This window comes from Cupressus sempervirens, chromosome 5 (genome assembly GCF_028749045.1).
Source record: "Cupressus sempervirens isolate cs-2001-9-10 chromosome 5, ASM2874904v1, whole genome shotgun sequence".
Taxonomy (NCBI): Eukaryota; Viridiplantae; Streptophyta; class Pinopsida; order Cupressales; family Cupressaceae; genus Cupressus; species Cupressus sempervirens.
In genome coordinates this window covers 370047277-370119365 of record NC_143122.1, presented here as the reverse complement: position 1 = coordinate 370119365, position 72089 = coordinate 370047277, and the positions used below count along the sequence as shown (strand labels likewise).

At 33.7% G+C, this 72089-nt stretch overlaps 2 protein-coding genes across 2 annotated transcripts; one reads left to right on the top strand and one right to left on the bottom strand.

Annotated features, from left to right (window-relative positions):
- Nucleotides 1-50947: 50947 nt before the first annotated feature.
- LOC149556284 (GDSL esterase/lipase At5g03610-like) lies at nucleotides 50948-52745 on the top strand. Its single transcript, XM_089785845.1, has 5 exons — nucleotides 50948-51129; nucleotides 51263-51421; nucleotides 51541-51827; nucleotides 51914-52205; nucleotides 52309-52745. The coding sequence occupies exons 1-5, from the start codon at nucleotides 51078-51080 to the stop codon at nucleotides 52626-52628; spliced, it is 1110 nt and encodes a 369-aa protein (XP_089641971.1). The 5' UTR covers nucleotides 50948-51077; the 3' UTR covers nucleotides 52629-52745.
- A 3214-nt stretch (nucleotides 52746-55959) lies between these two features.
- Nucleotides 55960-57412, bottom strand: LOC149556283 (GDSL esterase/lipase At5g03610-like). Its single transcript, XM_089785844.1, has 5 exons — nucleotides 57370-57412; nucleotides 57112-57297; nucleotides 56731-57020; nucleotides 56350-56641; nucleotides 55960-56255 (listed from the first exon to the last, which is right to left on the bottom strand). Exons 1-5 carry the CDS (start codon nucleotides 57410-57412, stop codon nucleotides 55960-55962), a joined length of 1107 nt encoding a protein of 368 aa, XP_089641970.1.
- Nucleotides 57413-72089: the final 14677 nt, after the last annotated feature.

The window sequence follows — 72089 nt, the reverse complement described above, 5'->3', positions numbered from 1 at the left end:
TATGAGAGTTTAGAATCCATATGAAAAAGGAGGCCTTCTAGAGACTTGTTTTAATGGGATTTTGAAAAAAACCCTTGTGTTTTCAGTGAGTAAATTACTAAACCCTTATTTTTAGGCTTAAAATTAGTATTATGCTTTACAGATAAGTTGGAGAAATGAGACCAGGTGAATCCTAAAGATCTCCCAAAAGGGCATCCAAATATGAAGTTATTTTTCCACCTCTTTAAGACTTTTTCTAAATTAAGTGGGAAAAAGTGAGTTTGGAGGCCTAATTCCTTATAGCCCTTTTAAGCCTAAATTGGACCAGTTTCCTAGAATTGATATAGATTTCAATGGGATTTTTTATGGGTGAGTATTGTAATGGTCTCAAAACCCTAGGGACAATCCTCTCCCTTCATGTTGAGTACATTGTGGCCATATGAGGGAATTTGGTATAGGTGAGCCATTAGAGTGTCTAAGGAGCATTGCTAGAATGAAGCTAGGTTAAACATTGGTGTAGACAAGTTGAAAAGGGAAAGGATTGGAGTTTTGATCCTTCTAAGTTCGATGTAATGTGAGGTGGGAGAATCCCCAAAGGAGATATCCCAACCTCCAACAATATAACCACATAGCAGAAACACAATAACAATGCAAGATATGAAGCCAAGTCACAACTCTTTATTCAAAAAAGTAACTGATTACATGCAATGTGTTAGGCTATAAGGCCTTCCTCATTACGGCCAAATACAAAGCAAGTAATAGTTCTGCAAGATCTCTCAAGATCCAATCCAAACCCTAGCTAGTCTAGATCCACACTCTGGTAGAAACCTCCAAGATCTCAACTTGTGCTCGCAAGCCACCAAACAATCTCCTTATTTCCCAAGCCTCAGCTACTAGCTCTCTTAAAAATTCACTCCTCCACCACCTCCTCTTCTACAAGATGGAATGAATAATCAATCCTATTGTAAACTACATCACATTTGGCACTTTGTCCACAGACTTAAAAAAAACTTGCTCTTCAACTACTCCCCACACTCACTCTTCTTCTAAGTGAATGAATAATGACTAAATACTTCACCACAACCCCTACTTATACCAGTCTAAGCCACAAGTTGGCCAGTATTCTACAAATTAAATATCCCTTACATTAACTACTTGAAGAGCCACAAGTCAACCTCCAAAAGGAATTAAATACCAAATGCCTTTAAAGGCTTACAATAATTATTAAATACATCAAAATTAACTACCCAAGACCCAAATAGGTCCACTCAATCCCACCAAAATCCCTTAATCATGCACAATAACCAACTACTCCATGATGCTCCTGCATCAGAATCCCCAGGTGTGAAAAGAAAAGTGCATCCCACACTTTGATGCCCAATAAAAAATCCACAACTATCTTCATCTTCACCAAAGGCTTCCACTCCAACAGTGACAAGAAAACCAAAATGCGAATTATCAACATCTACATCACATTGTCAAACACATGAATCTCAACCATCCAATCAACATGCTCACTCCTAGGAACAAACTGAAAATAAGACTTCATTAGAAAACCCTCATCCACATCAGTAACTAGTGAATCCACACCAGTAATAAAAAACTCCATATTAGCAATAATATGTAACCCTTGAGCAACATATGCCAAACTCTCAACACCAATCATCTCATTGCTCACAACAAGATGCTCTACAACATACAAGTCACCACCAATAACAACTAGATCATCCATGACTAAGTGCTCTACAATCTCCATGTTAGACTCAACCAACTGATCATGAAAACCAATCTCCATCCCAACATCAACAAGGTTAGGGATATCCTCAAAAATAGCCTCAAGTTGCTTTGCAGGTTTTGTATCAGACTCCACAAATTGATCAAAAAAACCAATCTCTTTTGCTTCAACCTTGTCATGCCATCTTCTCTCATGAACAAGTCTCTTAATTGACCAAACAACTCTCTTCCAGATTGGTAGACTCCAACTCTAGAGGCATACAACTTCCTTCTTTTGTTTCTCAACTCTTTTAGAAAAAGTAGCATCTACAACAGCATCCACCCGAGCTATTGTCTCATTAATCCTCCTCTTCACTATATCATGAAGATTTGCAATCATACTAGGGTCCAATCCTCTTGGAGCCATCTTCCAAGATCTTTACAAATCCTCTACAACAAATCACCAATAGATCAATCTTCCCGAACAAGATCAACCTTCCATCTTCACAACCATAGATCCATTTGTATGTCCCCCCAAGGTCCTGGTGCAAACTACCTCAACTTCAGCACTTAGTCTACACACTCAAGAACAACCTTCACTCTGATACCACCTGATGTAGCATAAGGCAGGAGAATCCCCAAAGGAGATGTCATAGCCCCCAAAAATAAAACCACACAATAGAAACACAATAACAATGCAAGATATGAAGCCAAGTTACAACTATATTCATAAAAAAAAAACTGATTACATGCAATGTGTTGGTCTATAAGGCCTTCTCGGTTATGGCCAAATACAAAGCAAGTAATAGTTCTGCAAGATCCCTCAAGATCCAATCCAAACCCTAGCTAGTCTTGAACCACACTCTAACAGAAACCTCCAAAACCTCAACTTGTTCTCACAAGCCACCAAGCAATATCCTTGTTTCCCAATCCTCAACTACTAGCTCTCTTCAAAATTTTCTCCTCTACCACCTCCTCTTCTCCAAGATGCAATGAATAATCAATCTTGCTGTAAACTACCTCAATTTTTGTATTCTATCCATAGACACAGGAAAAACTCACTCTCCAGCTACTCCCCACACTCACTCTTCTTCTAAGTGAATGAATAATGACTAAAGACTTCACCACAACCCCTACTTATACCTATCTAAGCCACAAGTCATCCCAATATGCTACAAATTAAATATCCCTTACATTAAATACTTGAAGAGCCACAAGTTGGCCTCCAATAGGAATTAAATACCAAATGCCTATAAAACATAACAATACTTATTAAATACATCAAAATTAACTACCCAAGACCCAAATAGGTCCACTCAATCCCACCAAAATCCCTTAATCATGTAGGATAGCCAACTACCCTAGGATGCTCTTGCATCAAAGTTAGGGTTAGTACAATAACCCTCTTAGGCTAAAGAAGAATCTTAGAACCAAATCAAGGCTCAAGGGATCATTTTTGAGATGATGGAACAACTTGTAGGATGAAAGGGTCAACATGGGAAAGTATAGCTAACTAGAATGTTATGGTGACTAAAGGAGAGCTATCTGCCTGAAGATTATGAGGTATAGTTACATAGAAAGAGACAAGGTTTGAAGCAAAAGGACTTGGATGTGGCTACTTATATAGAGGAATTCAAAAACCTATGCCTAAGGCTAAAGATTCAGGAAGAGGAAAATGTTAACGTAGCAAGATACTTGAGTGGGCTTAAATGGAGAATCCAAGAGGAACTAAGCCTATGGAACTATTCAACTATTCATAAGTGTCATCAAACAAAACTTAAGGTGGAACAGAAGAACAAGAAGAAGGGTAATTAAAACTTCAAAGGTAGCGGTAGAGGAAGAGACCAAAAATGGCATAGAGGTGGAAATCAAGGCAGAGGCAAAGATTAGAGAAATCAAGAAAAGTCTAAGCTAGCATAGTAGGGTAGTGAATCTACTTCAAGAGGAGGTTATTTTAGAGGAAGAGGCAATCAACAAAGCTCAAATAGAGGATAAACTCATATTTTGCAAGCATGAAGTGTTACACATGTGGTCAATTTGGCCACCTTGCATAGAGATGTCCTGACAAGCCTACTTCTTCAAGTGGAGATAAGAGGGTTCCCTATGCTCAAGAGGATTCCATGAGTTGTAAGGTATCTGAGCCAAATCATATTGAGTCATAGAGAGGAAAAAATGCAATGTTCAAGAAGGTGTTGATCAGATAACCAACTAAGGATGCACCCAAGCATAGGAGATCCTTGTTCAAAATTGGGTGCAAGATTTTAGGCAAGGTGTACAAGGTGATTTTAGATTCAAGCTCCATGGGCAATATCATATCAGAGAAAGTAGTGGAGAATATCAAGTTAAGGAATGTACCCCATGTTAACCCATACACGGTGACATGGTTGAACAAAGGGTAAAGTATTTTGGTGAATGAGAAAACTTTGGTTGAGGTTTCAATTACAAGCTATAAGGAAAAATTACTTTATGACATATTTCCTATGGATGCGTGTCATATATGATTGGAAAAACTATGGCAATGTGACAGAGGTTCTATCTATGATGGAAAAGAGAACTCTATCTCTTTCAAGAAGGATAGAAGATTCAAGATTCAATCTTTGTTAGAGGAAGATGAACCACAATCTAAAACTCCTAGTGTGTTGTTGAGTAGTGGAAAGGAGTTCTCTTAAACATGAAGATAGTGAATTATATGTCATTCTCCTTAATTCTAAGGATGAAGAGAAACCTAAACAAGAGCCCTTACCCAATGAGATCCAAGAGATACTTGAGAAATATAAGGACACAGTGAGTGATGGAACACCTGAACCTTTACCCCCAAGGAGAGTGATAAGTCATCAAATTGACTTTGTACCTAGTGCTTCATTGCCTAATAAGGTAGTCTATAATCTTACCCTAGATCAAAATAGAGAGGTAGCTAGGCAAGTGCAAAAACTCCTAGATCAAGGCATTATAAAGAAGAGTATCAGTCCTTGTGCAATACCAATAGTTGTGGCATCCAAGAAAGGAGGAAAATGGAGGCTTTGTATGAAGTCAAGGGTCATCAACAAGATCACTATAAGGTATAGGTTTCCCATAACTAAAATTGAAGATTTATGGGTTGTCTTGGAGGAGCTCAATAATTCACAAAGTTGGACCTCAGAAGTGATTACCATCAGATAAGGATAAAGGAAGGTGATGATTGGAAGACAAATTTTAAAACCACAAATGGACTGTATGAGTGGCTTGTTATGTCATTTGGGCTCTTAAATGCTCCTAGCACATTCATGAGGCTCATGAATGAAGTGTTGAAGGATTAAACTAGAAGGTTTGTGGTGGTATATCTTGATGATATACTCATCTTGAGTAAAACAAGAGAACACCTAGAACATGTGGAGATGGTGTTAAGGAAGTTGCATGAGGAGAAAGTGGAAATCAATATGAAAAAGCATTAGTTTATGAAGTAAGAGCTTGTATACCTAGCTAGGATTTGTAGTATCCAAAGAGTATTTGAAGATGGACCAAGAAAAGGTTGTAACTATCCTAAACTAGCCACCACCTACTACAAAAGCATAGGCAAGAAGCTTTCATTATTTAGCTTAGTTTTATAGGAAATTCATTAGGAATTTTAGTGGTATATGTGCACCATTGTTAGATGCCATTAAGGGGCGGATGAAAAATAAGTTTAGGTGGACTCCTGTAGCAGGAAGTGCATTTGAAGAGTTGAAAGAACAAGTAGCCACATGTAGCCTATCCTTAAACTGCCTAGTTTTGAGAAATTGTTTACCCTAGAATGTGATGCAAGTGGGATGGTAGTAGGAGGCATGTTGAGTCAAGAAGGTAGGCTAGTAGCCTTCTTTACTTAGAAATTAAATAAGGCTAATAAGAGGTAATCTTCAAGATTTGGATTTATATTCTTTAGTTCAGTCTCTTAGGAAATAGAGGCATTACCTCCTACTCAAGGAGTTTTTTGTGTTTACTGGCAACCAAGCCCTTAGCTACATCAATACCCAATAAAAATAAGCAATAGGCATTTTAAGTGGATAGAATATCTTCAAGCATTGGAATTCACTATCAAGCATAAGAAAGGGCAGATGAACAAGGTTGTGGAATCACTAAGTAGAAGGATTTTGACCATTCAAGAAGTTAAACACCATAGTAGTGGTATAGAGAGTTTCAAGGATCTCTACAAAGATGATAAAGACTTTTCTGAAGCCTACAAGGTATGCTCTAAATTTCAAAATCATTCTCATAGCTCTTTTGTTGATTATACCTTGCAGAGTGGACTATTGTTTAAGGGGGACCAACTATGTGTTCCTAAGGATTCTATGAGAGGAAACATTATTCCAGACAAGCATAATGAAAGTGTAAGTGGAAATTTTGACATCAAAAAGACCCTAGACTTGGTCCAAAAGTTCTACTATTGACCAAATTTGTCAAGAGATGTGACAAGATATATTGATTAGTGTGTGGTGTACATGAAGGAAAAAGGAGGAGCTAGTAATGCAGGTTTGTACCAACCTTTACCAATCCCTAATATTCTATGGGAGTGTGTTAGCATGGAATTTATTGTTAGGTTACCCAAGAAAAAATAGGGTTGTGATAGTATCTATGTTGTGGTGGATAGTTTCAGCAAGAGAGGTTATTTCATACCTTGTAAGACTACCAATGATGCTAGCCATATAGCACATCTATTTTTAAGGAGATTGTGGGGATCCATGGACTACCCATAAGCATAGTGTCAAATAGGGATGTCAAATTTATGGGTAAAAGCATAAACCTGTGTCACAAATGAGGACTCAAGGTCATGGCATGTATTCACCAGGGTTCTGTGGTATCCTTCCAGCACACTCATCCACGATGGACTCCGCTGTGAACCATGATCTCCCGGTGGTGGTGGCGATGGCGGTCGACGACCACGCCCTCAACCCCTGCGATGCAGTGGAGGCCCTCTTCCTCCCTTGTGGCCCAGCGGAGGACCTCCTCTTTCTCTTCCTCTTCCTCCATCGTCTGGTAGAGGACCAAGCGAGGCGCGGTGGCGAATGTTGGAGGGATCGAGGCTCAATGAGCTCAAAAACTCAGGCACTGCAAATGGCTCCTTTGCCTCTTGTAATTATGCCCTGTGTTTCCACATGGAATACTCGAATGCCATGGAACACACATCCGAAGTGATGAAAGAAACTCGGGGAATGTTGAATTTGTTGCACACCATTGCTACCCATGGCACCATAATGTCACCCACGATGCACATCGATGGATGATCCAGTGCTTGCAGAGTCGCTTCCATGGGCTTTGCAAGGTTCTCTCCGAACACATCTGGATCTTGTTAGTCTGCGGCTTCATCATTCTTTTCATCTTCTTCCTCGGGGTCGGACAATTTGGTGACCCCTATATTGATCCCAAGGGATTCATGGGCTTGTTTGGCTGTGGTTTGCAGAGAAGGGGCAATTGAAGGGTTGGCTAAAATTGTTATAGTGATGCCTCAGATGGCTATTCGCTTGCAGAGCTCGACGTAGGGGAAGACGTGGCCCTACTTGTGGAAGGGCGCCACCATGATATAAGTAGATCCCATGTTTATTTATGAAATAGAGAAGATCGTTTTGCTCTTATAAATAGCAATTATGTTCAGACTGGATTGGGGAAATCTTCAAGGTAAAGTTTTCTTTTTCTAGTTTGACCGGTAGATAGAGCGGTCTATAGTGATGCATTTCAATGACATAAAATTGGTATTATTATTTAGAATTGTAAAATGAAATAAACTAATGAAATGTGTAGAAATGGATGAAGTTTAGGATTATCAATTTTATTATTTATTTGGAATAAGGATTGATATATTTTTCTAATTTTTTTGGATAATTTTTTAGTTGCTGAAAAATGTTGAAAATTAGGGGTTTAGTTCCCACTACAAAACTATATGAAAATCAACTTATTTCTATTTTAACGCAGACTATGTTATAGATAACATATATAGCTAGAACAATAAAAAATAAAGACTGACTTTAGACCTATATTCTCTCTTTTATAATGATTCAAATTTCATCTCACCTAAAATTTATAGTTTTCATCTCCCACCATAATTTTCAAAACAAATCTAATCTAACTAGAACAAAAATTATACATTCTGGAAAACAACTCTCTCCTCTAGAATGTCATATATATTTTAGTTTTTTTTATATAATTTTTTTTCCTTCTCAAAATCAACATCTTTTTTAGTGTTAAAATATGTGCTTGTAAATTTTTTTAATTACAATATACTATATCTAATTAAAACACTATAAACTCTATATGAGAATATTCTTTATTTTGAGCTCTATAAAATGGTGTTTATATGTTACGAAAAATATATCATAAAAAATAGTAACAATTATTGAAACGATAATTTTTTGAAATAATTTTATTTCTTTAGCAATTGGATACAAACTAGTATAAAACATGCATTTAATAGATATTTCCAATTGGAAAAGTGTGAGACCATATATAACTTAGCTAGTATGAATTTATCTAGATCATAAATTTGAACAAAATTGACTTTTGGATAGAAAAACTCTAATTCAGTTATTTTGATAAGTCAACCTAAAAGGTGACACAACTTTGTACTTTTACCCTTATGACTCATTTTTGGAAAACCTTGTGGAGTAGGTTGGGAACTAACCTATCTTTTAGATTAGCTTACCATCCTTAGACTAATGGACAAACTGAGGTGGTTAATAGGACATTCGGTAATTTGTTAAGGTGCCTAACTAAGGAATATGGGAAAACATGGGATTTGATTATTCCTCAAGCAAAATATGCATATAATGACAATGTAAATAGGAGAATTGGTAGGAGCCCATTTGAGATTGTCTATGGGATGCATCCAAGGGGTGTGTGTGAGATTAGAGATCTTGGAGGAATGGAATATAGGAGTGGATAGGTTGAAGACTTCATTCAAACCATGAATTAGATCCAAGAATAGGTGAAGAAGACTATACAAGAATCCACTAAAAAATTGAAGGCTAAAGTGGATGAGAAGAGGAAAGATATTTAGTTTTTAGCGGGGGACTATGTCATGGTACATTTGAATAAGTCTAGGTTACAGAAAGGAGTACTTGTACCAAACTAAAAATTAAGAGAATGGGACCCTACAAATTTGGGCTATGTATGGACCTAATTCCTATAAGGTGGCTCTACCTAATGATTTGAACATCTCGCCAGTCTTCAATGTTGCAAACCTAGCCAAGTATAAAGGGCCTTTAACTGAAATAGATGTGAACACATAGGAGGTTAGAAAGGTAGTGGCATCTAATATTCTACCTCACAAGACACAACTAGAGGTAGAAATAATACTAGATTCAAGAGTCAAGAAGACTGGGTATGTGTAGGATCATGGTGTGCTGAAAAGTGGTGATCTGAAAAAATATGTAGTTTTGAAATGCTTCAAAGCATTTCTAAATCTATCCCAAATTTTTTCCCACCCATATTGATACCAAAAAAGAAAATTAATACCTTTATAAGGCCTAGTATATCTTTGGATGCCAACCCTACATGGCCAACTTCAAAAACATCCCGAAAACGTGTTTCTGGCCTATTCTTGTGTGTTTTTTTTTACTTCAAACATGTATCTGACAACTATTTTCTTATCCAAATTTCATGAAACCAAAAGGGTTTCTTAAGAATGCTTGTAGATTTCCATAAATGTAATATTTGTCAAATTATGAGTGAGTAATTAATTATCACTTATTTTCCAATGGAGTTACGTATTAATTGTTGATTGATGCACTAATAGAAAAATAATTATAACTTTCAAATAGTGCAACATTTTTGAAATCTAAAAGATGTATCACATTCTATGGTTCAAGTCTATTGTAACTAAATTTTTTTTTTGTAGAGTTTTTAATTAGTTGAGGTGGTTAGACACGAGAGTTTTTTATTCCAAAAAAAATATAGTAGAAAATTCATAATTAATTAATTATTTAGAATAAAAAAACTAAAAAATGTGTCACACTGAGCATGAGTCTAATTATTATATCTAGAATCTTATTAAAAAATAGTATCATTTGAGTTTGATTAGGGTGGTCAGACATACATCTACTTCTTATTTTTGTCCTAAATTTTTTGTACTATTGCATTAAAATTCAAAATTTTGACCAATCAATTTTTATTATTTTTAGATAAGGCCTAGAATTTTAGAAGCTAAATTCAATTTTCTATAATTATTTTCTCTCAACTTTTGATATAAAGTTCATAACAAGTTGAAAATTGCATGTCAAGTTGACATAACCCTTATTTTCTAATTTTGCATTGTCATTTAAGGGCATAGTTTGGTTGACCATGTTCCTACACATATATACCCGACCACTAGACACAAGGTGTACATGGAACACCTCATCAAGTGGAAGGACAAGCCAGAATCAAAGGAAACATGGGTTGCAGCTATAGATTTCAAGAAGGTGGGAATAGCTAATGACATATTGTCCATAGGGGTCACATGATTTTCTATTGTGGGGAGCACGGTGCAAGAGCACCTAGGTAAGGCTAATTATTAACCTAGGGTTCCAAGTTGAGTTTTGGGTTCCACTAGGATAATAAGGGGGCTCATGAGTCATGGAGTATATTTTAGCCATTAGGAGGTCAAGTTGGATCCTTAGGACCATGCAAGAGACTTATTTCTCCAAGTTGCTAGGTAAAGTGCAAGTGTTGTCATTCTTGCTAATAGGGAGATTTGTGCATTTGGAGGGATAGATTGGATAAGGAAGAGATGGAATGGTAGTTTCATGTCCTAGATGACATATTCAAACATTTTTCAAAGTTTTAGGGTGCTTTGACAAGGCCTAGTCCATATGGATAGAAGGATAGAAAGTTGTCAAGTTGCATGACAAATTTCCAAAAATTGCAAAAGTTATCATGAGAACTTTTATTGTAAAAAGTGCAATTCGAGTAAGAGATTTTATAAAAACCTCAAAGTGGTTGGAATATGGATAATGATTTCATATAATTCCTCCTTTGACCTTGAACAAGGTTTGGATTGCATTGTGAAGGAATTTTGTTGAATGAGCAAGTATGTTTCAAGGTTAATTTTGTCACAGTGTGGGTTTTTGGCTTCTTGAGGGAATTTGTTGGATTGGATCTCATACTGTACCTTGTGCATGAGTTTTTAGATGTGGTTTACTAGTTCTGTGTGTGAGTAGATAGTTTTTGAGGTCTATTTCATTCTCTTTTTGTAAATATTTTGGTTTTTGCTTAGTTGCTATCCTCAACCAGGCAGTTTGGGAATGGAGTCTTAACTCACCTTTCCGCTATGACAATGGTATGGTCTCTTGGAATGCATGAGAAGAATCCTTTTACTATAAGTATAAAAGTACATAGGCCTTGTAAAGAAAGCTTGGCCAAGTTATGGTGATGCTCTAGGCAAGCCAAGAGAGCATGGTTAGGGATCACTGTGATGGAAACAACAAATGAGGGGAGTGAATTCCATAATTACTTCAATCCAAGTGAATAGGGAGAAGTATATGAGAGTAGAGAAGCCCTGTGCAAAAGAAGAGCTTTTGGAGACTTATTTTAATGGGATTTTGAACAAATCCTTGTGTTTTTAGTCAGTAAATTAGCAAACCCTTATTTTTAGGCTTAAAATCAACATTCCACTGTATGGATAGGTTGGAGAAATGAGACTAGGTGAATCTTAAATATCTCCCAAAATGGTATCCGAATATGAAGTTAGTTTTCTACCTCTTTACGACTTTTTCTGAATTAAGTGGGAAGGAGTATGGAGGTCTAATTCCATGTAGCCCTTTTAGGCCTAAATTGGAGCAGTTTCCTGGAATCAATATAGATTTCAATGGATTTTTGATAGGTGAGTATTGTAATGGTCTTAGAACCATAGGGACAATCATCTTCCTTCATGTATAGTACATTGTGGCCATATGAGGGAATTTGGTATTGGTGAGTCATTAGAGAATCTAAGGAGCACTGCTAGAATGAATCTAGGTTATACATTTGTGTACACAAGTTGAAAAGATAAAGGATTAGAGTTGTGATCCTTCCAAGTTAGGTTTAGTACAAGAACCTTGTTAGGCTAGAGAAGAGGCTTAGAGAAAACCCTAGGAGAAGTTAGGGTTGAGGAGCAAGAATTTTTCTTACATCATGCCCCCTTTTAACATTCTCATAGGTAAAGTCACATAAAATTAATGATTTAAGATGTTTTAGGTGATATATACACATTCACATTCACATTGTTGATTCATTTCATACTTAAATTTTAACCATGCACTCTTGGTGTATGATACTAGCTATTCTCCAATATATTTTTTATTATTATTTAACTACACCCTTGGTGGAAAACACCATTTGTTTCCACTATTTTTTCACTTCAAATTTATTATCCTAATAAGCTACATATAATTGATGATGGAAGATAGTCCACGTCATCTATACATATTCACAAGCCTTTTCACACATCAAGCTCAAGTTTAACCATACACATTTGGTGAATGAAATCCAACACTCACTATTATTTTTAATTTTCATTTCCTCTTCTAGTATTGACTTGTATAATTTTCCAACTTTGACCACAACCCTTTATTTTTTGTTTTCATCTCCCAGTGACTATAAGAACTTACCCCATTGCAACCATATCCATGCCTAACCTTTCATTATTTGCATCCATCAATCTATCATACCTTCCAATTATCTTTTCATGACTTGACTTCATTCTCAAAACATTTCCTAAATTTACACTCCACAAATATGCACTAATTTTTATTGTTGCTTCCATTCATTATCCTCTTTGGTAAAATATGTTGGAAATCTTATTGAAAAAGCTCATTGTTGAAGATCAAAGAGGGAGATTGTTGCAAAAAGGGAGATTGTTGTAAAACAATGTTTTCAATCATTGTTTTGTCATTGATGTCAAACCTACAATTTGTAGGGATGATATTTGCTTATAAGATCCAAGTACTATCACTTAGTTGATTGATGAAGAAGATTTGATCAACAAGATGTAACAAGAGCACCTAAGGGAAAGGTTGAGTTATGATGTTGTAATGAAGTACAAGAATCAGTTAAGAAAATGGTTAAGTAATGTATTGATGACATACTCAAAGATATAGAGGTTGGTCACACTTAGAAACATTGGAGGAAGAAGTTATAACAAGGTTGACTACAAAGCTTAAACTAAGATCATTAGTGGGTGTTGAGCAAGTTAGTTGAAGCTAAGCAAATTCTCAATAGAAGTTGAGTAACAAAAATTTCTAGTGTGTGCCAAGTGATCTTCGTGTGCCGAGTGAAGATCAGGTGCCGAGCATTAGGAAAAACACATTTGATGTCGAGTAACACAATATGTGCTGAGCACTAGTATTTCAATAGTGTCGAGATGCTACATTATTTCAAATGACAAAGATTCACCAAATCTAAGTCAACATAGTGGTTACATTGAATTTTGTGAACGAGTTGGAAGATAAGGATGATGAGTTGGTGGCACAGAATCTTATGTAAACCATTTTTGGGCAAATTCTAAAATATTATTCAAGAAGTTTCTAGAGGAAATAGAATACGGGTTAGATGCAATGAATCTTACCTAATCCATGCGAATTGAAATTGAAAAATGGAAGAATCAAGAAGGAAAAGGTACTCCAAGACTTCTATTTAAGCAAAGAGCTGTTGATATTGTTGTTGATAAAGAGCCAAACCTGCAAAGTGGTTAGAAGGGTGTCAAGGAGGAGACATCTAGGAGAAGGAAGAGCACATAGGCTCTGCTTCTACGAGTGGTCATGAAGAAATGATTGCACTGGTACATTGAGTGTGGAGACTCAAGGGGATAAAGCTTAAAAGAAGGGCAAGCTGTCAAGACTTGCAAAGATTGAAGGCCAGACAAGGGTATGAGGTGAGAAGTGATTTGAGATCTGCAAGATAAGTTGTATGTTGTAGTCAGGTCAAGATTTTCTAATACTCTCTAGCAATTGTATTAGATCTAAAAATTCTATGGACTTAGGTTGGCCTAATAGCCATTTGTAAATCATTTAATAGGGTGGCATTCCAAGTGAATGTTCTAAATTCCTCTAACTAGGCCCACTTCTAATAGGGTGTTTAAATCCTCTAACAAGGTCACATTTAATAGTGTGTTGTAAGCCTTTAACAAGCCAGGCTTTTCAGAGGGCATCACTTCAGAAGAGTGAGAATTGAGTAGCATGTTACTAGTGGTTTTTCCTAAATTGGGTTTCCACGTAAGTCACTGTGTCATGTGTTGATTTCTTATATGTTATGTTTGGATGTTGATTTATAATAACTTGCTGATTAGATAAGTTAAAGCTTGGATGAATGAAAGGTTGAATGGATCCACTATACCTAGTCAAAAGTTTGAATAGTACATTTTTCACAACCCACCTCCCCCCCCCCCTCCCCTCTCAATTATTCTAAAGCATTTCTAACAATTGGCATTAGAGCCATCTGCTGATTTAGTTTCAAGGTACTAGAAGTAGAAAGATCAAGATGTGCAAGAGAGAAGTTCCCAAGCTCAACAAAGACAACTATGCTGCATGGAAAAGTTTGATGAAATTGCACCTTGGATCAAAAGGTGACTATGCACAAACCTCAATTGGAACAAAACATGTAACTCTAGCAGGACCTCTCACTGGAGATTATTTGAATAAAATGGAGGAGCATAACCAAGCAATGTTGGAGATTTCCTTTGCACTTAGCTGTGCAGAATATGATGGCATCAAAGACTGTGACACTACATTCAAAATATGGAAAACCTTGTCAAAAATTTATGGAGGAGATCAAAATATTCAGAGATCAAAGAGAGAAAGCTTAAAAGGAAAGTTTGATGACATGAAGATGGAAGAAAGTGAAAATGTTGCTTAGTACGCTGGAAGAAAGAAAGAAGTGGTGAGTGCAATAAGAAGTCTAGGTGGACAATTGGAAGAAGAAATAGCTATTAGCAAATACTTAAGAACTCTACTCCCTATCTATGTTATAAGAGTTTTAGCCATCCAAGAGCTGAGGTGTGTATAAGGGAATACACTAACCTTTGAAGGAATAGTGGGAAGACTTATTACATTTGAGCTATCCAATTTTGACAACTACAGACTTGGGAACCTTAAATTTTCTTTCAAGGCCAAGATGACAGTAAAAGAGACTAAGGAGGACACATCAAGTAAGAAAAGAAGAAAATGAAAAAATCCATCCAGTGATAGTAGCACAAATAAGGAAGATGTGGAATAGTTAGAAGCACTACTAGCTAGGAGATTCCATAGAGGTAAAGGCAATTTAGAAGGTAAGTTCCCTATCATATGTTTCAATTGCAATGAAGTAGGTCATATAGCCGCAAGATGTCCACTAAAGAAGAACTACAAAGAAGGAAACAAGTACAGGAACAAAAGAGAAAATGATAGCAAAGATTACAAAGAAAAAGGCAAGAGATGCTACATTGTTGAAGAAGACTCTGATGGGAATGATGATGAAGTAGTCTATGTAGCCATGAAGGATGAATTAGACAAAGATGAAGATGAAGCAACAAAATTGGTTACCTGTGTGAACAAGAATGACAAATGGATCATAGACAATGGATGCTCACATCACATGACAACAGACAAAAATAAGTTCATTACCTTTACTCAATATGATGGAAATAGTGTTAGATTTGGTAATGATGCCCCATGTCAAATCAAAGGAAAAAGTTCTATCAAACTTATAGAGAAAATTTCATGTGATAATGCATACTATGTTGAAGGATTGAACTACAACTTGTTGAGTGTATCACAGTTAGGCAATGTAGGTTGCAAAGTTGAATTTGGAAACAAAACTGCCAAGATGTATGATACTGATGGAAATTTGGTAGGAAAAGGTGAACAAACTAGGAGTAATATATTTTACCTAGATATGGAAGATGCAACATGTCTTTTTGTTAGACTTGATGATGTGTGGTTATGGCATAAAAGGTTGTGTCATGTTAACTTTGATAATCTGATTAGCATTAGCAAGAAAAAGAAAGTCAAAGGATTGCCAAAGTTGAAGAAACCTGAAAACACAATGAGCAAACAATGTCAACTAGGGAAAATGACTAAGTCTAGTTTCAAAAGAAAAACATACACTTCCAATGAAGTACTAGAGTTAGTCCATATAGACTTATGTGGCCCAATAGAAGTGCAAAGCTACCTAGGAGATAGATACATAATGCTACTTGTAGATGATAATTCCAAGATGATGACTGTTATGTTCTTAAAGCAAAAATCTGATGCATTCCAAATGTTTAAGTGGTATTTGGCTAGAGTTGAGAAGGAAATAGAGAAGAACCCGAAATGCCTAAGGTCAGATAGAGGAGGTGAGTTCACATCAAGAGTTTGAAACATTCTACAATGACAAAGGTATTAAAAAGAAAACATCAGCACCAAGAACTCCACCATAGAGTGGTATTGCTAAAAGAAGGAATAGGTCAGTGATTGATTGTGCTAAAACCTTGATGATGGAGAAAAATGTTGCACTAAAGTACTGGAGAGAAGCTATAAGTATTGTAGTCTACACACTGAATAGAGTTCAAGTTAAGAAAGGTACAAATGCAACACCTTTTGAATTATGGTATGGTCATTCACCTAATGTTAAACATTTCAAAGTATTTGGTTGTAAATGCTACATTCTAAAAGATTCAAGAAATAGAAAGTTTGATGCAAAAAGAGATGAAGGCATATTTCTTGGATACTCCACTAGAAGTAAGGCATATAAGTGTTTGAATACTAACACTAAAAAAGTTGTGGAGAGTGCAAACATAAATTTTGATGAGCATGCAGAAGTTCAGGCTGATGAGTCAAAGCAAATAGAGGATTATAGATCCCTTGTATACTTCTATGAAGGAATGATAGTTGAAGACAATGTTGCAAATGAAGTTGGGAATCAACAAAAAAATTTAGTATCTGTCGAGTCTCAGCTTGTGAATGTCGAGCTACATTCATAAGACAAGCTACGAAATGCAAAAAATGCACATTCTAATTTTGGAAAAAATATGCAAGAAATGAATGATGAAATGCTAGATGAAGAAGAATGAAATGACTCTAAAGTTGAAGGATCAAACATGGAAAGAAGGACTGAACCCAAATTAGCCAAGTATGTAAGAAGACATCACCTTGTAGATCAAATCATTGATGACAAGGATGCAAGACCAATGACAAGGAATAGGCTCAGGAATGAATCATGTCTGCTAAGCAATGTTGAACCTAAAACAGTAAAAGATGCACTACAAGATGATGACTGGTATAAAGCCATGGAAGAAGAGATAGATTAGATTGAGAAAAAAAAAAATGATCTCTAGTTCCTAGATCAGCTGATAGGAATGTGATTGGTACAAAATGGGAGTTTAGAAACAAACTTGATGAGAATGGTGAGATAAGAAGAAACAAATCCAAACTAGTTTGCAAAGGCTATGCACAAGAAGAAGGACTAGATTATGGAGAGACATTTGCCCCTATTGCAAGAATGGAAGGAGTAAAAACATTACTTGCATATGCTGCATACAAAAGTTTCAAAGTCTACTAGATTGATGTGAAGTCTAGTTTTCTAAATGGTATACTAGAAGAGGAAGTTTACATAGAACAACTAGAGGCATTTGTTGATGAGAAGAACAAGGACATGGTTTGCAAGCTAAACAAAGCACTTTATGGATTAAAGCAAACACTTAGAGCATGGTATGAGAGGTTGGACAAATATCTTGTGAAGATAGGATTTGAAAGAACAGATGACAACAACAACTTGTACATCAAAGTTGAAGAAGGTAAAGACATTTTGATATCAGAAATCTTTGTTGATGATATAGTATTTGGAGGAAAAGATGTTTTATGCAAAGATTTTGCTGATCAAATTCTTTGTTGGATTACAAGTACATCAGTTGAAGCATGACATATTTGTGACTCAATCCAAATACATCAAGGAAGTACTCAAAACATTTGGGCTAGAAGACTCAAAACCAGTCATCACACCAATGGCAACAAGCCATAAGCTATCCAAGAATGATGAGTCTATTGAAGTAAATCAAAAATTGCATAGGTCAATGATTGGAAAGTTGCAATATGTTGTACAAAGTAGACTAGACATTACATTAGCTGTTGGAATATTGGCCAGAATTTCTACAAATCCAAGAGAAAATCACTTAATGGCAGTGAAGAGAATATTGAGATACTTGAAATGAACTAATGACTTTGGTTTGTACTATAAGAGGAGTGAAAATTTTGAACTGAAAGCCTACACTGATGTAGATTGGGGTGGTAACATTGATGATAGAAAAAGCACCAGTGGAGGAGCACTTTTCTTAGGAAAAAGGTTGATTACTTAGACTAGCAAAAAGCAAAGTTGCACCTCACAATCTATTGTTGAAGTTGAATATGTGGAAGCTACTATAAACTGCACCAATATTGTATGGATCAAACATTTTCTACAGAGTATGAAGGAAGAGGTAATTGAGCCTATGATACTTTATTGTGATAATACAAGTGCTATTAACATATCAAAGAATCTAGTAATGCATGCTAAAACTAAGTATATTGCAATCAAGTATCACTATGTAAGAGAGCTGGTGGAAGACAAACAAGTGAAGATGGAATATGTAAGCTGAAAGGAACAGATTGTTGATATCTTCACAAAAGCACTACCAAAAGATGCTTTTGAGTATGTTAGAGATAAGTTAGGGGTGATACCCCTTGCTAAGGCTACTTGAAGCAAAAGCAAGTATACCTTGCATCAAATAAGTTGAATGTTGAAGATTTTTTACATTGATGCAAAGGATGTTTACTTTGGGATCCATGCCTAAAGTAGTAGAAGTGTTGAAGTTTCAAATCAATCACAAACAAGGCAATAGAGGGAGACACTGAATAAACCTGTAAAAGCTATACTTGCATACTAAAGATGCAAATATGTCTTTGGCATTGTTGTCAAAGAGGGAGAAGTAGACAACTAATCAACAACTGTTGAAGATGTTTAAAACTAATCAAAGAAGATAGAGGGAGAAGTTGACAAAAATACTTAGAGGTTGATCAGAACAACATAAGATGAGCAATACAGAGGGAGAAAGACAAAGAACAAGGATACATTAGCAAAGAGGGAGAAGCTAAAATGAAGCAATTAGAATAGTAGAAGGAGATGTGATGTTACAATTTAGTTTTTGGCATTTGACTTACTGTTCTAACCTAGTAAGCTTGTGGTTAAATAGTTTAGTCTAATGGTTGATCAATTTGGTTTGCCATCAATACCAAAGAGGGAGATTGTTGGAAATCTGATTGAAAAAGCTCATTGTTGAAGATCAAAGAGGGAGATTTTTGTAAAAGAATGTTTTCAATCATTGTTTTGTCATTGATGTCAAACCTGCTATTTGTAGGAATTATATTTTCTTATAAGATCTAAGTACTATCACTTAGTTGATTGATGAAGAGGATTTGATCAACAAGATGTAACGAGAGCACCGAAGGGAGAGGTTGAGTTCTGATGTTGTAATGAAGTGCAAGAATCAGTGAAGACAATGGTTAAGTAATGTATTGATGACATACTCAAAGATATAGAGGTTGTTCACACTTAGAAACATTGGACAAAGAAGTTGTAACAAGGGTGACTGCAAAGCTTAAACTAAGATGATTAGTGGGTGCCGAGCAAGTTAGTTGAAGCTGAGAAAATTCTTACTAGAAGCCGAGTAACAAAAATTTCTAGTGTGTGCTGAGTGATCTTCATGTGCCAAGTGAAGATCAGATGCTGAGTATTAGAAAATTTTTAGTTGGTACCAAGTGATCTTCAGGTGCCGAGCATCAGGAAAAACATAGTTAATGCCAAGTAACACAGTTTGTGCCGAGCACTAGTATTTCAATAGTGTCGAGCTGCTGCATTATTTCAAATGATGAAGATTTGCCAAATCTAAGCTGACATAGTAGTTACATTGAATTTTGTGAACAAGTTGGAAGATAAGGATGATGAGTTGGTGGCTTAGAATCCTATGTAAACCATTTTTGGGAAAATTCTAAAGGATTAATTAAGAAGTTTCTAGAGGAAATAGAATATGGGTTAGATGCAATGAATCCTACCTAATCCATGTGAATTGAAATTGAAAAATGGAATAATCGAGCCAAAAAAGGTACTCCAAGACTTCTATTTAAGAAGTCATAGACCAAGAAGCAAAGAGCTATTGATATTGTTGCTGCTAAAGAGCCAAATCTACAAAGTGGTTAGAAGGGTGTCAAGGAAGAGACATCTAGGAGAAGGAAGAGCATAGAGGCTCTACTTCTATGAGTGGTCATGAAGATATGATTACACTAGTACATTGAGTGTGGAGACTCAAGGGGACAAAGATGGAAAGAAGGGCAAGCTATCAGGAGTTGTAGAGATTGAAGGCTAGGCAAGGGTATGAGCTGAAAAGTGATCTGAGATCTGCAAGATAAGTTGTATGTTGTAGTCAGGTCAATATTTTCTAATACTCTCTAGAAATTTTATTAGATCTAAAAATCCTATGGACTTAGGTTGTCCCAAAAACCATTTGTAAATCCTTTAACAGGGTGGCATTCCAAGCGAATGTTCTAAAGTCCTCTAAGCAGGCACACTTCTAATAGGGTGGTTAAATCCTCTAACAAGGTCACATTTAACAGTGTGTTGTAAGCCTTTAACAAGGTAGGCCTTTCATAGGGCATCACTTCAGAAGAGTGAGAATTGAGTAGTATGTTACTGGTGATTTTTCCCAAATTGGGTTTTCACATAAATCATTGTGTCATGTGTTGATTTCTTATGTGTTATGGTTGCATATTGATTTATAGTAACTTTCTGATTAGATAAGTTAAAGCTTGGATGAATGAAAGGTTGAATGGATCCACTATACCTAGTGAAAAGTTTGAATAGGACATTTGGACCTTGAATAAGTTACTCAGTAGCTTATTGATGTTATATTCTTAAGGCCCTATCGATTATGACTACTTTTATTTCTAGTTTAGAAATAAGCTTGTTCCTCTCAATTGTATAATAGCATAGATGGATTGATTCCTTTGTGAAATAGAGGAACTAGCAATTAGAAAGTTGTTTCAACTTTCATGTTCTTTTTCCATGGAAATTAAACTATCAAATGGTATTTTTTGGTATGATTTCAACCCCATCGGTAAGCTTGTAATTTCCCAAATGTAGCATATTTAGAAAATTGATTCCAATGCACTTTGGTTGTCATTGATGTGCTTCATAGAGAGGGCATTCATAAACCATCCCATTAACTCATCATTTTCAAAAGGAAGAGTTCAAACAAATCTAGCTACATGTTGAATTAAGAGCTTTGTGTCTAGGTTCTAGTAGAAGGTATTAATATTCACCTCATATAATTACAATCCATGATCCAACTTATCCAGGATCATTATGCAATCACATCTATTAGATTATGCTACACATTCAAAATTGGATGTTGCTGAACATCTCTACAGCTAGGATCAAGTTGCTAAAATAAAGTGAAGATCCTTTCATGATACTTTCACTAAGGTTGTGACTCACGATGATGAATGAATTTATGAAAAGAGTGTGTTGATCTACTACTCATTTAGATTGAAATATTATTTCTTATTCTCTCTTTCAAGATAGTTTCAATGAAATTGTTTAAAAGTTATTTGTAAGATGCAAATTTTGTGAATCTTTTTATTATTTTTTAATGAGAAAATTAGAAGTCAAAATTATTTAATGAAATTTGTTTGAAAAAATATTAGTTTTTATTTATTAGTTCTAATTTAATTGGCTACAAGCTTCTAGTTATAAAGGTTATTTTTGTAAGTTATTAGTTCTCACAATTTAATATGCAAATATGAATTTTAAATTTAATTTTTATGTTAGTATGTGTAATTTAACTATGATGAATTTATAATTTGACATAACATTTTAATTTCAATGAATCATAGAAATTGTCACATTTGAATTTATAGGAAAATATCTAAAGCAATATTACAAACTATCTAGCACAACTCCAATTCCCAACTTTTCTTTGGACACCCTTTATAGATTTAAAAATACACCAACATATTAATGCATATCTTGCCCTTTATTTTCTTCTCTTCCACACTTCCTTGCTCCCTCAACCTAATTTTATAAGGAATACATACAATATTTTAAGATTTGTATCTAATTTTAATGTATAAATATAATAGAAAGAGGAAAAAAAGATTATTTAAAGAGATAAAGCCTTGTTTATATATCAAGTGCCCACCATGTAGAGGTGTATTCTATAACTTTTCCTTCAAATCTTGGTTTTGGCTATGGAGGGGCCAAAATGCACTTGCATAACCAATTTGTTTGTGTTTTATAATAAATTAAAATTGATAAAATTGTTATATGAAAATTTGAAATTAATTACTTAAAATGCATTTTTGCTACTCATAGACAGCACCTCAAATCTTTAGCTGCACCCAAGTAAGCTTCTCATATATAGGTGTTAATGTATTATTGTATTTGTCATAGGCAATATACTATTGCAATCACCTATTTTAACTGGTGATTTTTATTTTGAATTTCAACAAATGAAACATAAGTATATTTGTTTTAATTTCTCATTTTGATTCTTTCTAATGTTACTGTGTGAGATTTTTAAGTTCTAAAATCATTAAAATTATTTTGTGTTAATTTGATTGGTTCAAATATCGAGTCTTATACAAGCAGATTTGCAGCAAGCACTACCCTATTCTACAACAACATTTTAGGATGCACATATTCAAATTCAATAAAGTTATGACTATTAAATTTCTATTTGTACCTCTCTATGTTACTATTTGATTTAAGTTTAGGAAATTACAATTATATAATACTCTTTACAGATAAATAATTTTCAAGTTATAAAATGTTCAAAATTATTTGAGTACAAAAATTCATAACCATACATTTAATGTGTCTAATTTATATTTTTATTATTCTGTTTAAATTTAGCTATCTTTTAGTCTTTTTTTGGGATACATCTTTTTTACTTTTATATTTTTAAGATCAAATTTAATCTAATATATATTTGAAGAAACTTTGTTCCAAAATACAACATGACCTATATGCTTGTATTTGAACTATGCACATATTTAATAATTTCTCAAATACAACAAAGTTATGACTAATACTTTTTTATTTGTACTAGTCTATTTATGACAAATACAAGCCACTACATGGCACTTGTTTAATACATAGGAACATTTTTTATTTTTTTAGAAAAGCATGATTGTCCATTATTGAACCTAATTAATTGAGGGAAATAGTGTCCTAAAGCTTTGGTTTTCTAGGTAGCTTGACCTTCATTGGTTGTAAGTGCAGTGGCTATTCATTTAAAATGTAAGACTATTGTAGATTACCAAGCTTATGAAAACACCAATCACATTAATAAATATTTCAATATAAAATGCGCAAGCGTAACGTGATGTTACTTATTTTTGTTTTCATTAGTGACAATTGTGAGAATGTACTATAGGAGAAATGATCTATTAACTCAGGTGTTGGCTAATCTAACATGCACAAATAGAGGTAGTTGCTCTATTTTGATAAATATAAATATAAATATATAAATAAATAAATATATATATATATATATATATATATATATATATATATATATATATATATATATATATATATATATATATATATATATATATATATATATATATATATATATATATATATATATATATATATATATATATATATATATATATATATATATATATATATATATATATATATATATATATATATATATATATATAGACTTCCCTCTTTGGAAATAAATCATTAATAATACCTCTTTGGAAATAAATCATCAATAATATGTCGTAGCTACCTACATGAACTAATGTTTTCAATTGTCATAAATAATTAATTTTTAGATTTATGATAGTTTTTAGTATATTAATATTTATTGAATTTACAAAAAAAAAAAAAGGATTAGTATACAATCTAACTACACTACTTTTTTCAAATGACATTTTGCTAGATTAGATTCTAAGTGATGGTGCTAAAGAACTTGTGATAAATACCAATCTTAGGTCAAAATTATATATAGTAATTATGTTTGAACGTCTTCATAATTACATTATATTTTTAATTCATAGTGACATTATATATAATCTTTTATAACATTATAATAACTTAAAGGATAATAAAATAATAATAAATATTAATTAAAATGTAGCTATATAATAAAAAAATAAAAAATAAACGTAAGATGACATTATAATAATGTACATGTATAATAGAAATATTTTATCTCATAATAATAATTTATTATAAGTGTGATAGAAATAGTTTATATCAATCTGTGTCATGATTATAAGATCTTGGCTAACTTTTGTTTCATTGAATAAACTCTCTTTAATAAAAATTATATAATATATTTTTCTACTTAAAAACAACTATGTTTTCCATTCTAGTCGAAATTCATATTATCTAAGTTGATTAATTTTCTTCTCAAGTAGACAACTGAATTTTAAAATTATTAATACTAGCACTTGCACCTTTTAAGAGTGCAAGAGTTAAGTCGATAATTTAATATAGTTTAATGGTTGTTTAATAAGATTTGATGTGTGTGTGTGTGTGTGTGTGTGTGTGTGTGTGTGTGTGTGTGTGTGTGTGTGTGTGTATAAAACATTTTTATACTTAACCACTCTAGTGTGTGTAGTTCTATAGATTTGGGATTGAAGAAAAAGACAATATATATGTATAACAAATCTATACATTCCTTGCAGGCAACTAGACAAAAAGATAATACATATTAGGAAAGGATGGTAAATATGCATAACAAATTTGTACATTTCATAAAGGAAAATGAAAGAAAAGATAAATATATATATATATATATATATATATATATATATATATATATATATATATATATATATATATATATATATATATATATATATATATATAAAATTTAAATTCCTCATAAGAAAATGAAGGAAAAGAAAATACATATGTATAGAATATCTATACATCCCTCCTAGACATATGAGGAAAAGGAAAATCCTTGTGATCATCTTCAATCATATTTAACCATCATCATTTGCATGCTGACATAGTGTCATAATTATCTCCAAGTGCAAAGTAATTTCTTTAAAATATTTCATAGAAGATGTGCCAAATTATTTAATAAATTGCAAACATTCACATTGCTATTACTACACTTGAGTATTTGTTAAAGAAAGAGTATAATGGTTTTCATAGAACATGTTAAAGTTCTTGATAATTACATTTTTATGTTTTGAGACTAGAGAGTTTTTTCTCATGCTTCAATCCTGTCTGTTCCCATAAAATTGGATGATTATAGTTTCTCAGATGCCATGCATTTTATAGAGTCTATTCAAGCAGTTGGCCAAAAATGGTGGTGAATGGATAAGGCCTATCTTCAGTTGCTTCTACAAAAATATGGATTTAATTGCATTTTTTGAAATGAATTAACCCACCACTCCTCACATTGGCGTTGAAAGTGGAAGAGTGGTGGTTTGTTAAGCCTCCACTAACAAAAAGTGATGAACAAAATTAAAATGAAATTTCTCAGGCACACTTGCATCATAATTTTTGGATGGGACATTTTATTCTATTTTAGGAAAATAAAGGATTCAAACTTGTCACAGAAAAGTGGAATCTTCATAGGCAACTGACACTTTTGATGATGTCAGATATTTTCTTGTCCATTTTGTCCCATGATAGAAAGCCTATTGGAGTAATTAATAATTAATAATTTAATAATTAGTTATTAATTAGAAATTTAAAAATATATCAATATTTAAAATGATATTAAAATTATTTAATATTTATAAATATACAAAATAAATATAAATAAACATTTTTTTAAAGTACATGTAAATACAAAAATATTTTGGAAGAAAAGTGAAGAAATAGAATATTTGAAATAAATGTTACTTAGAAAGAAATAAATTGAAAATATGTTAAAATCTATTTTGACTTTTTTCTCAAATAATTAAGAAAATTACATAATTATATTTTTATTTATTTAATTAAATTTCTAAATTTTAACTATTAGAATATTGTGATATTGCCATCAGGATTTAACTGTGTGATTTTTGAGTCAAACTCATTGACCCATATTTCATGAGTAGTGATTCAATATGAATCCATCTCTCATGAAACATCCCGAGAAGTCCCGGTGCTTCACCCCTGTGAGCATCACCTAGATCCAATGAGTGCTAAGTGTTCCATTTATTCTCATGAGAGATGGATTCATGTTGAATCACTACTCATGAAATATGGGTCAATGAGTTTGACTCAAAAATCACACAGTTAAATCTTGATAGCAATATCACAATTTGACTTGCTGTGGAAATTACTCCTACTTATCTATTAGAATATTTTTAAATAAATAAGATAGCTAAATAATATAAATAATTTAAAATTTAATAAAAATCTATAAGCAAAATATTATATTAATATTTAATAAACAAAGGAAAGAAGAAATGGGTCTAACTTATATCCATAGAAGTGGTGCTAATAATCTATAGAAACAAAAAAGCTTCAAGCAACTTTGTGAACCTGTCCACACACCTACAAAAAAATCATTCAAATCTAAGACATTTTTCTTTTGGAGAACAACAAAGCCTTTAGATGTGTCCTCCTCCACTAGTTCGAGAGACCTAGACAATGTTAAGTAACATGGATTGAATTCTGCAAATGTAATTATCATTACCATTGTGATTGATGTGAACTAATTGAAGATTTGCATCTCATATATATATGAGAAGGAGGGGACATGTCTCTATAGTTAATCATTATTGGTTAGTATATTTTAATATAGCTAACCATATATATATATATATATAATGTGCAATATATATTATATATAATATTATGTATGTATAAACAATATTTATATAATGATGGTTTACCATTTATAATGAATCTCAAGATCATATCGATCTGACTAAACTACAGTTTAACAATCCCTCTTAGTTAGGAAGGATTGATATAGAACATACTATGTTCTTGAGTATAAGGAGATATAATCTCACTATGATATCCCTAGAATGGAATATCAATATTAATTCATCAAAAAACATGTAAATTAACATATTTAACATAAGGAGTTTACTTCAATTCACTATGAGGCTAGAATCCTCAACACTCCCTCTCTAGCAAAGGGGGAATTAAAGTCGATATAAGAAACACCACTTGAAATGTGGTCTAATAAGTTATGGTGTCCAGTAAGATCTGGCCCAAAGAACCATAACAAATGGATTTTCATGGTCTCTGGCAAAATCTGGCTTGAAGAACCATGAAGGTCATCAATGTGTTCGACAAAATTTGACCTGAAGAACAAGGATAACCCTTAACTTTAGACATTTCTGTTCGAAGACAGATCAACTATAATAAAGTTGTCACTTTAAATAGGGTCGAAACATAAGAAAGGTTGTCACCTTTCACAAGAAAAGTCATCATTTTTCACAACACAAGCTTGCAAGCAATTTTATATTCATGAATGCATTAGTTAATAAATGCATTAAAAAAATGTCATACCAAGTTTACCTTTGAAGTACACAATTTTCAACTTCACAAGAGGCTTTGTAAAATATCAGCATGTTGCCCATATGTACTGATATAACTTAATTTGATAACATCACTGCCAACTATATCTCTTATATAGTGATAAGGAGTCTCAATATGCTTCACGCACTTCCATGGAGATAGCTACATACTTAACTTCAGTAGAACTCAAAGCAATAACTAGTTGTTTTCTACTAAACCAAGATATCATAGTTGACCCAAGACTAAAGCAACAATAAACAAGAGTGCATTACAGAGAATTTCACTTAGAACTTCTTCTCATAGAGAGGATATCATCCATGAAGAATTACATCTCAGAATTTATCCCTCTAAATATTGGTCTTGGGAGGTCAGGTCCTCTAGTTACTTCCACAAAAATTTCTTCCCCCAAGGATTCTTGTTAAACTCCCTCTAAATCTGATAGTCTTCCATCTTGGTGGAAAGTCATTTTTTTCTCATGATGTATGTAGAGGTAGGCCCATGAGGTAGTTACCCACATGTATTTCTAGACTCCCTCTGATTATTAATATTTTGAGTTTATTTATCTTCTAAGCTCCAATGTTGCATTTAGAAGAAGTGACAAACTCCCTCTTATTATGGAAGGATACTCATCATCATGGATATTTTCTTTATAGCCCTTACATTATCCAACTTGATCATTAGAAGAGTAATGAATTATAGATCATAAGAGCTACTTCATAAGATTGAGTCTATACCATTCTTATTTTCCTACAAGATCATCTTTTAGATACTAAGAAAACGATCAAAGGAAAATAGTTCATAGAAATACAAATAAGAGAGAGACTAAAATAGATAAATGTATAATTAAGGATAATAAATACTTATCCTTGATGCCAATTTCTCTAACAAAGATCCATATGCATTGCAATTGCCTCTGATGGGAAATGCAACATTTTATAAGGTAATCATTCACCACCCCTCAATGTAGAATTTCCACATGCTCTTTTTTCTAGTATGCTCTCTTGCTAGCTCAAATAGATATACTCTAACTGATTCTTCTCATAATATTGTTATTTTTCCAATACGCTAATCAAGAATGAGTTCTTCCTATGTGATGTAACCCTTGAATTTTTTGTTCATAATCATCAAGGATATTTTCTTTAAATGCCTGACTTTATATGTCTTGATCATTGGGGTCTTTGGAGTTACTGTCATCTATTTTAGCATGCACAATGTGTAATGTACCAACTTTCTTTTCTTGTAAGATCAACTTCAGCTACAAAGTAAAGATGAAGGAAAATAACTCATATAGTACATATAAAATGCAAATAATAGAGAGACTAACTAGTAGATAATTGACTAATATTTAATAATAATGAATACTTATCTATGTATTCTAGATACAAGTTGGTCCAATAAAAGTCCATGTATATCAAACAAGAGAATATCTCTAATGGGAATGAAACGTTTCCTATTATTCCCCCCATAATGTAAGATTCCCATTGTTATATTGATAGACAATTTTACATCTCTCTCCTCAAAACTTTGGAAGGGTACTAGAATCATTTCCATGTCAATACCTTTTAAATACATTTGTTGTGACAAATCTGTACTAGTTAAAACTCCACATAAATGAAGCTCCTCAAAGTGCCTTCTTGATTATCAATTTTATTAATTTGTGATGTCACCCATTGTCATGGATACTAAGATTGGAATGATTATTAAAATTTAGTTTTCACAATGTTTATAGCATCATTTCAATTAGTATTAATAACTCTTCCTTTCTTGGTTTCCAATTTATTTCACATTATAATTGTTTTTATTACCAACTTCATTATATTTATGTCTTTCTATATTCATCAATTAAATATTCTTGATTACACTTGTTATAATGACCCTTGAATTTGCATCGCTTCAACATCAACAAAACCAAATATATATTATAGACCTCTTAATATACATTATATTTTCTTATTTCATTCCTACTCAGCAATCCTTATATTTCTTGCATATGGACTATATATAAATGTCTTGCAAATTTGTGATGAAAATTAGGTTTAGGGCTTAGAACTTGTTAATTATATGACTTCAAAGGAAAGTATAGTTGGAACATCATTTCTGGCCCTCATATGCTACCATAGTCACTTCATTGCTACTATCTTCTTAAGATTATGCACCAAGCGAAGACGTGAACATTGAGATGTTTTGGCATTGTCTTTAACTTAGATGTCTTTGTTCCTATATCAAGAAGATGTGTGATGACTTAGCACTTCCAAATTTTATGATGGCTCCTAATACATAGCAGCTTCTTTATCTCTCAAACCATAGGTTGTTTGCATTAGTTTGTGGTGTTTTGATGAGATACAATCTGCACTATTCAAACTTTGGAATGTTTTGTTTTAGATCTTCATAATAATAGGTGCTGGAAATCATTGTAGAAAATCTCGAAATTGCTTGTTTAAAAAATATGTCTCTTACTTCAGGGTGTATCATTTTATTTTTGTATCAGTGGGCTGCACAGATAAAAAACAATTATGGAGTGGAATTATTCTATCGTAATTGTTTCAGGAATAGGTCTATTTAGTAGTCTGTATATGTGAATCTATATTTTTTATTTTCACTTTTGATTGATTGCTTATCTTCATATTGATAATCAAATTCTTGAATATAATTTTCAAGCATTTTCTTCTTAATTGGATTTATAATAATTGATCGTTTTTAACCTTAAAGAAGAATCTATTAGAAAGTAATGATTGATAGAATCTGTGAAGAATGAACGCATCTATAAGTTTCTCAACAAGTCCGCTTGAAAGCCATGATAAGAAGGAAATTTGGAGTGTCGGTAATGTAATAAAGATTGTCAGTTTGGGCAATATGCAAAATAGGAAAAATGTTCTTCTCACATATCTACAATACTATATATCACTTAAGGAATTTGTTAAACAACCTTCAAACATAGTCTTCACCACCAATGTCTCTAGGTCATTTAGAGGAGCAATATCTGTATAAAAACACAAATGGAGTCTTAAAAATTGGAGCTCCATTAGGTTCTCTAGAAGCATTTTTCATTTTCCATGAATAATAAATGGGAGATTTTTGAAGATGTTGTCAAAGGAGCTCATTATGGAATCAAATCAACATGTAATTATATACCCACAACTCTCACAATTACTTTAGTCATATCATTCCAGAAGGACAATGATAATTAATTGGTTAAGTCACTTAGATAATATTAACAATATTATCATATATCAATTCCAACTATTGAAGGTGATCTAGAAGCATCAATAGTGTAATATTGAGGTATATTCTTCAAATAGTGTTCTGTATTTTGTTCCAAATGAGATTTATGACCTACATATTGGAATATCGTGCAGCAGGCCCTAAATAATGTTAATTGGTGTTTACATCTAAAACATGTCGATTGACGATTAGATTCAAGGAGTACGTATCTAGATCTGGTCATTAATAATTATAAATTTGTGCATAATTAAATCACATCTGCTTATTATTCATATCTTCTATGCACATTTGACTCTGAGAATTTATTTGGATATGCTGCCAAAACTTAAACATTGTTCACAATAAAGTAGTCACCCATCTATAACTTCTATCCAACAATAATATACATAGAACTTAGATCTCCAACACATAACTAGATTCCGCACATAATGGAACCCCGTATACACATCATTAGGTTTCTAAAACTTCAAGCATGAAATTTCAACGCCAGTTTGTATGCCACAACATGTTTGTATCCATGTTAAGAGTACAATTTCTAGGTACTGGCTATCTTTCTATATTGATATAAATGTCTATTTTTTCTTGTATTTGCAGTTAGGCTTTCATACCATGTTAAGTAACATGGATCGAATTCTGTAAATGTAATTATCATTGCCATTGTGATTGATGTGTTCCAATTGCAAATTTGCATCTCATATAAATATGAGGAGGGGACATGTCTCATGAAGAGACATGTCTCTATAGTTAATCATCAATGGTTAGTATATTTTAATATAACTAACCATATGTAATATATATAATTATATATATAATATAATGTTTAATATATATATTATATATATATAATAATATGTATGCATAAAGAATATTTATATAATGATGATTTACCATTTATAATGAATCTCGTGATCATATCAATCTGACTAAACTATAGTTTAACAGACAATAATGCTCATGGTAGACATTCACTAATGTAGATTCAATATGCTAACTTTTCCTTATAAAAAACTCAATGCTACATAAAAGAGATTCTACAACTGCCCATCACACTTATTCCATACAAAATTCATCTTACTGAATGCACAAATGGGATTCACACTTGGTTCCCCACTAAGCCTTTGAAGTTTTTATTCTATATTGAAATCTTTATGAAGTTGTTGGTCATAGTTAATTGATTCTATTCATATTGGTCATGTCATTAATTCCTTCTGGAGAATGTCAAGAATGATAGTTTATCTTGATATGTATTTTATAATGATAGTGTGAAGGTCAATAACATGTATCATTTGTTCAAGGATGATTAAAAAAACATGAATTAGAGTTTGTTATTCAAAATAAGAAAAAAATATGAATAATTTACAAATGAGATTGATGTTTTTTCCACCAAAATGATGAAACAAACTATATGTAGCTGACGCATCAAAGCATTTCTAGAGAAGTTTGTCATCTTTTTGCAAACAAGAAATCTCTCTTTGTCACCTTGCTAAATAAATTGTAAGGAATACATTTAGATCTTGAAAAAGATAAAATCCCTATCTTTAGATGCATTGCCTCCTCAGTAATGGAAGCCATCGTCAACACCATAACTACCACTACCTCAACTTTCACTTCAGCGTCTCTCATAGCCTACCCCTTCCTTCACTCCCACCATAACCTCCTTTGCCACTACCACCCCCTTCAATGGATTTGAGCCATCAAGATCTTCCAATCTCGAAGTCACTCATCTAATACAAATATAAATAGAAAAAATAAATAACAGACAATATAGATCTATGCCAATATTTCAAGCACCAAAACCACAAAAGAAATAAAGAACAAACATGAATTTAAATGAACTTTGAATCCATGACTTTGTCAAAATCCTTGAAGGTGTCTTTCAAGCTCGTGTCATTGTTGGACTAAGAAAGGCCACCAACAAAGTAGTGGAATTCGACGTTAACAACAACTATTTTGGATCTAAACACAATCCTATGAAGATAAGCTACACAACTTTCAACTCCCCAATAACTGTCAACTTCCCATTTAATAGAGTCACTTCTCATTTAATGGTCACATTTTTTGTGGTTAATCATTTCTTTGGGGAGAAATATTGTTCAATTTTTTTATTTTTATTTTTGTAGTCTAAAATACATCTATTTGTATACAATTCACAATTTTCTGACATCCACCATCCCATAGTTTTTAGGCATATGACAAGTTTCTAGCCATTGTGTACCACAATAAAAAAGCATATTGGCTTAAATATAATTTTCTACTAATTCTTCCAACTCAATCACAATGTTTTAATCATAGAACAAAATTATCCTCTAATGGTTCTTCTCCTATTTACAATTTTAATGTATGACTTCAGTGATTTTGTACCAAATTTTTAAATATAAATTTATATTATTTAGTAAAGCTTAATAAGTTTATCAATTGATTTAATCATTGAATTATTTATCTATTGTTCTCTTCTGAAAAATTATTAAAAGTAAAAATTTATTGAAACTCAATTACATATCTTTTTAGTTAAATTCATTTAATATATAAAGTGATTGTCTAACATTAATTTAGTTTATATTTACCTTGAACTATTACAAATTTTCACTTAGTATATAATGTAGCATCTTCAAAATTCAATTTAGATTAGGGTTAGACTTAGCTTTTTGTATATCCTAATACTAATGCTAATCCCTAAACCTAATTCTAGATTCTAAACCCTAAACCCCATAATCATAAATATTTTTGAAATTAAACAAAATTCTACAGGAAAACTACAAGTATGAAGAGACTAAACTAGCTTACACCCCTTTTAATTCAAAAACTCTTCCATTAGAGTATCCCAATATCTTGCAAGAAAACTAGAAACCATAAGATATACAAAAATCATAATATTTGAGAATCCATAACAGTACCATGAATGCCCACAAGGGTCAAGTGCTAAAGAAGTTAACATAAGAAAACTAAAACTTAAGAACTAATTCTCCTTATTCTTCTCATTTACCTTCAGTTTATCTAGAAGTAGTTGGAGCTAGTCATCCACTAGGAACTTGTAGAGAGAGCCCATGGTGTCCACTCGCACCACCAAGGTGAGACCTTCATTCTCCGCATGCATAAGTTGGAGGGTAGAAGTAGCTGAATGCATCACCCTGACCGCAAGCCTGGTAACCTCATTGAACCTCTGCTCCAGAATCTCTTAACTCTCTTCCATCTTGGTTTGTCCTGATCAGTGGGAAGGGGCGGTGGTGGGGGAGAGGGGAGTGGAGCTTACTAGGTGCCTATTTACCATTCCCAATTAGCTGCAAGGGAGAGGTGACAGTTTCACGTGGCTCACTCCCCTGACATTTTCAAGGGTTTTGTTCTTCTAGGTATTAGAGACATGTGATGGGAGGAGGCTCAAATGACTATTTGTCCTCACCCTTTCCGTCACTAATAGTATTCTCCTCCTCATCCATTTACCGCTTCCCACAAAAGAGCTAGGGGAGCTCTCAAGTTTGGGCCCAAGGTCCACATCACCCATTTTTTCGATCCCTCTATTGTTAATGAAACTGAGCACGTGCGTGGAAAAATTGTTTAGTCGGTATCACAAATCAATAAAACTCGTCAAATTTACATGTAATGATAGATATATTTGTAATTCAAACTCAAAATAATTAAAGAGAGGCAATGGTCAACATTAATATATTCTCTCATTTAGAAATCAAGTCTGAACAGATACCGAATTTTGGATTTTTCTCAAGCTGTTCACCGTTTTATAACCAAAAAAGTCCTTGAGAGCTGCCCCGACATTGTGAGAGGAGAACGACTTTCCTGCAGGATGGACGCCATGTTTTCTCGCCTTCTCTTTCTCATTATCATAATCCTCTCCTCATTTGCAGGTCACATATTTTATAGAAAATTGTAATTAAAAACTTCCCTCATTCTATTGTGAGAAATATATTAAACAAATTAATTTAATACACAAAATTCTCACAACCTTAAAACTAAAATCTTTACCCGGCACTTAAAAAATGCTCCGCACAAGAAGGTGCTGAGTGCCAGTTTTACTCAGCACGTGAAGGTGCCGAGTGCCAGTTATTCTCGGCACTTGAAGGTGCTGAGTGACAGGGAACAGGTGCCGAGTGAGCTCGGCACACAAAGGAAAATGCAGTAGATGTCGAGTTAGCTCGACACTCAAAGAAGACAATGGATGCCAAGTAAGGTCGGCTCCAACTAATAAAATTTATAACTTAGAAACAATCTAATGTGAATGCTTTCACGATTAAAACCAAAGAGCCGAGCTTTAACCTTTCAACAAAGTTTCTCAAATATAATGAATAGAAGAGGAAGAACAATAGATTCAAGTATGCCTACTTTCTTTTCTATTCAACTGAGATTTAAACTATTACAAAATTTGGGAGCATTCGGCTTCAACCAGAAAATCCTAAAATAACCCTAAACTGATAATACTTCAAACTTCAATAAACTTTTAAACTTGCAACTCTAATGGCTGCATACAATGGATCAACAACGGATGGATCTTTAAATAAATGCCCTGTATATAACTAAGTGATCTCAGAACTTAATGGAATCAATAATGGATGAATGGTGCCAACAAAATGTAGGCCCTTCACGATTCCAACTACTCTTTTAACATTATTCAGAGTTGAATAGAGATACTTTCATAATATATCAGTTGTAAAGAAACTAAATGTTTTTAATTTCTATTTTATTACAATAAATGACTTATATAACATGATAAGATTATATATTACAATCAAATATGCATTACAAATTTCTATAATTAAAATCTATTTGATTGTGATTATTTTAACTCTTTCATTAATCTAAATAGTTTATCTAATATTTTCAATAAAAAAGATTTAGAACATTAATATAAGTAAATTTATTATTTAACAATTATGATTAATATGAATTATATTATTGTATCTATGACTTGATATAATAGTAGATAACTTGTATTCTTGAAAGAGGTCATAAGTTCAAATCTTATAGAAATAGAATATGCATACATATATTCTTCTTTCAAAACAAGTTAATTGTCTCCCATAACAAATATAAGAATCAGCCCAAACAAAATAAAGTCTAAAATAAATAAATATCCAAGCACTCTTCAACATAGAAAATCCAAAATCTCAAAATACAAAGTGGATTTGCCTAAGTAAATCTTAACATTTGTAGTTCCAATGTATAAAGTCTTCTTCTATGTAAATTACATGATTGGAGTTCTTCAATGCCATCATATTTCATGGATACAAAACATTAAGACTCATTACATTAAGTTCTTAATATATTTAATTTTGATCAACTTTTATATATTTAATTTTGACCAACTTTTCCATATCTAATTGTGATCAACTTTTAGGAGTGTATTCCCTTGTACCTCTTGTATTTTTCCTTAATGCCTACGAAGGTGGTAGATATCCTAGAAAAATCCAAAAGAAATTTCTGTGGTTAGGAGTTGAGGAAAAGAGGGAATTGGCTCTTGTCAATTGGAATCAAGTTTGCAAACCCAAGGTGAATGGTGGCCTACGTTTTTGAAATCTCAAAAGTCTGAATAATGATCTTGTCTCTAAGATAGGTTGGTTAACTTTAGAAGGAGCTAAAGATTGGACGAAAATCCTAAGTGCTAAATACTTATCTTGTGAGCCTTTTTGTTCATATCTTACCAAGAACAACCCCAATGGTAGCTCTATCCTATGGAAGACCATTCTAAAAACCAGAAGCCAAATTAGAAGAGGTCATCAAACCCAATAGGAAATGGTAGAAAAAGTCTATTCTAGGAAGAAGTTTGGAAGGATGAGGTGTCTATCAAGGAGATAGTGAATGACCAGGGTTTGATTGACTAGTTGAAGGTGTATGTGGGGGAGAAAGTGGAAAACTACTTAGAATGAAAGAATGGTAATGCCAGATGGAAGTACCTTATTAACTTGTGTCATACCCAGTGGAAGGCCAAAAGAATTAGATATGTTAGCAAAGAGGTCATTAAGAACATAGGTTGTTTACCATTAGATCAGGGGTTGTCAAGTTTACAATCAAACTAATATATATGTTTTGTGACTAAGGTTAGTTTGTGAGAAAATTTTCATTTCTACACTCCTTAGGTCACCCAACTATTAGAATCATCAATGAGAGTCAATGGAGGATGTTCTTTCTCGTTTGGAGATTTTTCAATGATGTAATCTAGAAGAATATACATAAAATTTGTAAGTATTGTAAGTTTTTGATAATCTAAAATCAAGAACATAAAAATATTTGAAAATTTAATACAAGCATAAGCCGGAGTCGATGGTTTGATTAACCTACAAATGCATGTGCATATATGTTTATCTTTCACTAATTTGAATTTTCAAATAAAGAACTGGTAGGGTAGAAATCACAAAAAGTTCCATCATTTTGACATTTTCACCTTTGAGTCAGCAATATTTGTTGCTTTCACTCATCAATAGGTCTTAGGAAGACAAGTATCTCACAAATCAAGTATTTAGTTGATCAGTTTTAAGCTTTTTCTTCTTTAAAGAAGGGCATCCTTTACAACTCTGAACATGAAATATTTTTTTAGGACTAGCATAAAATTGCATAATTTTTATTATTATTTTAATTTAAATATATCGACAAGATATTCTCATGTATGTTTTGTTCATTTGTTGAATGTTTTATTCCATACTATGGATGGTAGCAAACTCACACTTTTTGTATCAAGGTTTAGTTCTTTCCTAACTAGATTATATTTGATAAGAAACCATTGACATCTGAAAACATGCATTAGTTAAGCTAATTCAAGATGAACATATTTGATGGAAGTAGATGAAACACAAAATATATCATTTCTTGATATTCAAAAAAATTACCATAAGTCTAATAAAAAAAAATTCCACTCTAGTCATTTATCTATGTTTCAGAGACATAATAGTTGTTTGAGTCAATCTATTATATTTCTTTATAAGGATAGAATTCTATATATTGGATGGACTTGAATAAAGGTCAGATGGAATAGGATATGTCTGCTAAAAGCCAAAGATTATAGAATAGTACTAAGAAATTTTTGGAATGGCATAACACTTCCTAGATTTTTTATGTTTTTATTGTAGCAAGGTAACAACTATTGAATATAATAAATCAAACATCATTGAAGTAAAACAATATCAGCAACTTCTTTCAACATGTGGTGAGAATTTCACCTTTCAACCTCAATTTATAGGAATAGAGAACTTAAGTTTTCAACAAGAGTGGTTGTACTAAGAAGATCAACAAAAGAAGGAGATGCAACTCAAAACAATGACTGAAGACCATGGGAGAGCTAAGTTTCAAAGGCCATAATGGATCTTCCTTTCTTTGAATTGTATGCATTTCGTTAGAAAATGTCTCATAATTAGCATCCTCATAGGTTAATGTCTGGTCTACCAACAGTGGTAGGGCAATTAATCATGGGTGGCCCATCCCACACTCCAATATCTTAATGTCATCAACTTGCTAGAATAAGCCCTTTAGAAGAGTAGGGGCCCACATGAACAATCCCCCCGCCTAGTGCACTGGGTCCTTAGAATAGTAGGGTAGTGGTCATCGTTACCATAGTCTATCAAATTCACATAAGGTTAAATAATACATTAATGAATCATAGTTCCTTCTTGATTAAGCGACTAAGAGGAAGATAATCAATTTGTTTTTGATATATGTATATAAGTGACAAAATAAAAAAAGCAATTTATTTTTTATATGCATTCTTCAACATCGTTGTCTTGGTAGGACCATCCCATGCAGCTCCACGTCTCTCACCTAGTTTTCTAATGCTATGTAAACCCCATGTACAAGCATACACAAGGTATGAGAACCATTGCATAATGTTATCAAATATAGACGATGCACACATAGTATTTGACATAATGTTTGAGCTAAAAGAGAGGTGTTTTACCTACTATTTGACATAATGTTCAATAGAAAAGTGAGATGTTGAACATAATTTTTATATATTATAATTCATATTACAATCTTTTAGAAAATTGACTGTCATGTCATAAATTAAACAATCGACATAACCTTGAACCTAATACAAACTATACTTATTACATATCTAATATTAGGTAGTATCTCAGCCATCAAATGGGTTTTGGCACTAAATGGCAAATGGTGGACGACCAAGTCAGCGGTTGGGTTGTTTGAGATTTAATCTAAAGTTCTATTTTATTGTTTTATTAATAAGAGTTTGAGGTATTAATTTATTAATAAAGTTTTTTAGGATTGTCACTAATCTAATTATTATTATTTTTATCATTTAATCATTTATAAGTGTCATATGGTCATATTAGGTTATAAATTTATAAGTTTCTTAGTGCTGGGTAATCATTTTAAATTCATTGAAATTCGTAACTATACTTAGTTAGGTACGTCTACCCTCAATTTTTTTTTGTAATCATCCTTTAAGCTTCTATTTTAAGTTTTTTTTTGCAGATTCCTTAGTAATTCAATAACATTTTTGCATCAGTTTGATTCCTTATGTTGCAGGATTATTATTCCTCTAATGTTTTCTTGTAGGACTGCATTATTATTCACCTGTTACAACATCTATTCTATGTTATTCTCTAACAAGTTATTTTTTACTCTAGATTAATTTTTTTCAAAATATTATCCAAAGTCTCATGAGGGAAGAATAATTATCATTACTAATGCTTTCATTTGCAGCATTGCCTTAGATAAAGAGAAATCTCTACTAACAAGAGAAGTCATTCCTAATCAACAAAGTTAAAACATCTTTTTATGTTAAAATGAATTCATGGGTCCTTAATACAAGCAATTAATTCAGTACTCTTCATATTTTCATTAGTTTTTTTCAAATAAAAATAAGTACATAAATGTTTCTTTTTTTCTCTCTCCTTCTATCATAATTAAAACTTAAACCTATTGCATGCCTAGCCTTTCTTTAACCCTTTCCTCTAGACCCCCTACACCTAGTTTGTAGAACCTACCGACTTCACTATAATCCCTATGTTGTCATCCCCAGAAGAGCCCCTCATTTGAGGATGAACCCTTTGATTTTCACAGTATCGGACCACCACTAAGATTGTATCAAATAATGTATATGCCCTAGCCACCATATCTATTGGTAGGAGCCCTGCAATATGAATAATTTCCCTTTCAAAATACATGTGATTCCTTAGCCACAACCCTATTCTCATAGTATCCAAAAGGATCATTCATGCCATATCCTCATCAAACTTCTTGATGGGAATAATTCCTCCCACCCATGCCTTTGAACCATGCAACATATAACCACTGATTGCTTCATCCAATACAGTTGCATTCACAAAAGATGGATTGATACAGATCTCTTGAATCTTCATCAATGTCTTGTACTCAGGTAACATATCATATATGTTTGAGTACAATATGGGCAATACTTGAGTTTGATAGATAGGTCATGGTGCCCTTGGCCTCAACACCCCATCTCCTATTATGCTCCTTATCTCTCCAGGCATTGTCTGAAATAGTTCATCAAAATCTCTCCTCAGGTATGTTGACTCCAGTGGAGATTCCCATGTTAAAATAGGAATCATCACTCGGAGATTCAACACTTTGTGATCCATTTCCTCTCTAAAACCTGCATTCAAAATTCATAAAAAAATATGTGTTTTTTCATGACAAAAAGATACTTTTGCATACTCTACTTTCATATACTTTACCTTCACCTTGAACTAGCTCGGCTAAAGTTTTTTAGTAAGACTCTAAATGCTTCTCTCAACTTCATTCTCTTTGTTTGCAACTTATAGAAGTTTTTTTTCCTTTTCTATTCAATTACACTGTTGACTGTCCAATGCATGTTAGGGGATTCCTTTTGTCTTACTTGTAACTGTCTATTCTAGTTATATTCCTTTGTAATTGCTAAACTTCTATCATTGCTTTAACCTCTTTGTTCATGTATGCACAAAAATCAATTTTTTTTTAATTGTTCATGTAATATGCTTTTTCGGCTTTCATCATTTTGAAATTTCAGTTATGTTATTTTTTAACAAAAAAAGAGTACTCTATTTGCTTTGGCAGTCATTCCTAATGATCATGCATTTCTTTGATTGTGATAGATTTTGTTATTTCAATTTATCAAAAATTACTATTTAGACATTTTTTCTTTATTCAAAATATTCATTCTACTTGATATATATTTTTATAGAAGGATCCTATCAATGCTTTTTAAAGGTAAATATTGTGACTTATCATATATTTATTTAAGTATATATGGGTGCACACATATATACCCAAATAAATATATAATGTTATTTATGACTATAATGATTCATAAATTGATATATACCTTCACAAAATGAATTAAGTACTCATGTTTACCCTCAATGGAGTTTTCTACCTGATATCCATATTTTGTTTAGTTTTTATTGATCTTCTTTGGATCTCTACATTTACCTTAATTCTGATTGGATTATGAGTTATCTTATACATTTACCTTCATTGTGATATTTTGATGTGCACTTAGTTGCACTTTTATGCTTTTATAGCATCATTCTATGCCCATGTTGGCACTTTATGGTTTTATACCATTGATCTACATGATTTATATGATTTTTTTTTGAGTTACATAGGGAGCCAATTTTTCAAGGTTAACAATGTAGGTCCCCTCAGTATAACCGATACATAGTTTCCTTATCTGGCCCATGGAGTATCCCTCCATCCTATATTGGTATGCACTCATTTTATATGGAGTTTCCCTCCATTTGATCCTATCTGTTCCACTTTGATAGGATAATATCTTTATGGAGTTTCCCTCCATTTAGTTGTATTTGTTCCACTTTGAAAGATTGATATTTATATGGAGTTTCCCTCCATGTTGTTCCATTTTGTTCCTCAATGAAGAGGATGTTATTATTGGAGTCTTCCCCTCCAAATTCAAATGATTTGATCCAATTTGAAGGCAATATGTTGTTAAATCCTCATAATCCATTCCTTTGAGTATCCTAACAAAAATCATGATAATACTAATTTGATCAACATTTCTCTCTTTTTACTTTATTTTCATATATTAATGTGATAATGATCTGCATACTTTATTGCTTAGATCATGAGTTATGCATGTTATGGATTGATCACCCATTAACTTGCAGTGGGATGATTCATTAAGTGGACTGTCTATATCCACATGATTGATGCAATGTTGATGCAAGTATCATTAGTTGGCCTTGTCTGTGGTCATTGGTAGATTAGTACAATATACTTTTCATGAGATCATTGATCAAAATGTTTTGTGCTTATTGAAAATATTTTGAGCATATAATATCTTGATATTAGGTTATCTCCATTACTTTGTGGTAACATGTTTCTCTATGAGAGTTTTATTATCCTTATTCAAAAAGGATTTCTAATTTGAATATAAGATGAAATACTTCTTGTGGATAGTTATCTTGTTTCTTGTGTCTATGTTTTTCAGGTAATCCATCCAAGCACATACAAGACAGTATTATTTGGTGTACTTCAATGACCTATCCACTTCTCACTTGGCTTTACGAAGATCTACCTACACTCACATGAGACCTTTTACATAATTGAAGACATTCTCAATGATCAAGTTGCTGCTATTTAGAATTTCATTGTAAAAGTTGGGTTTAATACCCTTTGATGTAATTTCCCAAGTAAAGATTAAAGGGGGGTGTTAGAATTGGTAATCTTTCCTTGGTTGTATTTACTTATTAAATGGGATAAACCAAGGTATCCCTTATGTTGTTTGTTCTCTAGTCCACATGTGAGGACAAGTCTTTTGTGTAACATACCCTACTAATTCTACCTTGAATTTTTTAGTTTTGATTCAACAGCATTTTGTCAAACAGTTGGTGTGCAAAGTCTGATTTATAATTTCTGAGTTCTTGTTCAGATGTTATAATACTTCTCTGCCAAACAATGACCATATGATCTGAAGAATAGCAAGGACAAATATCTTGGCACTTGAACACTACTACAAATATGCAATGTAAAGAGTTCTTATGGACTGATCCTAAATGTTCCGTACACTTATTCCTCTATTCAAGATATACAAACTTCATATAGCTGTGTACAAAAGTGACTGAGTTTGTAGTGCAAAGACTGTTACACAGTGACTGAATATGCAAAACTCTTTATAATTATGACACCTATACATTCATTGAACTATTATAATCGGGTGTAGAAGAACCTGGAAATAATATGATCGCTGCTGTTCGAAATTTGAGGATGGATGTCCAGTTTAGCAACCCATCTAATAGCTGCTCGGTTAGGGTATGAAATATGACCTCCAAGTACACAGAATGAGGATTGTTCATGCGCACTATTCACATGCACTGTTCACGCGCACTGTAGCAGCACTGTTTACCCACAAACCTGCTCCAAATCTCACCTCCAAATCTGCTGTCCATGCTGTTCAATGTCTGCAATGATATGCCTTTGGAAATGGAACAATTTCAATCTTACCTGTAGCTGAAAAATTGAAGCTGAATGCACACAGTATGAAGCTAATAGATCTTAAATCCCTTGACTCTGTCTTCCAAGAGCGAAAGGATTGTCACCAATGGAGGATTTCGTCTCCAAAAGCCAGCAACCAAACCAACCAAACTAAGCTTGAATTCATCAATCTCTTCATATCTCCACACCCCATTCATGGCTGTATATAAAGTCCTCTTAGAGGGTCGACCCCCACTCCACAAGCAATGTGGGATTAAATCTCATATTTGCATTTTAATATATTGTTTCCATTTATCACTTTAAAATACAAAATATAATAAAGTAACCTTATAATATTAATTTAATTGAAGTTACTTTATTAAATAACTTCCGGCATTAAAATTCCATAGCAAATGATCTCGAAACACCACAAATGATAGCTCGTTAGAAAGAGCTAAGAAAAACACATCCAACCCCATCATCAAAATTATCATCCGGCTAGCCTGGCTGACTTACTAAAAATAGTAAGTCACATTGTAAATGCCTCCAAACGAACTTAGTTGGCCCCAGAACAAAATCGACTAGGCCAAAACACCACAAGATCCCGTCCATGTCCTTGTTAGCCCTCGGGACCACATAGAAGTAGGCTAACGACAACATATATCCAAACTGGTTAAACAGGGGACATTACAGTCCGCCCCTCTTGAAATTGCTTGTCCCCAAGCAATCTCAACTCTGGATGTTGAAGAACCTGCTCTGCCTCCCATGTTGCATCCTCAATAGGTAGGTTCCTCCACTTCACTAGGTACTCCCTGATAGTCCTCCTGCGAAGCACCCTCTCCCGGGTGTCAAGTATAGCTTCAGGAACCAAGATAAGCTTTCCCTCATCATCGAGAGGTGGCAATACTACTGAAGGCACCACATTGTGCCCCAATGCCTTTTTAAGGCGTGACACATGGAACACATTATGCACTTTACTGTCTGCAGGCAGTTCCAACTCATAAGCTACCTCGCCCACTCTCCTGATTACTCTGAATGGTCCATAGTAGCGCGGTTTCAATTTCTCTGTTCCACTCCTCTTGAGAGAGGACTGCCTATACGGCTGTAACATGAGGTACACCATGTCTCCCACCTCAAAAGACCTCTCAACCCTGTGCTGATCAGCATATTGCTTCTGCTGATTTTGTGCCTTTTGCAAGTTTTCCTTCAAGGATCGCATAATGTCCTGACACTCTTGCAAAAGATCCTTGGCCTTAGGCACCCTACTGTCCCCAAATAACAAATCCAAGAAATTAGGAGCATCATACCCGTATAGTGCCATAAAAGGGGACATTTGAATAGACATATGGTAAGAGGTATTATAGCAGTACTCCCCTAGATGTAGCCACTTCACCCAAGCCCTCTGCTGCCCTGCAATATAGTTTCGGAGATATCCCTCAACCCACTTGTTCACTATCTCTGTTTGCCCATCAGTTTGGGGGTGGTAACTGGTACTCGGAGTGAGCTCTGTTCCACATAACTTGAACAACTCCTGCCAAAAGTGGCTCATAAATCTGCTGTCTCTGTCACTGACTATGCTTCTTGGTATCCCATGTAGTCTGAATACCTCTCGAAAAAATAGTTCTGCTGTTTGTGTTCCTGAATACGTAGACGAAATTGCAAAGAAATGTGCAAATTTCGTCAATCTGTCTACCACAACAAAGATACAATCCCGACCCTGTGCCTTGGGGAGGCCTGTGATGAAATCCATGGAAATGCTATCCCACTTCTTCTCTGGTATGGGTAGGGGCTGTAGTAAACCACCTGGAAAGGAATGTTCCTGTTTGTTCTGCTGACATACTTGGCACTCTCTAACAAATTGAAGCACCTCTGTTTTGAGTCCTTTCCAAGTGAAGCGCTCTCTCACCTGCCGATATGTCTTAAAGAATCCAGGATGTCCTGCCAATGGTGAATCATGAAACGCCCTCAAAATCTTCTGCTTCATAGCAGACCCGGGTACTAAATAAATCCTTTCCTTGTAGATGATCAGATCATTTACAACAGTGTATCGGCTATCCTGAATAGTTCCTTCAATAATACTAGATGCCCAACTATCCTTGGCATACTCTGCCAAGATCAACTCTCTCCAATCATCCATGACTATCCCAACAGCAAGCAAATGAGGCCTTCTGGATAAAGCATCTGCGACAATATTTTTCTTCCCTTTGACGTAGACTATGTCGAAATCATAAGCTTGTAACTTACTCACCCATTTCTGTTGCCTGTCATTAAGATCCTTCTGCCCAAGGAAGTGTTTCAAGCTGTTATGATCTGTTTTTACTGTGAATCGGCTCCCTGCTAAATATTGCCTGAACTTAGCTAGCGCGTGCATGATTGCTAGCATTTCTTTGTCATAGATGCTGTAAGTTCTCTCAACACCTCGTAATTTCCTGCTCTCATATGCGATGGGATGTTTGTCCTGCATGAGGACAGCTCCTACGCCCTCTCCCGAGGCATCACACTGCAGCTCAAAAGGCCTGGTGAAATCTGGAATGGCTAAAACAGGACACGTACTCATCAGCTCCTTGAACCTGTCAAAACAATCCTGAGCCCTCTCTGACCACTTGAAACTGTCTCTCCGTGTCAAATCTGTAAGGGGTGCTGCTATCTGTGAAAATCCCTTCACAAATCTGCGGTAGAACCCACAAAGCCCGAGAAATCCCTTGAGTTGTGAAGTGTTCCTCGGCGGTGGCCAATCCAGAATGGCCCTGATCTTGTCTGGGTCAACCCGAACACTTCCTGCACTAATAATATGCCCTAGATAGAGCAACTCTGTCATCCCGAACTCGCATTTACTCATCTTGGCATATAATGACTCCCTCTCTAGAATACTGAGCACTGTATCAATATGCTTCAAATGTTCCTCCCAAGTATGGCTGTATATCAGTATATCATCAAAGAATATCAACACAAAATTCCTCAGCTGATCTCTGAACACTCTATTCATACAGGACTGGAAAGTGGCGGGAGCATTAGTCAACCCGAAAGGCATGACTAAGAACTCAAAATGTCCGTAGTGGCATCTAAAAGCTGTCTTCTCCACATCCCCCTCTCTAACCCGTATCTGGTGGTAGCCAGATCTCAAATCAATCTTAGAGAAGTAGCATGCACCGTGCAATTCATCAATAAGCTCATCGATGCGCGGGATAGGGTATCGGTTCTTGATTGTCTTCTTGTTTAGCTCCCTATAATCAATGCACATCCTCATTGTACCATCCTTCTTCTTCACCAATACTACTGAAGAAGCAAAAGGACTCTTGCTTGGCCGTATGTGCCCCATGTCAATCAACTCCTTGATTGCCTTTTCTATTTCATCCTTATATCTCTTGGGGTGGCGGTAAGGTGTGATGATAACTGGCTTAGCCCCTTCCTCTAACTCAATAACATGCTCGATTCCCCTATCTGGGGGTCTTCCTGGAGGTATCTCATCAAACACCTTAGTATGTTTGGTTATTATTTTTTGTACATCAGGTGGATACTCCTGTTTATGCTGCTCTGTCACCTCAGGCATTACTTTGAACTCTGTTGCCCACTGCACCTGATCATGTCTAAAGAAACTCTGCATTCGTTTGAGTGAGACCACTCGAAGTCTCCCATCTGACAAACCTCTGAGCACTATCTTCTTACCATTTGCCTCAAACCTCATTTCCATTTTCTGGAGGTTAAATGTAAACTCTTCCAGAGACTTCATCCAGTTCATTCCAAGCACCATATCCTGATCACCAATGTTGACCACAAAGAAATCTCCTGTCATGTCATAATCTCCCAAACGAAGCTGCAAGTTGGAGATTTTCTTGGTACAGTCAATTTTGAAGCCATCGGCAACCATCACCTTAAATCCCCTATGCTCCTCTGTATGTAGCCCTCTGCGTGTCACAAACTTCTCATCAATGAAGTTATGTGTTGCCCCTGTATCAATGAGTGCCACAAATCTCTGTCCATCCAAAGTTCCCCTAACTCTGAAAGTGACGGCCTCCTGTATACTAGACAACTGAGCTATCGTGCCATCACTACGTGCTTCCTCATGTGAAGAATTATCATCATCTCCATCTGATTCTGATGACTGCTCTGAATCTCCATCCACTGACTCTTCAGCTGAAAAGTACTCCATCTGCTTAGCTTTTGCTTTCAATGGACACTTATGTGACAAATCCCAAGGCTCCCTGCAATGAAAACAAAGCTTCTTCTTCCTGAGATCATTAAGTGTTTCATTGTCCAACCTCTTACTTTCCTCCTTAGGTGGCGGAGGCTCTCTATGAAAAGGTTTCCTGTCCTTATCTTTCCTTGAAGGGAAACTCTTTGCGAGGAATTTATTTTTAGAAGCTGAAGAGGAATCCATGTCACGAGCTTTCTTAATGGCTTCCTGCAAAGTGGGAGGGTTGAGAGCTTTAATCCACCCTCTCAACGGATCAGCTAACCCATCCATAAATAGAACCAGTATCCTCCGTTCAGATACATCTGTTACTAACACTGCAAGTTTCTGAAACTCTGAAATGTATGTCTCCAATGATCCCCATTGTTTAAGCTGAGCTAACTCCTTGAAATGGAGTTCTGGATCCTTCCTATCAAAACGTTCAATCAGTCTTTCCGTGAACTCCACATATGAGGTAATGTGTGCATGACCCATAGTGACCATACCATGATGCCACCACTCGTGTGCTAACCCCTCCAGATGAATTGCTGCGTACTTAATAGCTTCTTCCTCAGGCATAGGGTTCAATTGAAAGTATGTGTCAAGCTTTTGAACCCAAGCTCTTGCTGAAGACTTCCCCGAGCCATCATAATATGGTAACTGAAGTTTCCCTACTTTCTTCCGTAGCTCATAGTTCTGGTTCCTGTCATGTCCATGTGGCATATGTTTCATCCGCACATCCATATACTCCCTAAAGGTAATTGCAGCAGTAAAATCTGGACCTCCGGCTTCCCAATCTCTCCTTAACTGGTCCTGTATATCAATGATCTGGGGTTCTGGTACGGGCTGCTCTGGAGCTCTAGGAGGAAATGTGGGAATCATGGGCCTCGAACTCACGGTCCTAGCTTGCTGGGGTGCATGACCGAAATTGTTCCCAACTTGTTCACCTTCATTATGTGTCCCATCCTGATTATTCCCATTCTGATTGTTACCATTCTGATTATTACCTCCACCCATGTTAGCATTCAACCCCATTTGACGAGCCATCATCTGCATCATAAGCTCCAATCTCTGATTCTGTTCCTGTGCCCTTTGTTCTGCTAATCGCTGTCCCTGTGCCAAGGTCTCTAATAATTGTAAAAATCTTTCCTCTCCAGGCTCTGGACCGGCATTCCCGCCTCCACCTAATCTTGTATTCCTGTCATCTCGGTCACCCATATTGCTGTCTTGATCAAAAAATACCTCCACTGTGTCTGTATGACTGGATTCTATACCCCCCTGTACGGATGAACTAGACTGTTTGCTTTGCAGGTCTGAACTCCTACTTTGTCTTGCTCTGGTATTGCGGAAATTATAAGGCCCCTGTCGCATGCTCAAACATAAATGCTCTGATTTTAGTGTTTTGACAAAAACACTTTCCCCTCTATCCGCCAGTTCCAAATTTCCTATAAGACCTCCACAGGATGGCAGGACTTATAGCTCTGATACCACTGTAACATACCCTACTAATTCTACCTTGAATTTTTTAGTTTTGATTCAACAGCATTTTGTCAAACAGTTGGTGTGCAAAGTCTGATTTATAATTTCTGAGTTCTTGTTCAGATGTTATAATACTTCTCTGCCAAACAATGACCATATGATCTGAAGAATAGCAAGGACAAATATCTTGGCACTTGAACACTACTACAAATATGCAATGTAAAGAGTTCTTATGGACTGATCCTAAATGTTCCGTACACTTATTCCTCTATTCAAGATATACAAACTTCATATAGCTGTGTACAAAAGTGACTGAGTTTGTAGTGCAAAGACTGTTACACAGTGACTGAATATGCAAAACTCTTTATAATTATGACACCTATACATTCATTGAACTATTATAATCGGGTGTAGAAGAACCTGGAAATAATATGATCGCTGCTGTTCGAAATTTGAGGATGGATGTCCAGTTTAGCAACCCATCTAATAGCTGCTCGGTTAGGGTATGAAATATGACCTCCAAGTACACAGAATGAGGATTGTTCATGCGCACTATTCACATGCACTGTTCACGCGCACTGTAGCAGCACTGTTTACCCACAAACCTGCTCCAAATCTCACCTCCAAATCTGCTGTCCATGCTGTTCAATGTCTGCAATGATATGCCTTTGGAAATGGAACAATTTCAATCTTACCTGTAGCTGAAAAATTGAAGCTGAATGCACACAGTATGAAGCTAATAGATCTTAAATCCCTTGACTCTGTCTTCCAAGAGCGAAAGGATTGTCACCAATGGAGGATTTCGTCTCCAAAAGCCAGCAACCAAACCAACCAAACTAAGCTTGAATTCATCAATCTCTTCATATCTCCACACCCCATTCATGGCTGTATATAAAGTCCTCTTAGAGGGTCGACCCCCACTCCACAAGCAATGTGGGATTAAATCTCATATTTGCATTTTAATATATTGTTTCCATTTATCACTTTAAAATACAAAATATAATAAAGTAACCTTATAATATTAATTTAATTGAAGTTACTTTATTAAATAACTTCCGGCATTAAAATTCCATAGCAAATGATCTCGAAACACCACAAATGATAGCTCGTTAGAAAGAGCTAAGAAAAACACATCCAACCCCATCATCAAAATTATCATCCGGCTAGCCTGGCTGACTTACTAAAAATAGTAAGTCACATTGTAAATGCCTCCAAACGAACTTAGTTGGCCCCAGAACAAAATCGACTAGGCCAAAACACCACAAGATCCCGTCCATGTCCTTGTTAGCCCCCGGGACCACATAGAAGTAGGCTAACGACAACATATATCCAAACTGGTTAAACAGGGGACATTACATTTTGTAATTCCTTTATTAAGGAAAATAGTTTATTCCTCCTTAAGAGGATTATGACACTTGTTATGCACACACTTATGAATATGGCAATCATTCACTTGGGAGTTACAAATAACTCCTCTTCTCATCTCTTTATAAGAGATGCTTCTCTCTCATTATAAACACACAATCACGATGTAGTTCATGTAATGAGCCCTATGGCTCCTCATTATCTCCTTATCTCTCTTTCTCTTCATTCTTCGGCATTTGCCTCATTCATATAATTCACAAGGGGTTTTCTTTGCTTTCCCCTTTCAATACCCTTGTCTCCTTTATTGTGTTGATCATGGAAAGCTCTTGTAAATTATGGTAATTATGTTCATCACAAACTCTCTTGGATTAATTTATAACTCTTTATTTTTTAGTTCATTTCAATTTTATTATTTCTAACAAAGCCCTTTAGAAGAGTAGGGGCCCACATGAACAATCCCACCCGCTAGTGCACCAGGGCCTTAGAATAGTAGGGTAGTGGTCATCGTTACCATAGTCTATCAAATTCACATAAGGTTAAATCATACATTAATGAATCATAGTTCCTTCTTGATTAAGCGACTAAGAGGAAGATAATCAATTTGTTTTTGATATATGTATATAAGTGACAAAATTAAAAAAGCAATTTATTTTTTATATGCATTCTTCAATATCGTTGTCTTGGTAGGACCATCCCATGCAGCTCCACGTCTCTCACCTAGTTTTCTCATGCTATGTAAACCCCATGTACAAGCATACACAAGGTATGTGAACCATTGCATAATGTTATCAAATATAGACAATGCACACCTAGTATTCGACATAATGTTTGAGCTAAAAGCTAGGTGTTTTACCGACTCTTTGACATAATGTTCAATGGAAAAGTGAGATGTTGAACATAATTTTTATATATTATAATTCATATTACAATCTTTTAGAAAATTGATTGTCATGTCATAAATTAAACAATCGACATAACCTTGAACCTAATACAAACCATACTTATTACATATCTAATATTAGGTAGTATCTCAGCCGTCAAATGGGTTTCGGCGCTGAATGGCGGATGGTGGACGCCCAAGTCAGCGGCTGGAACGGCTAAAGCGGCTGGATTGTCTGCTATTTATGGTGGACCGTGGGCTGTGGAGGGTGGGTAGTCAGAAGAAATTAATACGGCCAACAAGAGAGTTCATGGTCAACAGAAATCAAGTCTGAACAGATACCAAATTTTGGATTTTTCGCTAGCTGTTCATCATTTTATAACCAAACATGTCCTTGTGAAAGAAGAAGGACTTTCCCGCACGACGGACGCCATGTTTTCTCGACTTCTCTTTCTCATACTCATATTTCTCTCCTTATTTTCAGGTCTTTTTTTTTTTGGAGTGGGTAGAATCCCTCGGATTTGTAGCTTATAATACTTATCTCTCCTCGTTTGCAGGTCAATTTTAGAAACTGTCATTTCAAACTTCTTTCATTCTATTTGTTCATTGATTTGCAGGGAGTTGTAGCGCGGAAAAGGCTCAGGCGTTGTTTGTGTTTGGAGACTCTTTTGTCGACACAGGAAATCGCAATCCATACAATCAACGCGAGAATTATCCATGGAGACCACCATACGGTTTCAGTTGGCCTGGCTATCCCGCAGGCAGATTTTCTTCTGGTAAAATCCAGACTGACTTTTGGGGTAAAGCTTCCTTCAACTCACATGAAACTGTAAAATTTAGGATTTTAATTAAGCGCCCTAATTATCTTATTTTGAGGTGGCTGTGGTGTGTGCAGCGGAAGTTTTAGGGCTTCCTGTTCCCGTAGCCTATCAACAATTAAAAAGTCATGAATGTAAAGAAAGTGCAAAGAAGATTAGAAAAGGAGTGAACTTTGCAGTGGGAGGCAGTGGAATATTCGAAGCCTACGGTTTCATAACACTCGCAGAACAGGTGAAGCAGTTTAAAGAGCTGATTGCGGCAAGTCCTGAGTTCGATTCTCGCAACCTCTCGCGGTCTGTAGTTCTCATCTCTATCGTTGGCAATGACTACGAATTCCTTGCAAGCGAAAACGGCTCCATTCAGGTAATTCATTCTCATATCAAAGTGTGATCTTTATTCGCCGGCAGCTGCAAATTGGCCGGAGTGTCTGAATTGTGTGTTTATTACAGGGAATGATGGATTTGGTGAAACCTGTGGTGAGCGGGACAATTGATGCCGTGAGAGATTTGTATGCAAGCGGCCTTAGAAATTTTGCAGTGAGTAACATTGCTCGTTTTGGGTGCAATCCTCAGATCGGCAGAACATCATGCGATTCAAACTATCATGACTTTTTAGCTCTTCATACGAGATTATTGAGAGAGGGCGTAAAAAAGCTCAAATCGGATCTCAAGGAATCGTCCAGCATAATTCCAGATTTGGCGTCAGCAGTTGATTATATCTTCTCCAATCCTGCACAATTCGGTACTTCGAAATCTGTCTTTTTCTGTGTGTCCAATAAATCTTCAAAAGAGTCTGCTTTATGAATAATATAGAAGCATCCGTTATAATTGAAATGGCGTGACAGGTTTTGTGGATCTGTTCGTTCCGTGCTGTGGTATGAAAGGCGGGGTAGAAATGTGTGGAGAGGTGGACCAAGCAGGCAGGGCTTTATATCAAGTGTGTTCAAACGTAGGTGAGAGGTTTTCCTGGGATGAATACCATCCAACAGAGAGAGGATGGAATGCAATTATGTCGCTGTATATTAATGGGGCAGCTGAAGAAGGTAATAAAACAATCAGTTTTATCAGAGGAGCGCAAAACATTTTTCAGTGGGTAGAATCCCTCGGATTTGCGGCTTACAATATCTCCACCCACCTAAATAAGCTATGTATTTCGACTTCGTGAATCTTTAACTAAATGCCCTGTATATATATATACCTAAGTGATCTCAGAACTTTTGAAGAAAATATTTTATGAATTTCAGCAATAGAAAGAAGGGGCTGTGGTTTATGTTTTCTTAAATACTAGTTTTATCTTTCATAAAAGTGAAATCAATAGATGTTTGAATTAGTTCTGCAGTTCTTTTATGAGATCTCGGATCGAAAAAGGATATGGCCACCTCGTGGAGTGTACTGATTTGACGATATGTTATGAATAATTTGTGTAGCCCAAATCCATCACTTGTGATCAGTTTTTACCTCGCACGTGTTATGTTAGAAACGCATGATCGTATTCAAATGTATATAGCCGCTACACATGGACTAGAAGAGGTCCGTATCCTTAGACATTGGCTGTCTCTGAACATTTTGTAGAATTCTACTTTCCTTTCAATATCATCCGTTTTGGTAGATTTATAAAATTTCTGTTTGTACTTCATAGTAAAAAATCAGCAGATAAAATTTCTATTGGGATCGTAACCATATGAGAGATACCTTGGTCACCCTCGTAAACCTTATCACTCCCGCTGAGGGAACTTGGGCGCTCTTCATGACCTGTGGAGTCACTAGGGGCACCCATATTCCACTCAGGTTCAGAGCATGAACGGACCCCATCCACCCTCATTTCCAAATAGAAGGCCGCCTCCTCCACAAAAGAGACCCCTATTGCAATTCTCGTCATTGCCTCCGCAATGTCTAAGGAGGGCCCCCATGGTGTCCTCAGATTCATCCATGGGAATCTCTCCTTCTTCTATCACCTCGTCCTAGACCTCTTTTGTAGAGGGGCCTTCTATAGCGATGATCTCTTTCTCTAGTGCAACTTTCTCCTTCGGATTGATATCAAGTTCCTTAATTTCTTCCTTCCCCTCAATGTTATCAAGGGGGCTCTTGGAACTTCCCTTATGGATAGAATGAGACTCGAAATCATTTTCCAGTCAGTGACAATGTGCCCAAAAGTAACACACTAGTGATAGAAAAACTCTGTATTCTCATATGAGATGGGTTGGGACCACTTCCTTCCCTTGGTAGTAAGGCAAATCCTCATAGCGAGGGGCTAGTTTATAGAAACATTAACACATAATCTAGTTAAACCAATCTAGACTAATTAGACATAATGTTATTAATAAGTTCTAATAAAGTGATCAAAAGAATTACCAATCCATTTGAAAACCTTAGATATCCCAAAATTTCAAGGGAAGCCCCATTAAATGAACCCAAACAAGGGCCATAGAGAGAACACCCATAGCCAAGTTGAATATGGGCTTCCATTTAGCTAGGGTTAGAAGGTGTTTAACAAAGTGACAAGTTCCGGCCATAACAGTTTCATTATCCTCCTCGGAGGCAAAGTTGAATAAGAATAGATTCCCTGACATTGTAGATACACCAAAAGATCCTTAGTTTCCATCTTGTCATGCAACATTTCCTAACCATCTCAATAGATGGGAAAAAAGCATCAAAATAACCCACCAAATCCTAGGTGAACCCCAGAGATATTGAGTCAATAACTGAATATGATAGACTAATCTCTAGGCCATACACACTCATGGCCACCATAGGAGACACATCCACCATCTTCTTATTTTTCTGTCCCATCACCACATATTTCTAACAAAGTTTGGAGATCGTAACGGTGACAAAGTTCACTCCCTAGTATCTGCCAAAACCTAGTTCTCTAGAAAGGCTAGATATTTTGGAAGTTCCTTAGGATCATAAAGGGTGCAAGAGAAACCAGTGTTAGACAAGAAACCCAAACCTATAGAATCATGTGTTAGGACCAAGACCAACTCCAAGTAGCCTTGCAAAAGAGCCAAGGATGGTAGGGGAGGGGGGCCCTAATCATCGATCATTAGTAGGAGTAGAAGTTACCAAAATATAATTACATTTATGTGTTAATTTTGTAATAATATTATATTTTTCAAAAAATATTTAAATATTTTCATACAAACAATTTCAAAGGAGGGGCATTTACATATAATATCTACCAATCCTATAACCAATTTCTCCAACTTAGAGCTCTCCCTCAACTAATAAGAGCGGGAAGAGTGATCATCCTCAACTAATCATAGCCCTACAAATAGTATCTACCAAGCTTATCATCAATTTCTATGAGCTCTCCCTCAATAAATAAGAATAGGAGTGATAGCCCTTAACTAACAATAGCCTTAAACTAATTTTGTAAAGGCAACATAAGGACCTACTATTCTACGAGCCACCTTGTCAACAAATAAGATTAATTCTAAAATGTCTCTATACATTAAAATGAAGATTTATTTCTTCAGTAGTGTGAAAATACTAAAAAAATACTTTTGATCTAAGGTCATTGTGTATATGTAAAAGTATATGTTGTAGCAAGCTATGTTTATATCTCATAATCTTGATTGCAAGGGTGCAATTTCCCATGAAAGAAGGCTCATTATCATATCAAAACTTAATTGCTAATTTAATCATCGGATTGAACAAATTAAAAAATTGTGCCATTTGATTGGAGCGACCATAATAAAAAAAACTAGACGTCCTCTTCACTTTCTTTCACTAAATTACATAAAAAGAATATAGAATTTGATCCTTCAGTAGAAGACTCACTTTTATTGGCTCTTGACCTATTCAAGTTAATAAATATATTGTGTTGTGATTCATAATGACCACCTCTTTCATATTGTCTACATTGGATACTCCTTGATGGATATAACTTTGTCCTCTTTTTCTATTATTATTGGTGCTTCACCCCTGTGAGCATCACCTAGATCCAATGAGTGCTAAGTGTTCCATTTATTCTCATGAAAGATGGATTTATGTTGAATCACTACTCATGAAACATGGGCCAATAAGTTTGACTCAAAATCACATAGTTAAGTCCTGATAGCCTGTGGAAATTATCTCCTACTAATCAAATGTATACAATATCCAAACAGCTATTTGATGATTTTAAAGGCAACGATACAAATATATTTCTCTATTATCAATTGATTTAAGTATAATTACATAAAATCATAAGATTATTAAATTATATTCTATTCTTTTGAAAAAGTCAATGTTGATATTTGATATTTGTTCTTCATGATCTTGCGTATTTCATCGTCCAAAACAGCATGTAAAAATTACTTTATATTCAATCTGGAAAAAAGTGAATCATCCAACGATTTCGAGTTTGAACAGTTTAAAAATTCATTTATTAAATCAAGAACTAAATTTCATTATACGAATTTCAAGAATGCCGACAAAACTAAGTTTAATGTCAGAGTTGCGATTCTGGAGAATGTAGATTTGCTTTTATTGATAACACAGAAATGTTGGGTTGTTTATGCAGATGACGAGACATTGTGAGCCACGAATCCGAGTGAGTGCAGCCACGCAATCACATTCGGCGCACCTTCGATAAAACTCACTGTTTTATTTTCCACTTTTGCTCCATCAATATTATACAACGACATTATCGTTTCCCATCCTCGCTGAGTTGGATGAGACATATCCCAGAAGAATCTCTCATTTACATTTGAACACACTTGAAACAAAGCCCTACCCACTTCGTCTGTCACTGCACACAGATCAACCCTACCTTTTGCAGCACAGCATGAAACGAACAAATCCACAAAACCTGTCATAAATTTTCAATAACATAAGATGTGTGAGATTGTAAAGGTTTTAAATACTATTCATTGGGACACAAGAAAGCCACAAATTTTGAATACCATATTTTGCAGAATTCGAGAAAACATAATTAGTCGCAGACACCAAATCTGTAATTATCACAGACAAATCCTTGTGCTCCGATCTCAGGTCTTGTATGCCCTGCGTCAATAGTCTCGTATGAAGAGCCAAAAAGTCATTGACGCCGGAATTGCAGGATATCTTGCCGATCTGAGGGCCGCACCCGAAATGAGCAATATTACTCACTGCAAAATTTCTAAGCCCGACTTCATACAAATCTTTCACAGAATCAACTATACCATTAACCACAGGCTCCACCTGATCGATCAGTTCCTGTAATAAACCTTCACAGATTTAACAAATAAAAATATAGATTTGAAAATATTTTAGCAATCCAAAAGAGGACTAAGATCTTCAACTACCTCAGTAGATCCATTTTTGCTATCAAGGAATGCATTGTAGTCGTTGCCAGCAACCGAGATGAACACTGCAGAACGCGAGAGCTTGTGAGAGTCGAACCCGTGACGTCGTCCAACCAGATTCTTAAACTGCTTCACCTGTTGTGCAACTGTTATGAATCCGAAGGCTTGAAATATTCCACTGCCTCCCACTGCGAAATTCACTCCTTTTCTGATCTTCTTTGAACTTGCTTTACATTCATGACTTTTCAACTGTTCATAAGATATCGGAACAGGAAGCCCTAAAATACCCGCTGCATACAACACAGACACATAGTACTAAGACAGAGGTTGCTTAAACTCCTAAAATATTCACCATTTGTAGTCAGTGGAAAGAATATTTACCCCAAAAGTCTGTCTGGATTTTTCCAGAAGAAAACCTGCCTGCAGGATAACCAGGCCAAGTTAAACCGTATGGTCGTCTCCAAGATTCGTTTTCGCTATGATTGTATGGACTGCGATTTCCTGTGTCGGCATAAGAGTCTCCAAACACAAACAAAGCCCTTGCTTGCTCATCAGCATTGCCTCTACCTGCAAATAAATTAATTTAAATGAAAAACATTTGAAAGAGGAAGTTTTGAAATGATAATTGATATGACCGACCTGCAAATAAAGAGAGAATGATTATCAGAAACATGGCATCCATATCTCTTATTCACCTCAATTTGTAACTAAAACTCCCAAAGTCTTGGAATTTTCCTGTGAATATAGACGATGTGTATATACGGTCCGGAAATAGCACTTGCCATGAAAATGGTGTAAATGTTTTAAAATGCAAAGCACATGGCTTGATATTTGATATTAGTGGATTTAAGCGTTTATAACCAGTTCCCACCAATCTTCCACGTTTCTGTAATTATGGTAGAAATCAATTTCACATGTAAACAACTGTCATATTGATAAAATGTTTACCGCAATGCTAGATAAATGAAATAATATTACATTTTTTATAATACAGAATTAATTAAAGACTAATTATAAATGATAAAAGGATTGAGCCGGTGTGGACGAAGACACGGTCAATACATATAGCGTCATATAAATACTGTCAGACTAAATAATCATGTGTTTCAACTAGGTTATGCGTCAACGCCATAAATTATACTATTTTAAAAAATAGTTAGAACGTACGCATAAAAGGGTGCGTGTGCAAAGCCTGATTTCCTGGTTTTTAAAACTGTTCTCCTCAAGTAGAAATTTTATAGAATAAAATGCTTTTTCAGAAGTTCAATACAAAAACCTAGCAATTATATATAACAAGTCAGAAATATCTTTTTGAGGCCTCAATTGCACTCATACAATTTATGAAAATAGGGGCCTTCACAAAGATATCTCTCTAATTATTTTATATATGTTAAATATATATAAGCTAGATGTAAGAATGTAAGATACTATTATAATTAATCTATGGAAGTAAATTATAATTACTAAATATATGATATATTATATATTTTATACATTCATTTCAAAAATATGTGAAATACAATAGATTCCTTTTAAAAATAAAAATAAATGTATCAATACATATATGATAATTAATATAATCACAATGTATGCTTCAATTCAATTAATTATAATTAAATTTAGGATTGAAAATAGAGTTTTGGTTTGCATTAGCATAAGTTTAATCCTTAAGATTAGATTATAATTTGAAATAGAGAAAAGGTCATAGTGAAACTTATACATATTCTATAATAAATAGGGATGTGAAGAGTTAGAGAGTTATCAAAGCTTTAATTTTTATAATATAAAGTATATTTATTAATTATAAAATCAAACTCTTAAGAATCCATATATTTCTCTCTCATCCTCTCACACTATGTCTAGCTACCACATGTGTCACCCTATCCAGTTGTATCGATCTATCACATGTCCCCTAATATAAATACATCTCTCTCTCTCTCTCTTTACTCTATTGTTCGTTCCCCCATTACCATCTCCATCCATTTTGGGCTTGAATAATCCTCTTTCTATATTTACCTCGTTATCTCTCCCCACTATCCCTCCTACCTTTCTTCCATCTCCACCCCCCAAATCTAGCCATTGCTTCCCCCTAAATACCATATATTTATTTTCCTTGTGTCTCCCACTCCCTTTCTCTTGAATCTCTCTCTACCAAAGACATATATACATATCTCCCCCAATAATTACTCTGTTTCCTTCTCTTCCCAACATCCTCTTAGAATCTCTTCCCCCTACCTACCGTCCCCCCTATTCTCCCCTCTTCCTTCCTCCATCACCATACCCAATCTATTGCATGTCATAATTATTATTATCATTCTATCTACCTCATCTACCCCTAGCCCTGTTTTCTCTCTACCTCATCTCTCTCCTTCCCCTCTTTATCCCATGTTCCTCCCTCTCTTAATATCACGTCCACCTAGTTACCATATATCTCTGGGTAAAAGTACAAACCTTTGTCACCCTTTTGTAAAGGAAAAGACTAAAAAATGTATAACTGTTCACATTGAATGACATAAATTTGGTATTATTATTTTGAATTTGAAAATGAAGTAAACTAATGAAATATGTAGAAATGGATGAAGTTTAGGATTATAATTTTTAATAATTTTTTGGAATTAGAATTGATATATTTTCTAATTTTTATAGACAATTTTTTAGTTGCCGAAAAATGTTGAAAATTAGGGGTCTAGTTCCCACCATAAAACTATATGAAAATATACTTATTTCCCTTCGATCTCAGATTATGTTATGGAGAACATATATAGCTAGAACAATATATATAAAAAAAATCGGCTTTAGACCTATATTTTCTCTTTTATAATGACTCAAATTTCAACTCACCTAAAATCGATAGTTTTTATCTCCGACCACTTTTTCAAAACAAATCTATTCTAACAAGGAGAAAAATTATACATTCTAGAAGAGGACTCTCTCGTCTAGAACGTCATATAATTTTAAAATTTTGTTGATATGATTTATTATTTTTTTCTTTCTTATAATCGACATTTTTTGAGCGTTAAAATATTTGCTTATAGAATTTTTTAATTATAATATACTAGAGCTAATTAAAACACTATAGATTCCATATGAAAATAGTCTTTAACCCTGAGCTCTACAAAATGGTGTTTATATGTTATTAAAAAAAATCATAAATAATAGTAAGAGTTATTTAAATGTCAATTTTTTGAAATAATTTCATTTCTTTAGTAATTGGATATAAACTAGTGTAAAGCATGTATTTAATAGACATTTCCAATTGAAAAAGTGTGAAACCATATATAACTTAGCTAGAATGAATTTATCTAGACTAAATGTTTGAACAAAATTTATTTTTAGATACAAATACTCAAATTTAGTCATTCTAATAACTCATCCTAAAAGATGACACAACTTTTCACTTTTACCCCTCTAGTCCATGTCTTTCACTCTCTCCCTCTTCTCTCTCTTTCTCTCTCAGATATATTGCAAGCTAACTAATATCTTTCACTCTCTCCTCTACCTTCTCTCACCATCTCTTCCCCTATTTACCTCTATGTCTACTTCATCTCTCTCTCCTCCCCTTCCCTCATCATGTCTCAATCTATTTTGGAACCGTGCCCCCCCCCACTCTCTCTCTCTATCTCTAAGGTTGGCATTAGGATTATGATTTAATGTTGGCATCGATAAGGGTTAGCAATAGGGTTTAACATTTATAATTACTATTAGTGTTGGGGTGAAGGTTCAATTTAGTATAGAGTTAAATTTTAAAGTGGTTTCATGTTAGGCTTTGTATCAAGGTTAGTATTGAGTCTAAATAATATAATCTCATTTACACTCATGTCTTGATGTAATATTTGTATCATGGGTTAATAGTGCAAAGTTCAATAATGTCTTGAATGTGCACACGATAAAAGTAAGATATTTAAATTTAACATGTATTACTCTAAGTTGGTATGTAGTTTATTTATAGAGTTTTTCTCCTCTATTATTGTACTATTTAGATATAAGAATTAGGATGATGGTGCTAAATGAATAATTTTTTAAATTTAAAATTCCTTAAAAAAAAATATTAAACTATTAAATAATTTGAAATATGAAATTTTATTGGGGAGTATATATTATTTTTGAACTACTTGAAAATAGATGAAAGTAAGTAGTTTGTAGTAGAAAAGTTGTGTAAAAATTAAAAGTAATAATTTGCAATAAAAAGTTATTTGCATTAAATTTTGTTAAAAACTTAAAAGGATATGAAAAATTGTTATAGCTTTGTAATGACAATATAACTTTTATAACTTTTATAAGTAAAATTAAAAATACAATAGAATATGAAGGAATTTAATGCTCTAAATATCAAATTTCCATATATAGTTCTCATATCAATTTAGTCTCCCAAATAAAATGTTTGGTAAAATGGGACAAAAATCTAATCACATAGAAAATAGTTTATGCAATTTTTTATTAAGTGTACATCCATTTATAAAGTGTAAATTTTAGACAAATGACCTTACTTCAAAATCCATGCTCAAAAAATAAAATAAAATATTATAATGTGAAATATTATGATGGATACATTTAGATTTTATTGTACAAATTGACTTTTCAAATTAAAAAATATCTTTCTTATATGATTAAAAAGATTTATAGAAAAATTAAAGTTATATAAATTCAATTAATACTATAAGAAAATTATGAACAAAAGATCCATTGAAATAAAATCTAGATTGACTAATTTTTTAATATAGAAAAAGGTAGACAAAGTAAGAGACTATATATCACCAAACAAGCCCCTATACTCTATAAGTCTTCATGCCTTCCAAAGTCCCTACCTATGAAAACACCCCCAAATACTTCTTCTTAAGCAAATTGACAATCAGTCTTTGTTTAGATAAAAAAAACTTAATTGCCTCACTCCATAACAACCACCAGTTGGTCTATGTCACATCTCTATAAAAGAGAGCCTAGAAGTCGTATGCTTTTTTTATGTGCAATGATAAGTCAATATAAATTTTGACTTTTTTAAATACTTAAAGAAAAAAAAACATTCCTATCCTAAAATTTGTGATTCATAACTATAAGAAAGATTGTTTAATTTTTTAAAATTAAAAGTAGTGCATGAAAATAGAGTAGACCATCATAAACTACCATAATATAATGAATAAAAATAAATCTCATGTTATTATTTATGATTATGGAATCATTTGATTTTTAAGACACATAGATTTAATTTAGATTGAGTGATTTGGGATGAATAAAAATTGACATCACTATTTTTAATTTTCAATTTTTAATTAAATGATTTTTTATGAATAAAAATATAGATGAAACTCATTTTTATTGAGTGATTTTGGGTGAATCAAAACATAAAAATGTAGATAGCAGCCAAAAAGATGGGGGCTGACCTTGAAGTACAAAAAGGCTAAAAAGTAAGCTAGAGGTTACCTCCCAGTCATCTGATAGATACCAAGTTTAAAATTCAAAAAAGTATATGATAACCATACCCAAATCAACAGTACCATCAGTCTTGAAAATAGTAGAAAGAAAAAACTAAAAAACAAACTAGTAGCACCCAAACAACTCGTTGCTATTAGTCCCACATATCGACATATACATCTAATGTAAAACCCCATAGGGTATCTAGTTCATAGTATCCAACAACATAACAATAAAAAAGATAAACTAGACCTTGGGCTAGCTACCCTCCTTCTTTCCAAGATCCTCATCCTTCTTCTCCTCAAGTATGTCCTTGTTCACGTCCTCCCCATCCACCTTGACAGATTTTTCTAGGATCATATTCATCTAGTCCTTTGCTAGGAACCTATAAATGGATCAAGTTGTCCTGCTCTCCTTGCCTAGGTCCTTCTCATCTTTATTCACTTGCAAAAAGTAAATGGTGGTGGCCACAAAGTGCATGACATTGGTGGAGAATTCTACCAAAGTGTCAAATTTATGGCAAATACCAATGTGATTGTCTATCAGATCCCTCATCAACTGCTCAAGCCTATCCATTATAGCCTTCCATTGGCTCTGTCTATGGCTATACTTTCCTTCCCCCCCCACCTTTAGGAGTATCTTTTTTGGGGGCAGGTGATTTCTTCCCCCCTACTTCTAGTTGAGGTAGCCTTGAGGGTGTCAGAAATGTGAGAGGGGATAAGGGGGCTGAGGATAGGCTTTGTGTTATGAGGAAATCTCTTCCTTTTGTTAGGTTTAACATCACTTTCGGTAGATTCAGAGCTATAATAATGCTTGGAGGGACTTGATTTTTTTGAACTAGAGGCATTTGTTGGTTCTTGTAGCACTTTGCTTACTCTTCTTAGTGTCCATATAAAATCAATGAGGCTAATTTTAACCTCAAGGCCAAGGGTTTCTTGGTTTTTTTTGTGGCTGAGATTAGGGCTAGGGTCCAAAGAGACTTGGGGGGGGTGATAGAAGCCAATGGGTTGATTAGGAGCAATGGGTTTTGGGCATGATGGTGGATATACAATATGTTCATGAACCCCCAATAGATGAGATAAAAGATTTTACCCTCCTCTTGTTTCCTCCTAGCCTTAAAGATACAATCTTCTATAGAATGCAACAAAATAAATGGGAAGGAAATATGATCAAGATTTTTGAAGTGATTAAGAATGGGGAAATGGTGATAATAGAGTACCTGGAACTGATCCTCAAGGGTAATGTATCTCATAATAGCATAGCAGATGACATCCTAGGGTTTAGAAAGGGCTTCCCTTGCAAACCCACCATGCATTCACACTAGTTCCTCCTTAAATTTGAAAAATAATCATAGACTGGTTTCCTCATTTAACTTGGCCTACTTGCACTAGTTCTTGCCATCCATGACAAACTCTCCAACCTCGCAATAACTTCCTCCAAGATTTTGAAACCCATCCCATTGATAGTCACTTTCTTATCATTCCATGAATTAATGAACTGCATCGAGATGATCTCATCAGGTTTCATCATCCCTTCCATAAATGGTAAAAGGTCACCCTCCTACAAATAAACCATTGTTTCTTTGATGTTACGGATGCAAGCCTCCAGTCCCACAAGTTCAATACAATCACTAGTGCCCATGCCATCAACTAGTTTAACCACCAACTCTTCATAATTTTCCAACGTAACCCTGTTGTAGGTTTGGCAATAAATAAATATTAAATAAAAAGTGTCCAATATTAAAAGGAAAAGGTAGTGAATAAATATTTAATGAATAAATAAATATCTTTCCTTCTCTTTTCTACAATTATTTTTCCTTCCTTCCTTGTTAATTGTAATAAATATTTTTCTTTCCTTTTTCTACAATTATTTTATATTCACTAGAACATATATTTGAAATAATCAAATTTGAGCATGCTCTCATGCCATTGCTTAGCTTATATTAGTTAGCAATTATTGCTCAACTTTGTTAGGTAATAATTGTGGAGCTAGTGGACCCATGAATATATTTAATGTTGCATTGTTAAACTAATTAAACACCACATTTAAAAGTTCAAGATCATAATGTTGGTTCACAACAACCCTTTTTATTGTTAAAACATTGGGTAAATATTCCCATGATTTCTTTTCAAATAAATCATGCATTTATTATTGTAGATTCATACAAATAAAAAAATAAAAAAATATTATCATACAAATTAGTATAGATTAAAACCAAATGAATCATTAATTGAACCTATGAATTTAAACTATTAATGTACCCAATCTTTAAAAATCAACACTTGTAGGAATCCAAGCCTCAAGTCTACCTTGACATCTTGCTAAATTAGAAAGAAGATCTTTCATATTGTCTTCTATCACAACCAATAACAAATTGTAGTATAAATTCTTATTATGGGACATACCATTTATTTTTGATAAGCTCAAGAAAAAGTGGGAAAAAGGGTAAGTTTTTATCTCTAATGGTAGATTTCTTTTATTAAGTTTAAGGAAAGAACTAAAAAAATACTTGCAAAATTAGAAAAGAAAAATTATCTGGAAGGGCTGACAAATATCTAGAGAAAAAATTTCATTTCTAGAAGTAAAGATCACACATATAAGCCTATTGGCTTAGTAAAATAAATATGTCAAAATTGACATGTATGCTGAAATAGACAATATCAAAGAAAAAAATTCATTCTGTCATTTAAAAGTCATTTAAGAAAGAGTCCATAAAAGATAGATCACTAAATGAAAAGTTTTTACGTTCACTAAAATCTCTATTTGTCTTTAACTATTGATCATTCTGTTATATTTACACACAAAAAATGTTAGTTATCATCTACTTCTACTACTGGCCTACTCAAATCTCATCTGTTACATAAAAGTTTAGAAAAATAGATTTAAAAATGAAATAACATTGTTGTAAGTTCTAATTTGTACAAGTCTCTTACAGTAAGATGTCTATTCATTTCTCAAATTTATCTCCATTATCTTTCAGTCTAATTATTTAATCTAATAAACATATATAATAACTATAGAATATATTCATTATATATATATATATAAGAAACAAACAATTTTTTATTAATTATATCAATAGAAAATTTAAATTTCAAAATTTCAAACAATTAAATAGCAAGAACTAAGCACAAACCTATGTCAACCTTTTGTAAAGGAAAAGGCTAAAAAAAGTATAATTGTTCACCTTCAATGACATAAAACTGGTATTATTATTTAGAATTTCAGAATCAAGTAAACTATTGAAATATGTACAAATGGATGAAGTTTAGGATTATAATTTTTAATAATTATTTGTAATAAGAATTGATATATTTTCCTACTTTTTATATATAATATTTTAGTTGTTGAAAAATGCTAAAAATTAGGGGTCTAGTTTCTACCACAAAACTATATGCAAATAAATTTATTTATATTTGATCTCAGACTATGTTATAGATAACATATATAGATAGAACAATAAAAAATACAAATTGGCTTAAAACCTAGATATTTTCTAATTTATAATGATTCAAATTTCAACTCACCTGAAATCGATAGTTTTCATCGCCCACCACATTTGTTAAAAACAAATCTATTGTAAACAGAATAAAAATTATACATTCTAGAAGAGGATTCTCTCCTCTAGAATGTCATATAATTTTTATATTTGATATGATTTAATATTTTTTCTTTCTCAAAATTGACATATTTTTGAGTGTTAAAATACGTGTTTGTAAAAAATAAATTTAAATACAATTTACTATATCTAAACAAAACACTATAAACTCTATATGGGAATATTCTTGACTGTGAGCTCTATAAAATGGTGTTTATTATGTTATTAAAAAAATCCATATATAAAATAGTAAGAGTTATTTAAACAACAATTTTCTAAAATTATTTTTATTTCTTTAGTAATTGGATACAAACTGGTATAAAACATGCATTTCATAAACATTTTTAATTGGAAAAGTGTGAGACCATATATAGCTTAGCTAGAATAAATTTATCTAGATCACATGTTTGAACAAAATTGATTTTTAGATAGAAATACACAAATTTATTCATTTTGATAAGTCGTCTTGAAAGGTGACATGGCTTTGTACTTTTACCCTTTTAGAAATCCCACCTTCAATGAAATTAGCACTTCCAAATTATTAACACCAAATTCTTAAGTTTGATACACAATAAAATTAATTTCATTTGGCATGAGAACATAAATATGTGTGTTACTTTTTATAAAAACAATCACCAAAATTCAATAATGTGAAACAACAATAGTAATCCTTGAAGTATGATCCCAAAAATCCACATCAATATGAAAGTTTGGCTTTTCTTACTCCCTTGCAACCAAGCTACCTATCTTTCATTATTTCATACACCTTAACATTCTTCAAACCAACAATAGAACTAAGGATTTTATTTATCAAAGCCTCAACACTATTCTTTAATATTTCATCTCATCTAAATAAAATTTAAAGAATTCACCTAGTCTTAATTGAAAGAAATGTCATATATAAAACTAATACCCAATGCTTCAACAATAGTTTGCAAATTATATTTCCAATGCTTCATATGCATCTACAGTCTACCTCAAAACTGAAAGTTTTAAGTAATAAAATGCATATTTATTGTGTTGATGATTTATTATTTAATAAATACAGGTGAATCTCCCCCTTCCAACATGGTAGCAAACTTGCATTTTTATTTTTATTTTAATTTTAAAGGTAAGTGGAGAAGGTAACCTATGCAACCATAGTCTACTTTTTTTTTTTGGGACTCCTATAATAATTAATGTTATCAAATTTGAAATATTTTTATTGTAATGAAAATGTGGAGAAGGTAATGGACATGCAAAATGATCAAGAACAATGAAGATGCTAATGTCAAGTGCCAGGAGTTATCATTGTGTGATTATTTTAAACTATCATTGGCTACCTTTTTGGTTTTAAGAGGCATGGCTCGAACTAATTAAATATCAATATTTATGTATAGTAACAAAAATGAAAATGCATAGAAGCCTATTTTTGAATTGTATGCAAATGCTAAATGTCATTATTTTTCTACTATTGTATTTCTTTAGCTTGCTCAAAGACAGGCATCAGTTTTTTTTTCAAGTGTCAAAATATTTACAACCATTATTGATGCCACTATAGAAAGCCTCTTAGCTTAATAAATATCATTATTTTTCTACTAATGTAATTCTTCAGCTTTCTCAATGACAGGCATAAAAAAATGTAAATGTCAAAATGTTTACAACCATGATTGATTTCATTGTAGAAAGCATCTCGGCCTAACAAGAAAAATATTAGTATTAATACTAATATTTCACTAAAAAAACATTTAAAAAAAGTGATGCTTAGTGGTTAGTATTTGTCCTTCCAATTTAATAACTGTTTTACATCAACCAAAATATAACATAGAAATGTTATTTAGTGAACATATACTATAGTTTATTTTAAGTTCCACAATAAGTTTTCTAGAAGCATAGTTATATTTCATTTTATAAAATTTAAATTTTCATAGATTGTCTTATATTAAGTTTGATTACACATGAACTTTGGATTTATAGAATTTCGATATATTTTGGTTCAACTTGAAAATATGCTATGTCCCATTCTTTTTGGATATTTGAAAAGGTGAAGATAAATAATATACATTGAAGGATTAGCTTTAGAAATGTTACTTTGTTGTTCTTACATACTTGAGAAACTAGCACATTAATTGCACTAGCACATACACAAACAAGTTAAAAAGAAAGTACATAGGCAAGTTTTGTTGAATTGTGATAAATCTATGTGTTCATATATCTCGTCTTCTTTGGTTTTTTCTATTTTAAATTTGATTTCTATGCTATTTGAAATTTACAATCAATATCAGAGTCAAGGAGATGCTAGAGAGAAGATGAAAGAATATGAAGTTGATTTCATTCAGTAGAGAGTGTGGTTGTGTGTGCAAAGTGCAAAAGAATCTTCGACGTGTATTGGTGGGATGGTTGAGAAGATAAGACAAAACTTGAAGCGGGAGAAGATTTTAAAGATCTTAAATTTTAGTTCAAATTGCAATTCTTGAGCATAAAGTGATGGTGATGCACAACATAAGAAAGTTGTAATGAAAGAATTACGGAAGAGAGAAAAGGTGGACAACAATAGTGAGTTGGTAAAACATGTGGTGTTGGCCTTTTATATCATACATTCTCTTATTTCTAGCTTTAGACTAGATGATCCAAAAATATTTGCATTTAAAATGCACATGATGTTATAGTTGGAAAATTGTACTAAATATTTACCTAGAGATCAAAATTTTGGGATAGATAAGAAAGTTTTTGTAGAATAAGATAAAGGGAGAAAACAAAAAATTCTTTCTAAAGGAAGATGAAAGGGAAGACATTTAAAAAAAAAAATTGGAATAAGATCATTGAACCAAGACTAGAGTCCCTCATAGGTGTAGGTGATATTCATATGGAAGTGGAAGTTAACAAGGATGAAGACATGAACATAATCGATGAAGATATTATAGTGGTTGCGAAGTCTTGTTGTATAGGACTCTAAGGTTGAATCATTGTATCCTCATAAAATATATGCTAGAGACTAGCATATCATGCCCAAAGAAACTGCAAGGTTGGGTTGCACAAAGAAAGCCATTTCACATTGGTCTCATGCTAATTATAAAATTGTGTGCTCTATTATCATGTAAATTTTTAGCTAACTTTCAAACATCAGATCTAGCTAGAAAAGAAATAACAAACATGCAGTAAAAGTAGACAAATCAGAACAATAATAAGAATAATAAAATCTTTCTTATTTATTTACATGTGAATAGAATTACAATATGTAGACTTCCTCAAAGAAAAAAGAAGAGGAAAAATAGAATAAAATTGAAAAAGTAGAAATATTCCTTAGTTAGCTAACAAACTAAGCAAATGTAAGTTTATCCATAAATCAAGGATAAAACAAGTTACAAAAAGAAACTCTCCTTTCCCTCCCCCCGGAAGGCATAATTAAGGAAACAAAAGCATAAAGAAAGAAAAGAGGAAAGAGGGAAAACGTAGTAGAAATATCCCCCTCCCCTTACACCCTGCCCCCCCCCCCCCCCCCCCCCCACCACAAATCAAAATATGCATTTAGATAAGCATCTTCTGAGACATAAAAAAGTATGGACGACCATCAAATGATAACTATCACAGTGCTAAATAAAGAACCTCCTTTGTAACTAGGTTGAAGATCAGGATCAATCTGCATGAGTGCCCCTAATGACAGTAATCAAACAATGAGCATATGGAAAAAAAGGCAAGACATCTATCAATTGAAGATATAGAAGACAATAATCTGCATAGAAGTCCCCAAATAATTAATAGATGGAAAACAAAGGAAAAATATCTATGGATGTAGATGACATATAAATCTGTACGAGTGACCCTAATGAAACTACTCAACCATGCAAGAACAAATTGCTAATTGAAAATACAAGTTCCAATTTTCTACAAAACTGATCAACTATGGAACCAAAAAAGCATTAACACTAATAGTATAAAACTCTCCAAAATCTTGAAATGAAAGATATTATAGGTCCACTAAAATTATGTTTCACTAAGAAGAAGATGACGGCAAGACCCATGCAAAGAGAGCATGATCTTGGTTTGTCTGTGATGGACCAACATAATTTAGTTCAACCTTTGTTACCATTACTATTCCATGAAAGTCTCTACTTCTAAGCTAAAGTAGGATCTTTGGCTTCCATTCAAAATAGCAATATAGCATCAAACAAGAAAAGGTTGAAAATTCCATTCTTTAAAAGCTCTAAATTTCTTTAGCACTTGCAAAAACAAAATTTATTCTTTTTTTCTAGCAACCATGAGCTCTAATACCATATAAAATTTTAGCTAGCTTTCAAACATTAGATCTAGTTAGAAAAGAAAGAACAAACATGCAGTAAAAGAGGAAAAACTAGAACAAAATAAGAACAATAAACTCTTTCTTATTGATTTACATTTGAATAGAATTATAATATATAGAATTCCTCAAAGAAAAAAGTGGAGGAAAAATAGAATAAAGCTAAAAAAATAGAAATATTCCTTTGTTAGCTTATAAACCAAGAGAATGCAAGTTTATCCATAAATAAGGATAAAACAAGTAGCAAAATATAATGTTCCTTGAAGGTATGAATAAGAAATTTTTTTTTGCTAGTTTTATTGTGCTAACACTAATTATGGAATTGAATAAAGTCTTCAATTATCTTCTATAAATGATTTGGAAACTAGTGTGGATGGAGGCCCAGATATTTGTAATTCTTCTTTGTGTGGTCCTATGGATGTCTCTTTGATTATATAAACTTAGTTTCAATTTTTTCCATTGTGTGGTATTGTTGACCACACACACACTTCTTATTCAAAACAATATTTCTGAGAGTCATATGCTGGTGTGGACTTTGATCGCTCAAGACATGATGGTCAAGGATTTGGTGGTATTCTTTGCACCATTGAAATGGATAGCACAAAGCATTCCCTGTAGGTTTCACTACCGCATTATGCATTTAATCACTATGTTGGGAATTTAATGCCAACATCACCCAATTTTTGTCTTCCTTAATCCTTTCAAAGTGATGAAAGAAGACTTTCAAATAACTTAGTGGCCCCAATTATTGGTCATCCTAGTAGCTCTCAATTTCATAATAGAGAAGAAAACCAAGGTATGCTTAGAAACTACAGTGTTGAAGCAACTAGGACATCAAGAGATTTAATAAAAGAGCATCTAGTAGTTCACGTAGTACATTATTTAGCCACTAGTGTAATGAGAGAACACATGCTAATGGATGGGATAAATTATGTTATGAATAGGCAAAAAGTAGTAGTTTTTTATTATGGATTCATGGGCAAGTTTGTGTTTGAGTTATTCATATGTGGAGAAGATTTATTCAAAGTGTGTTGGAACAAAGTCTAGAAATGTTAAGATCTTGTCATGGTCTTGTTACTCTCTTAGATTTGAAATGGGAAATAGGGGATGTCACAGGCTATGATGGTTGGACTTGACAGAGGAGATTGTTGGTATATTAAGCTCAATAATCACATGACCTTTCAATTCTCCTAAGTCTCTTTGTATTCAAAGAGAAAGTTGTATAAATGACTATGTGTAGTCATGTGTATTATTATTTAATATAAGTGATCCGCTACTACAATGTCGACATAGACAAGTTTTGTGAAACCACATGTATATAATTCCATTTCTCTCTTATTTTAAATTTACAAAAATAAGCTCTTCTTCACTCATCATTTGAAATTGACATCCATAACATCCGAATTATTTTAAAACAAGAACCTTACAATTTGTTCACTCAATTAAAAGATAATAAATTCTTCAGAAACATGGTTAGTCTTTATCAAATATAATTTTTCGACACTAATTTCTTTAATCTCAAAAAAGAAATACAGTTAAATCTTATTGAGTAAGATAGCATTATACTTGCCAAGGTTAATCTTGTATTTAGTAGTCATTCCTTATTGTAGGATTTAATAATTACAACACTTTAGAGAAATATTTTGAATGAGAGTATTCATATACAAAAATCACTCTAGAAGAATTTAACTAGACATATTTATGACACATTTCATACTTATGTGTAGACCACCACCTATAAATAGGATGAGCACCTTATAAATGTCACAACTATCTATTGGAAGCATAGGATACACATTAGACAAAAGCTACTTGGCTTTGTTATATGATATTCTTCCTTCCATAAATAATACTTCCCCTTTTCATTTTTGACTAATTTTGTATCATGGATTTAGCCATACTTTTCTTAGTTTTTTTTCACTTGTTATGTAATTCGTTAATGGGAATTTTGACTCATGTTAAATTGTGTTTGTATGATTTGTTAGCTTCTTCTGTGTTTATTGTTCTATCAATCTATATTCAAAGATGGCCAACCATAAACATCACATGCTAAGGAATAAAATAAGCTTTGAAAGA

What these genes read in the sequence shown, in the direction of transcription:
- LOC149556284 (XM_089785845.1), top strand. Translation starts at nt 51,078, where the DNA reads ATGTTTTCTCGACTTCTCTTTCTCATACTCATATTTCTCTCCTTATTT. An exon ending in CGCAGGCAGATTTTCTTCTG is followed by an intron (nt 51,422 to 51,540) that starts GTAAAATCCAGA and finishes TGGTGTGTGCAG; the next exon opens with CGGAAGTTTTAGGGCTTCCT. An exon ending in CTCCAATCCTGCACAATTCG is followed by an intron (nt 52,206 to 52,308) that starts GTACTTCGAAAT and finishes ATGGCGTGACAG; the next exon opens with GTTTTGTGGATCTGTTCGTT.
- LOC149556283 (XM_089785844.1), bottom strand. Translation starts at nt 57,412, where the DNA reads ATGGATGCCATGTTTCTGATAATCATTCTCTCTTTATTTGCAG. An exon ending in AATCCAGACAGACTTTTGGG is followed by an intron (nt 57,021 to 57,111) that starts GTAAATATTCTT and finishes TGTTGTATGCAG; the next exon opens with CGGGTATTTTAGGGCTTCCT. An exon ending in CTCGAATTCTGCAAAATATG is followed by an intron (nt 56,256 to 56,349) that starts GTATTCAAAATT and finishes AATTTATGACAG; the next exon opens with GTTTTGTGGATTTGTTCGTT.